This window comes from Xyrauchen texanus, chromosome 9 (genome assembly GCF_025860055.1).
Source record: "Xyrauchen texanus isolate HMW12.3.18 chromosome 9, RBS_HiC_50CHRs, whole genome shotgun sequence".
In the NCBI taxonomy this organism is placed as follows: domain Eukaryota; kingdom Metazoa; phylum Chordata; class Actinopteri; order Cypriniformes; family Catostomidae; genus Xyrauchen; species Xyrauchen texanus.
The window spans coordinates 33745998-33818086 of NC_068284.1; the positions used below are offsets into that span (position 1 = coordinate 33745998).

General features: G+C 39.4%; 3 protein-coding genes, 1 long non-coding RNA gene and 1 pseudogene across 4 annotated transcripts in view; 3 read left to right on the plus strand and 2 right to left on the minus strand.

Moving 5' to 3' along the window:
• The window catches only part of LOC127649719 (rho guanine nucleotide exchange factor 18-like), a 27247-nt pseudogene extending 21507 nt beyond the window's left edge, over window positions 1-5740 (plus strand).
• Window positions 5741-8690: 2950 nt separating this feature from the next.
• Window positions 8691-24619, minus strand: LOC127649509 (signal peptide peptidase-like 2B). The gene is made up of 15 exons (XM_052134650.1): window positions 24493-24619; window positions 20932-21045; window positions 20117-20299; window positions 19940-20029; window positions 19706-19845; window positions 18440-18582; window positions 18253-18349; window positions 18047-18163; window positions 17878-17959; window positions 17044-17118; window positions 16531-16593; window positions 16342-16441; window positions 16004-16081; window positions 11439-11671; window positions 8691-8830 (listed from the first exon to the last, which is right to left on the minus strand). The coding sequence occupies exons 1-14, from the start codon at window positions 24538-24540 to the stop codon at window positions 11490-11492; spliced, it is 1512 nt and encodes a 503-aa protein (XP_051990610.1). The 5' UTR covers window positions 24541-24619; the 3' UTR covers window positions 8691-8830; window positions 11439-11489.
• An 8740-nt stretch (window positions 24620-33359) lies between these two features.
• LOC127649512 (uncharacterized) lies at window positions 33360-34995 on the plus strand. The gene is made up of 3 exons (XR_007971297.1): window positions 33360-33526; window positions 34515-34608; window positions 34885-34995. It is a non-coding gene; the product is annotated as an uncharacterized LOC127649512 (long non-coding RNA).
• Window positions 34996-35010: 15 nt separating this feature from the next.
• Window positions 35011-53352, minus strand: LOC127649720 (uncharacterized). The gene is made up of 10 exons (XM_052134952.1): window positions 53042-53352; window positions 39579-39613; window positions 37223-37309; window positions 37015-37126; window positions 36811-36921; window positions 36676-36726; window positions 36555-36583; window positions 36233-36250; window positions 35629-35685; window positions 35011-35274 (listed from the first exon to the last, which is right to left on the minus strand). The coding sequence occupies exons 1-10, from the start codon at window positions 53145-53147 to the stop codon at window positions 35011-35013; spliced, it is 870 nt and encodes a 289-aa protein (XP_051990912.1). The 5' UTR covers window positions 53148-53352.
• Window positions 53353-68388: 15036 nt separating this feature from the next.
• The window catches only part of LOC127649510 (death-associated protein kinase 3-like), a 7364-nt gene continuing 3663 nt past the window's right edge, over window positions 68389-72089 (plus strand). Inside the window, exons 1-6 of the mRNA XM_052134651.1 lie at window positions 68389-68465; window positions 69261-69349; window positions 70511-70871; window positions 71053-71182; window positions 71412-71460; window positions 71582-71608. Of these exons, the coding sequence (XP_051990611.1) occupies window positions 69288-69349; window positions 70511-70871; window positions 71053-71182; window positions 71412-71460; window positions 71582-71608 (629 nt within the window). The 5' untranslated portion in view covers window positions 68389-68465; window positions 69261-69287. The remainder of the gene's footprint in view (window positions 68466-69260; window positions 69350-70510; window positions 70872-71052; window positions 71183-71411; window positions 71461-71581; window positions 71609-72089) is intronic.

A 72089-nucleotide genomic window follows, 5' to 3' on the forward strand; every position in this document is an offset into this window, starting at 1 on the left:
TACAACAAATTACTGACAATGAACAGGACAATAGACACAGTGCAGCGCCGACCAGTACTCAGTAGTGCAAAAAGATGACAGTTTCTAAAAATGTAAACATAACATACTATGAGATAGTGTTCTATGCACATAGCAGTTATTGAGGTAGCAGACAGTTATAAAGTGACAGTAATTAAAGTGCAACTCAGGACACGTGTGTGTGTGTCAAACCAGTCTCTGAGTATTGAGGAGTCTGATGGCTTGGGGGAAGAAGCTGTTACACAGTCTGGCCGTGAGGGCCCGAATGCTTCGGTACCTTTTGCCAGACGGCAGGAGGGTAAAGAGTTTGTGTGAGGGGTGTGTGGGGTCGTCCACAATGCTGGTTGCTTTGCGGATACAGTGTTTTTTGTATATGTCTTTGATGGAGGGAAGAGAGACCCCAATGATCTTCTCAGCTGTCCTCACTATCCTCTGCAGGGCTTTGCGGTCCGAAACGGTGCAAGTCCCAAACCAGGCAGTGATGCAGCTGCTCAGGATGCTCTCAATAGTCCCTCTATAGAATGTAGTGAGGATGGGGGTTGGGAGATGTGCTTTCCTCAGCCTTCGAAGAAAGTAGAGACGCTGCTGGGCTTTCTTGGTGATAGAGCTGGTGTTGAGGGTCCAGGTGAGGTTCTCCGCCAGGTGAACACCAAGGAATTTGGTGCTCTTGACGATCTCCACAGAGGAGCCGTCGATGTTCAGCGGAGTGTGTTCACCTTGTGCTCTCCTAAAGTCAACAACCATCTCTTGTTTTGTCGACATTCAGGGACAGGTTGTTGGCTCTACACCAATCCGTTAGCCGCTGCACCTCCTCTCTGTATGCTGACTCGTCGTTCTTGCTGATGAGACCCACCACGGTCGTGTCATCTGCGATGGAAACAAATAGAATAATAGTAGCGTAGATGTCGTAAACTTTTATGCAGATTTATCGATCATGGTAGAAGTTTCTGGTTTCCGGCAGACCTGACTAAAGCAGCCTAATTGTGAGTTGAAAGATAAATTAGGTGTATGCCTGGCTAAATAGATGAGTCTTTAGTCTAGACTTAAACTGAGTAATTGTGTCTGCATCCCGTGTTAGGGAGACTATTACATAGTTTAGGAGCCAAATAGGAAAAGGATTTACCTCCTTTTGTGGATTTGGATATTATAGGAACTATTAACAAGCCAGAATTTTGTGATCATAATGAACGTGATTGAATATAGCGTGCCAGAAGGTCACTTAAGTACTGTGGCGCTAGACCATTCAAAGCTTTGTACGTAGTTTTTTATAATTAATATGAAATATAACAGGTAGCCAATGTAACAATGATAAAATAGGGCTAATATGATCATATTACTTGGTTCTAGTCAGCACTCTGGCAGCTGCATTTTGATCCAATTGAAGTTTATTTATTGAACTTGCTGGACATCCTCCCAGTAATGCATTAATTAATTTTTCGGCATCAGCAACAGAGAGCATGTGTCGTAATTTAGCAATATGTCTGAGGTGGAAGAATGCTGTTCTACAAACATTGGAAATACAATTTTCAAAGGACAGATTGGCATAAAATATAACACCCAAGTTCTTCGCTGTAGAAGATGACGTAACAGTACATCCATCGAGAGACAAATTATATTTAGCAGCTTAATTTTAGAAGTTTTTGGTCCAATAATTTGTAACTCTGTTTTGTCGGAATTGAGTAGAAGGAGATTTCTGACTATACAGTCTTTGATTTCATTGATACACTGCTAATTTGGAGAATTGTGCATTTTCATTGGGTTTAGAAGAATTATAAAGTTGGGTATCGTCAGCATAACAGTGGAAACTTATTCCATGATTCCTGATAATATCTCTCAGGGGAAGCATGTATAAGGAGAAAAGTATAAGCATGTATAAGGAGAAAAGGAGAGGCCCTAACACTGATTCCTGTGGCATCATCCCTCTCGAAGGCTTGATAAAGGTCAACTGCAGAGGATCGTGCGGGAGAGAGAGCTCGTTTACGGACATGTCCGTCATGTGTGTTTGTCCTTTGTTTCAGTTTATTATTAAACTATTATTTATATTGTCAAGCCGGTTCTCGCCTCCTCCTTTCCATTGATCCCTTTACACTGGTGCCGAAATCCAGGAAGGAGGAGGAATACGCCGTAGTAGAGTTCTCGCCACTACCGTCCACCCCAACGGAGCAGCCGCGGCCATCTGGAGTCGCCTACCGGCTGCTGAAATGCAGCGGGGTTTGAGACTGCCGACTGCGAGCGGGGAGGGGCTCGCTGCCGACTGCCTGGAGCGGGAGAACCGCTGCCAGGGGCGGGGGAGACCCCTTCTGTTCCCCGAGAACGCAGCGGGGTGTTCTGTCTGCCAGGGGCTGGAGGTCTGCCTCTGATCCGGCCAGAGAGGCGTGGCTGTCGTCCGACAGAGGGTGGAGGAGTGGCCGAGGAACAAGCTGCGGCGTATCGGAGAACTGGCGAGTAAGAGTTTTTTTTTTTTCATCTCTCTCTCTCTCTCTCTCTCTCTCACTGCCGCTCTGCGTTGACCTTTTCCCTCTCTTTTAAATGTTACAGTGTTTTTTTGGGGGGTACTACACTTGTTACAGGAAGTCCCCCCAGTTTAATTATTTCTGTTTCCCTCCCCTTGTCCCCTCCCTCGCCCAGGTAGACGGGGATGACCTGCCGGCAGACGGAGCTTAGGGTACGCCCTCCCCCAGGGAAAGAGGGGGGGGGGGGGGGTGTACGTCATGCTGGGGGCTCCCCAGCCTGAGAGAACGAGGGAGGAATGTGGCAGGGCGGAGGGCGGGGCCGGGTCGTGATCCTACACACCCGGTCCCGTATTAGGCTAATCTTTGTAACACACAGAGGAGAACAAGCACGACACGAGATGTAGACAAGCAGGAAAATAAAAAAGTGAGATAATGGATGAGCGCTGTAAAATACACGCAGTTGAAACAGTAGAAAAGCGTAAAACATGAAGCACGTGGTAAAATGGCAAAGGATAAAATGATGAACGTATAGGAATAAGCAATGCTAAGCAGGCTAGCAAGCTACTAACACTCGAGCAGCGTGCAGGCAGAAACAGGAAAAGGAATTGTATAAGTGAAGGTAAAAAGGTACTAGCAAGGTGCAACTGATTTTAATTCCTTGAATTTCTTCTCTCACATTTAGCTGGTTTAGAGGTGTCTGAAGTACTTCCCATCAAAGTTGTAGGACAAGGAGGTAATTTAAGAGGCATTAGATCCAGCAGCCCCCACCAGCTCCATCCAGGTATCATCTTTTTGACTCAATGTGTCTCAATTTACATACAGCTTCTGTCTTTCTTTGATTTGGTCAATGTTTCTGGGTAAAATGCTTCCCTCTGTCTTTATTTAATCTTATATTCTGCTGTAAAAAAATTCTTTATACATTGTGTGTCTTTGTTTAATGCAGTACTACTGTATTTTAGTCACTCAAAGACCCCATGAAATTGTTTGACGAGTGCAGCTTTTTTCATTTGTTGACACGTTTCATGTTGAAATGGGAAGTTAAAGTCATTTTGATGATGTTGCCCCTTTTAAAACAAAATAGGCAATAGCTTTTAGGTTATGTGCTCTAAAGAGCCTTGATTTGCTTCTTTCTATTGCTAGTCAGAAATGGGTGGTTTTAGGGGAGGACATTCTAGAGAGCACTTGATTGGACAAAATGAGAGGGTGCAAGATATTTGCGGTTTTTTTCTGAAATAGTTTCAGAATACGTTTTCATAATAAATTGACCATGGTTTCACTACAGTAACCATATTTGAACCTTGATATTTGTTATGAAACCATAGTGATAATACAGGTTAACGAAAAGTGTGGTAATAAAAATAATAATTTTTGGTTGTTATTGTTTTACTATACAAATACCATTGTTTAATGTCTATGGTTTTTATATATATATATATATATATATATGTATATATATATATATATATATATATATATATATATATATATATATATATATATATATATATATATATTTGTAAACTGTTGTAATTTCTTTAGTAATATTGTGGTAAACATGATTGTTGTATGCTAACCATGTTTTAGTTTTTTGGAGGAAACCATGGTTCTACTTAACCATAGTCAGATTGTAGTAACTATGAAAAGTAGCCATGTTTTTTTTTGGCGGAAACCATGTATGGTTTTACCACGAATATCAAGATTAAATATGGTTACTATTATAAAACCATGGTAAATATATTCAGAGGACATGCAAAACTATTTCAGAAAACTATTCTCGCCCTGACCTCTAAGGGGCTCTGTAAAATTTGTATATATGCTTTAAGTAATTTTTTGTCAACAATTTGATCACAAAGCTCACAGATATGGACTAAAAGCCACAAAACTCAATTTTTGATTTCACAGGATCTTTAAACTGTTACTACTTTTAAGTTTTTGTGTTTATATATTGTTGTGTAATATAATTACACAACCATGGTTTCTATTGCTGCAATGTTTCTGCAGATATGTTTATCCAACCTGAAAAGATATCCAGCTCTATGCAAACTCATTCAACAAGCACAACCAGGAAGCACAACCACAGCATACACACTACCCACTCTGAGTACCGCAAAATCAAAGACAATGCAGCTGCAGAACATGTTTTTTTCTTTTAGTGTCCCGTGTAATCTGCAGACTACATCGAGGATGCACAGTGATTTCTATTTCTGTAATATGACCTGTACAGTTGTGTTATGGAATACTTGCATAAGTTAATTTTTTTAGCATAAGTGACTGTATCATGTAGATTATGGTCATAATTGGGAACAGTTTTCTGTTTTTACTGTGGATAGTAAAAAAATAAATAAAAAAAACATTTGTTTAGGGGGAATGATCCTTCTTACAGACGTACTTAGCAGAGTCTCTGACTCTATTGCCTCTGCGTTTATGGTTTATATAGTCTTAAATTGTTACATTGCGCCTATCATGGTTGAAATTATTTATCTTAAAAATCATCAGTCACAAGAGGGCATGATGTAAAACCGGTTCAATTATGCATCACAGAACACTTTTGTATCAAATTGCCTGTAAATGCTGTTTTATAATAGTTATTTATTGTGATTCAAGGATGTTAGGCACCAAAACTGGAGGTTTAGAATTCCCCATGTGATCAAGAGCATCTCAGATGTGACATTTAATAAGTGTATTTAATGTGCGGAATCCAATTTTAGTAAAGCTCAATTTAGTTTCCCTCCAGTTTCTGCACAGATATAAGGAACTTTTACATAATGTTGTATTCCTGTCAACTGGAAAAAACTATAATTTTTTTAAAACTTTTTTCTTATTAGTTTTATATAATTGACAGATTGCCCAGATTCTTCACATGAAACTGAACAAAAAAAAACTGACCCTCCATTCCCCCACCCCCCAGCAGTCCCCCTAGGAGAATAACTTTTTAAGGAGTAAATAATTTAGTGTTTTAGAGAAAGAGAGGGAAAAAATTCTTGTTTTTCTTCATAATTGCAGATAGAAGTTCTTCACTACTAAATGTGTCCATTGACAGTTATTTATTACTAATTTATTTTTTGTTTTTCTCTCATTTATGTTACATCAAGCTAGAACAAGGCACAATTCCACTGGAGCATTATTTTATATTTTGTTTTATCCTGAGAAATACAAATAACTCTGTCTTTTAGTTTAAATCTGTACATTGTAAGTAGTTCATAGCAAATACTGCCTTTCTGATGATTTGAACTGTTGCACTTTTAAGTGCTTGTCATTTGCTTAATTATATGAACAAACATAAAATCTGTTTACTCAGTTTTGCTCTTAAATAGTTTTTCATTATTTAAATCTTCCAGGTTCTATTCAAGTTGAGCTCAATCAACAGCATTTGTAGCATAACATTGATTACAATTCAAATACATTTTGACTTGCCTCTCTTTTTCTTCTTGGTTACAATGTGGCAATTACAATGGAATTCAATGAGGCCAATCCATACATTTTAAAATATTGTTTCAAAAGTATAGTCACAAGACAAATAGTATGCTTGTTAACATGATTTAGTGTGATAAAATTGCTTACTAACCTTAACTGTGTAAAGTTATAGCCAATTTTACAACATTACCATGTCAACAAACCCTTAAAACCATAAAACTATGCTTTAAACATCTTTACAGTTCAAATAACACACAGGTTTTAACAGCAGAATTAATATTTCTTCTCTGGTGCATTTTTGGGATGCTACCCGCAATTTTTCATAATCAAATTTGAAAGCTTGCCATTTACACCTAATTTGTAAAAAATTGGTCTAATTTATCAGAAAACCCACCCAAATAAAAAAAGACTCCAGTTATTCAAAAATAACATTGTTTATCATTAGGTTTATAACCTAATGATAAACAATGTCAAACCCTAATTTTAAAAGTTTAAAAATATATATTTTTGTTGTGCTAACATTGTAAATATTTAATTCTGGTTCTGTTCACTCTCTCACATTGAAAAGTCTCGTTTAATTCCACTAGATGGCAGCAAGCACTAAAAAAAAAAGTTTTTGTTTCTCTCTATCACAGTCCATCACAACATACAGATCTGAAATGTAGGTGGCGCTCTAGCACATTTCACATTTCTAGCCCTCACAGATGTGCTCCTCCATAGACATTCAATCTAATTTTCATTTCTGAGTGGTCTATAAACTCAATATAGGTGGCATTAAGCTGAGATCCCCCTCTTTGCAATTACATTTTATCATCAGTAGTCCAAAAAATTCTGATCATTTGTTTAGCATGTTTTTCCTGCTGGATGGCATATTTTGTTCTGGACATCTGAGATATAACACTGGATTATTCAGCCAAGCAAGCTCAGAGACAATAAAAAGAAAAATGCCTAAGGTAAGAGCAGATATATAGTTTTTGGCTGCTTGGGGCTTACAGCAGCAGTTTCCAGTTGCCAGAGCGTTAAAGCGACGTTTGTATTTGATGACTTACAGAAATCACATATTTCACTTTGTGATTATTCTGAAAATCTTTCAAACTGTGGTATTAGGGCAACAAATACCCAACATAAGAAACATTGCTGAGAGTGAACTTTCATTTGATATGACTTGTCCATTTAAGTGCTATGTGAAAAACTTTTTTCATATAAATATTTCTACCCCATTACCTCCAGGGGGCGCTAATTTACGACATAAATACAGAAGATTACTGACGTTATCGCTGAAAGTTTCAGATACTAAGCTTTGAAATGATACCTCATATGCCTGACTTGTATACGGGGACGTTAAGTTTTTCCATCGGCGGGTCCATAGAGTTCTAACAATGCGATATAACAATAGCCAGATGAAACCAGTATAGACATTGGAACTGAAACACACTGAATGTTGTAGTCACATTCTAGTAATTGACATTTCCAGGCCCTAATCACAACACACTGCACATCATAATTCATTATTCCTTTAATATCTGCACTCTTTATGAAGTTTTCAAAATCACACTGCAACACATTAATAGAATATGTTGATCTCTAAACAAACAGAGCTTAATATCTCTGAAGATAAAAAAACAAAACAAAAAAAACATCATGACATTCAGACTGCAGAAGTGTTCATACATGGTCAGGATGTCTTGATATTTAACTTGTTCACATTATTCCACATAGCAAAATATAACGAAGCACCGTGTACCCAGATATAAATAATACAACAGGGAGACATGACTTTGAATGGATAGTTTAACCAAAAATGAAATTCTTTCATCATTTAATCGCCTTAATATCGTTACAAACCCATTTGACTTTTTTCCATAGAAACAAAATGAAATGTTAGGCAGAATTTTTAGTCTCTATTCATTCATTCACAATTATTGTATGGAAAATAATGAAAAAAAAAAAATGGAAAGGTGTCCATAGCTAACATTGTGCTTTTGTGTTGATGACAGAATATTTGTTTTGGGGTTAACTGTCCCTTTAAATCATATGAGTACCATGAATACAAACATTCCTACTATAAAATGGATGGACAGGAAATGATCATTGTAAATTGCACTTGTTAAAAAAATCAAGTAAACTGGTAGCCAATTATTAACATTAAATAATAATTAGGGCTTTTAGTGAGCGGTCTTTAAAAATGTTGACATTTCGGGAAAATGTATAGCTGCACTAGGTTTTATTTCTGAGATTTTTAACATGGACTTTAAAAAAAAAGAAAAGATAAAACAATAACATGCACACAGACACGCACAAATGAGATCCTTGCGAAGATAACATCTGTCCATTTAAAGCACTCTTAAAGGGATAGTTCACCCAAAAATTTCAATTGTAATAATTCACGCCCTCATATTGTTCAATTCCTGTTCATCTTTGACTGGGGATAACATTCTGCATAACATCTCTTTGAGTTCCACAAAAGAATAAATGTTAAACGACTTTAGAGTGAATAACAGATTTTTTTGCTGTTGTTTTTCTTTGGGTGAATTATTCATTTAATAGCATCCATCATGAACGAAAGTAGGCTAATGTTGGATGACACACAGCCCAATGTTGTGTTTGTGTGGGTCTTTATGGCTTCGGGTCGAGCAGAAAGCCCACTTTCAAAGGCTTTAAACTAATTTTGTCACTTTCCCTCTTTGAAAAGCAAGTGCACTGTGATGTTTGTACAGCTGTGACGGATTTAAAAATGAACAAGAAATGAGCATCCTTCCAGTCTTTTGTCTTTAAATTGTAGCTGCATCTTTAAGATGTGAAACTTCCTTTTGGTCAATTGGAGGAGGGTCCTCACACTGATTTGTTGTTTCGGAGTCCTGTGGTTCTGGATTGGATTGGGGTTCAGCTATGGAATCTCCAGGGGTTTGGGTGCAGATCATTTGTTCCATCACAATAGGAGGAGGCTGAATAAGAAATAAGAGAAATGTGATGAATAAAGGAGTAAATCTAATATTACTATGCATATGATACAAAGTATACTCATATTATACACTGACATACACCGATCAGCCACAACATTATAACCACCTGCCTAATATTGTGTAGCTCCTCCCTCGTGCCAGCAAAATGGCACAAACACTTTTTCACCACAATTGTACAGAGCGGTTATCAGAGTTTGTAGACTGTCAGTTTGAACTAGTCTGGCAATTCTCTGTTGACCTCTTTCATCAACAAGACATTTTTGTCCACAGAACTGCCACTCACTTTATGTTTTTTGTTTTTGGCATCATTCTGAGTTAATTCTAGAAACTGTTGTGTGAAAATCCCAGAAGATCATCAGTTACAGAAAAAGCCCGTCTGAAACCAACAATCATCCATGCGATTATCCAATCAGCCAATCGTGTGGAAGCAGTGCAGTGCATAAAATCATGCAGATATGGGTCATGAGCATCAGTTAATGTTCACATCAACCATCAGAAAGGGGGGGGGGGGGAAATGTGATCCCAGTGATTTCGACTGTGGCATGACTGTTGGTGCCAGACAGGCTGGTCTGAGTATTTCTGTAACTGCTGATCTCCTGGGATTTTCATGCACAACAGTCTCTAGAATTTACTCAGAATGATGCCAAAAAAAAATTCAGGTCAAAAACAAAAGAATGTGAAAGTGAAATTTGGTCGTAAAACAATGACTTGAATATTGATCTGTTTATCACCCACACTTACCATGTCGCTTCTGAAGATACAGATTTAACCACTGGAGTTTAATGGATTACTTTTATGCTGCCTTTGTGCTTTTTGGAGCTTTAAAATTGTGGTACCCATTTGCTTCAATTGTGAAGACCAACAGAGCAGAGATATTCTTCCAAAAATCTTAATTTGTGTTCAGCAGAAGAAATAAAAAAGTCACATACATCTGGGATGGCATTAGGGGGAGTGAATGAGAGAATTTTTATTTACTGGTGAACCATTTAAAAGAGGTTTAATTATCTAAAGCAGTGATTTGCAACATTCTCGGATCAGATTATGGCTGAAACAATTGTCAACAAACATTTTCGTTGTCGAATAGTCGTTTGATTTAATTTAACATAACATGAGATAACATTAAACTCTAATGATGACGCACGAGAGCAGCCTGACTGAGGAGAGGAAGAATTACACAGCTCACAGTCCAGATGCACTCTAAACTTACCAAACAGCTTCATCTGATGTCGATTGCAAAGTATGAGGGAATCGCTTAATGCAGCTAGATTATAATATGATGACTGGTGACTTATTGAATCATAAAATGTGTCACTGTTTCTTATTGTGAATAAAATTGCAAATACGCAGCTTTATTAATAAGAGTTTTTTTTTTGTGAACAGAAAGGTGAGACCATTGTACACTGCAACAAAATACGTTTTTGATTTGTTTTTGTTTAGGCTTGTTTTCCGAAATAAATATCTAAAACTCTTTTAAAACAACGTACATTTTCTTTAGCAGCTATACTGCAGAAGAAAAAATATACTTGCTTTTAGAGAATAGATCTTGAATACAAGTTTATTTTGTCTTTACTGCACTCGCAGAAGTATAACCAAGTGAAAAAATACACTTATATTTAAGATACATTCTCTTAAAGCAAGTCTAAATATCTTATATTTTGCTTCTCAATTAAATAAATCTTGTTTTAAGGATTTTTAGATACTTTTAAATGGAAAACAAGACAAAAACACTTGATAATAAAACAATTTTTTCCCTTTTCATCTCTGACCTGCTCAAAGGAAATCACCATAAATTAACTAAGGACCAACAAATCTCTAGGATGATTATCTGTTTAAAAGCATGACAACTGTTACCTAAAGAACTGAGGAAATTAAACTTAAGCCCTCTTGTAGCACACACAGATTTTTTTACCAGACCTAAAGGATAGAATTGGTGTGTATCAACTAAAATATTTGTTTTAACTTAAATGTATTACAGTCTGTAAGACATTAAAACGTTACTTTGGTTTTAAATCAGTCAAAATTGGCAAAAAAAAAAAATATTTACATTTTTGGGCAAGTCTATATAAAAAACCCTGGACAGTCTTTTGAAATCGTGAATCCCGTGTGTCTAAATGTTCTGGGAGGGGGAAAATGCTGCTTTTTGAATTTACACATATCCACTCTCTTAACCCTCTACATATACATGGTCTATATCCATGCTGGAAGCAGATAGATTGTGAGCAGATTTTCCCATATCTCTTGGATGTTTGCTGCATGTGTGAAGAGGAGTGGGGTGGGGGCGGGGCGGGCCGTGAGTGCGCACGCCCGGCCCCCAATCAGGCTAATCAGTTGAGGAGAGGGATAAAGCCAAGCCGGATGTGGCAGTTTACAGCCAACACACTGCTTTTGTGTTCCATGAAAGAAATAAAGTCAAACTTGTTTGTAACAGCATGAGAATGAGTGAATGGCGACTTTTCATTTCTGGGTGAACCTTCAAATTTATGTTATGGCTGAAAACACTGAACCTATCCTTTAGAAGAAAACACCCACAGTAAAAATGAGAGCAAAATAAGAGCGGGGGGAAAAAAACACGTGGGTGGTTTTACTCAACTGTAAGTTTAGTAACTGTATATAACCCTAGAACTTTTCCAACCGAAGGCACTCATATCAAACTGGTATTCACCACAAATCCACTTCCTGTCCAGAACAAAGGCAACTCCTTGCGCCACAGTGCCACCGCAAGGCTGGTGAGGAGCGTGCAAGGCACCAGGTATAATAGGGCAGGCTGACCCATCTCCATCAGAGCCAGAGCCACAAATGTGATGAGCAGGCCGATGCCATAGCCTAAACAAAGAAAGATCACTGGTCAGGGTCACAATATTTAAATGATAAGCACTATTTACTCTTTTCAAACTATGCACTTGGAAAGCGAGATATAAAATTAAAGGGATAGTTCACCCAAATATGAAATTCATGCAATTTTTTCTCCTGCAGAACACACACAAAAGATATTTAGAAGAATATCAGATCTGTAGTTCCATACAATGCAAATGTACAGTGAGGAAAATAAGTATTTGAACACCCTGCTATTTTGCAAGTTCTCCCACTTAGAAATCATGGAGGGGTCTGAAATTGTCATCGTAGGTGCATGTCCACTGTGAGAGACATAATCTAAAAAAAAAATCCAGAAATCACAATGTATGATTTTTTAACTATTTATTTGTATGATACAGCTGCAAATAAGTATTTGAACACCTGAGAAAATCAATGTTAATATTTGGTACAGTAGCCTTTGTTTGCAATTACAGAGGTCAAACCTTTCCTGTAGTTTTTCACCAGGTTTGCACACACTGCAGGAGGGATTTTGGCCCACTCCTCCACACAGATCTTCTCTAGATCAGTCAGGTTTCTGGGCTGTCGCTGAGAAACACGGAGTTTGAGCTCCCTCCAAAGATTCTCTATTGGGTATAGGTCTGGAGACTGGCTAGGCCACGCCAGAACCTTGATATGCTTCTTACAGAGCCACTCCTTGGTTATCCTGGCTGTGTGCTTCGGGTCATTGTCATGTTGGAAGACCCAGCCTCGACCCATCTTCAATGCTCTAACTGAGGGAAGGAGGTTGTTCCCCAAAATCTCGCAATACATGGCCCCGGTCATCCTCTCCTTAATACAGTGCAGTCAGCCCTGTCCCATGTGCAGAAAAACACCCCCAAAGCATGATGCTACCACCCCCATGCTTCACAGTAGGGATGGTGTTCTTGGGATGGTACTCATCATTCTTCTTCCTTCAAACACGGTTAGTGGAATTATGACCAAAAAGTTCTATTTTGGTCTCATCTGACCACATGACTTTCTCCCATGACTCCTCTGGATCATCCAAATGGTCACTGGCAAACTTAAGACGGGCCTTGACATGTGCTGGTTTAAGCAGGGGAACCTTCCGTGCCATGCATGATTTCAAACCATGACGTCTTAGTGTATTACCAACAGTAAACTTGGAAACGGTGGTCCCAGCTCTTTTCAGGTCATTGACCAGCTCCTCCCATGTAGTTCTGGGCTGATTTCTCACCTTTCTTAGGATCATTGAGACCACACGAGGTGAGATCTTGCATGGAGCCCCAGTCCGAGGGAGATTGACAGTCATGTTTAGCTTCTTCCATTTTCTAATGATTGTTCCAACAGTGGACCTTTTTTCACCAAGCTGCTTGGCAATTTCCCCGTAGCCCTTTCCAGCCTTGTGGAGGTGTACAATTTTGTCTCTAGTGTCTTTGGACAGCTCTTTGGTCTTGGCCATGTTAGTAGTTGGATTCTTACTGATTGTATGGGGTGGACAGGTGTCTTTATGCACCTAATGACCTCAAATAGGTGCATCTAATTTAGGATAATAAATGGAGTGGAGGTGGACATTTTAAAGGCAGACTAACAGGTCTTTGAGGGTCAGAATTCTAGCTGATAGACAGGTGTTCAAATACTTATTTGCAGCTGTATCATACAAATAAATAGATAAAAAATCATACATTGTGATTTCTGGATTTTTTTTTTTAGATTATGTCTCTCACAGTGGACATGCACCTACGATGACAATTTTAGACCCCTCCATGTTTTCTAAGTGGGAGAACTTGCAAAATAGCAGGGTGTTCAAATACTTATTTTCCTCACTGTAGGTGACCAACATTTTGAAGCTCCAAAAAGCACATAAAGGCAGCATAAAAGTAATACATAAGACTCACTTGGTTAAACCCATGTGTGGTTTAGAAACAGACAAGTCCCTTTTTAACAATGAAATCTCCCAGCCCAGTAGGTGGCGATATGCACAAAATTTGAAAGTGCAATTGGAGACCGATAGTAAAAAAGGACTTTTTTTTCCATTTCTCACCCACATCCAGGGATAAATTAACCACTTGGCCGACTAGGCTGTTGCCTAGGGGCATCTAAACCCAAAGGGCCCAGAGCTCCAAATCAATTATTTATTTATTTTGAGATGCCTATTATAAATCCACATAAATGTCAGCCTTATGTGAAATACCATTTGAATGGCTGAATGCATGCTGGACGACAGCATCACGAGCACATTCACTCGAATGTGTGCTCAGGGAAGACATTTATTTGAAGGACTTCAGAGAACAACGCCTGATTTACAAAATGCTTCCAAACACAAAGGTGAAGTTTACACTGGCTGTGTACAAAGCTGATAGTTTAAATTTACATTTACATTTATGCATTTGGCAGACACTTTTATCCAAAGCGACTTAAAGTGCACTTATTACAGGGACAATCCCCCGGAGCAACCTGGAGTTATGTGTCTTGCTCAAGGACACACTGGTGGTGACTGTGGGGCTCGAACCAGCAACCTTCTGATTAACAGTTATGCGCTTTAGCCCACTATGCCACCACTACTTCAAATAAGGGACAGAATTCATGCAACAGTGTAGAGAACTTTAAAATGTTTAAGTCCTGCATGCATTTTATGTTTAATGATAAAGAGAAAGGTGCTTTAATATTCTAAATATGTGCATAGTAACCTTTTGTAATATTTGGTTAACTGTGAGAGTTTCAAACGGTTATTCTGTTATTTGTCAGGAGTCAGGACTTGGGAATAAAGAACGTTTATTGCCATGGATGCGTTAAACACAAACTCAGATCGCAGGGAATAAAGTGCACAGTGAGCTATGAGCCTAAATAACATAATACATAGATCTTCAAATGATAAAGTCACATTAAAGTCGAACAAGAATAATCTCGGTCACTGACTGTAACATAGTAGGCCTATTCTTAATGTATTGAATATGGGTAATTCTACCTAGGCAGGTTCACTTTCCATGAGGCAGCGAATGCTATGGATTAAATGACTTCTTCGGGATGCTTTGATTTATAAATGATGATTCAGCATTTAACTGGTTTAATTATTGTCTGCACACCAGAGCAAAAGGGGGGAAAACATTGGTTCACCAATTATAAAGTGCTGAAACTTTGCCAGGTGAAAAACAATCTGGAATCATGTGTAACAATCACATGAAGTCCTCTTTGCAACCTGAACTTCATCAGAATGTCGATTTGTGACACCAGCGCTGAAAAAGTTTGATGCAGCTCAACAAATGTTGAAACAGAACACAGATATTTCCAGATGCATTAATAATTATTGAAATTATTTTTAAGTTAACAGTGTCTAAAAAATCTGATGGTCTTGCACAACGACTTGTAAAATAGAACGCAGGTGTCTTGAGATGCGTTTAATTATTAAAGTTCTTTTAAAATTTACAGCGAGTTGTGGCACAACGATCAAAGATGTCCATCCAGTGAGTGTTTGCATGGCCTCGACGCACGTGTGAACATCCCATAAATAGCCTTACTTGAAAATCTGACCCGAACCTGGCTCAAAACCTGTAGGTTTGTCAGATACCGTCGGACTCTGAACGGGTTGAAGACCTCTAAACACGTGCAGAATAAACGAATAGTGATTTTGGTATTTGAATACCGAACACATACCTATTAATAATAACTCGTGATTTTTTATCGGTTCATAATAAAAAAGTACATATAACTGGCTGTGTAAGACATTGCTCCAAACTTTTCATCAGTCAATTTGAAAATTCCAACCAAATCTGACAAGCGTCCTGTAGAGCATAAAAGTGAACGTAGTCACGTGACACGTCATGGGGGGCCTCCATGGTGTACCGACCCATGAGCTTCTCAGTTCTTAATCCGTCCTTGCCCACACATATCATATCACTTCTGAAGACATTGATTTAACCACTGGAGTTGTTTGGGTTACATTTATACTGCCTTTGTGCTTTTTTAGCTTCTGAATTTTGGCACTTGCCTTTTATGGACCTACAGAGCCGAGATATTCTTCAAAAAATCTTAGTTTGTGTTCAGCAGAAGAAATAAAGTCATCTGAGATGGCATGAGGGTAAATTATGAGAATGTTCTTTATTGGGTGAACTATCCCTTTAAAGCAAGGTACCACATAAAATAAAACTGAAGATTGCATTCGTAACGATGAACAATAATCCCAAGACTAATAAATGCTTTAAAAAAAAATATTCCTTGTTACTTCATTATACCCAATGCATTAACTAATGTTAATAAACAAAACCTTACTGTAAAGTGTAACCAGATCTAGTTTATGGAGTATGTTAGCCACATATCTGAATCTAAAGGTAGTCCAAGTCTTACCAATAGTGCAGGCCAGGAAGTATATTCGAGAAGTCTGCATGAGAATGTCAAATCTGTGGCAATATGCTACAAGCAGACCTGAGAAAATAAAATAAATATGAAGGAATGGTTGTTATATCATATTACAATGAAGAACAAGATGACCAGGAAGAAGGAAAAACAACAATGATGATGATGATGGTGAAGTCTGATTTCAACAATGTTTCTTCGATTGTTCCAGAGAACATTAAAGTTTTATTTTCAATTTGGACAAGCAGAGTCTGAATTACATTGTCCTATTCTTTCCACAAACCCTGGAAATAATCTGTTTTTCATCACGCAACAACAAGAGACATTACCTGGTACCAAGATATCCCCAAAGCCCAGTAGAGAGAAGGGCCTGTCACACAGGACCAGAGGAGAGGAGTTTAACCGGGGAACTTTTAGCACCATTGGAAGCTAACAAACACATAATGCACAGTTGTGAAAACTCGTAAAAATATTTTGAAATATTCTCAGTTCAAAAAGACAGATTTAAAGAAAAGTACCTTCTCATGTGAAAAGGAATTAGAGGGTCCAGTTGCCACCTCTACCATGATACTTTCACCACTCTGCACAAATATAATAAAAACACACACAAATGTTTAAAGTCAACACCAAACAGCGTTCACAAACCATCTCACTTCTGTATTGTGACGTATTTCTTAGCTAAACAGGATTCAATGAGAAGAGATAGAGAGCAGAACTTGATTTGATCAATTGAGAATTGACTGGACCGTGAAAAGTCTCTATATGACAGGTGGCGGTAAGAGGCAGAGGGGTTAAAAGCAAGCCAAAAATGATAGTCATTTTAAAGGAGTAAGTTATTACATTTTAATGAAAGTTTACAAAGATAAAGTTTTTTTTGTCTGTAATAACATGAACCGTTCACAAAAAGACCAAATTAAGAAATTAAACAATTAAATAAGATCCATTTTAATTTCATGTTGACTTGAATTAGAATAGACTTATTCATTGTTTATTGATCTACGTAAAATAAAAAGAACGAGAAAGACTCATACCTCAGTTAAGAGTGGCGTTATAAAAACAAAAAACACATCATACACAAACAGGATGACCAGCAGTAGAGAGCAGGCCTATGAAGAGAAGAATAGTGGATTGAATATCAGTACTTCCACAGAAGGATGTCATTGGTAATACCAGAATACCATGTCCTGTACCAGAATCAATGCAACATTAAAGGGATAATTTACCCCAAAATTAAAATTCTCTCTTTACTCAACCTCATGCCTATATGACTTTCTTCTGCTGAACACAAATTAAGATTTTTAGAGGAATATTTCAGCTCTGTAGGTCCATACAATGCAATTGAATGGTGGCCAGACCTTTCAAGCTCCAAAAATCACTTTAAGGCAGCATAAAAGTAATCCATATGACTCCAGTTGTTAAATCCATGTCTTCAGAAGTGATATGATAGATGTGGGTGAGAAACAGGTCAATATATAAATCCTTTTTTACTATAAATCTCCACTTTCACGTTCTGAAAGTAAAAGTGTAGATTTATTAGTAAAAAAGGATTGAAATATGGATCTGTTTCTCTCCCAGTGATCGCATCACTTCAGAAGACATATATTAAACCACTGGCATTGTTTGGGTTACTTTGCTGCCTTTGTGATTTTTGGAGCTTCAAAAAGTCTGGTCACCATTCGCTTGCATTGTACGGAACTACATAGCTGAAATATTCGTCATAAACTCTTTGTGTCAGCAGAAGAAAGAAATTCATACACATCTGGGATGGCATGAGGGTGAGTAAATGATGATAGAAACTTCATTTTTGGGAGCAAAAATGAACACTATCCCTTTAAATTGCATCCACAGGCAGCATTCTCACTCACCTTGAAAGTGGGCAGTCTGATTGTTTTCAGCATGTAGAGGCAAAATGCGATGCCTAATGCATCTTGAAGCACCCACGCCCACCTAGAGAACATTATTTTGACAGAAGATACTGTGATGCTGCTAAAAGGGTCACACAAATAAGCGGCAAAAGGTTTTAAATATGCTTACTGGTCTTCATTGCGGAAAACTCCCCAGGTGACACTAACTCCTATACAGAAGGCTGAAAGGAGCAGCATGCGCACCTGTGGCCGCTTATGGCAGTACGGCAGGTTATTCTCGGGTATCCTATCAAAATTCAGACATGAACACAAGGCATTTCCATCAATACAATTCTAAAAGGTAAGAATCTTGTCTTTATACTTCACATCTCTAACCTGCATTTCCCGAAGGGTATTCTTCGTACAAAAGGCCAAAGACAGCTGTACAGACCGACGGCCGATGCCAAACAGAATGTCGCTATGGACATATACACTGCCGGGGAAGGACAAGAGAGAGAAAATCATCAAGTTCAGCCAAGGAACACACAGTTGAACGACAGCAAGATTTGAATATTTTATTTACCCAAGTGATCATAGAAGAAATACAAGAGCACCAGCATAGTGCAGCACATGACCACAAATACACAAATCATGATGGGAGTGACATCAACGGTCTCCTCATCTTGTTTCTCGGCACCGTCATCTCTTTTGTGCTTCATGTAACGTCTGCAAACAAACACAGATAATTAGTCAAACTACTGTAGTTTTTCCCCAGATGTAGGTAAAGTTGACTAAATTCTGCATTACTTTTCTTAAAGTTGCTTGCTGCAAGCTTTATTACTTACCTGGTTAACTCCCAACCTGTTTGAAAATTCTGTCATTAATTCCCCACGCTTATGTTGCTCCAAAACCCATATGACTTACTCTGTTCTAAGGCTGGGTATTGATACAGATTTCCCAATTTGATTCCAATTCACAAGCTCTTGATTCGATTCAATTCCAATATCGATTCATACAAGTCCATTTTGCTTAAATACGAAATAAATTCTCTCTCAGCAAATGCTCTTAATTTTAAAAGGAAACTTCTAGGTGCAATATGAAAATATAAATATTTTAAATTATATTTCATTATTAGTTTTTCATCAATCTGATCACATTCAAGCTTTTGAATAGTGTTCAAATTTAGTCCATTCCATCAAAGTCTTGAAAATGCATATATGTTTTTGTTACATGTTCATGGTTTACTTTCAGAATTTGTTCTATTTACAAGTATTTAACATTGATATGTAGAACACATGCTAAAATGGTTCTGTCTCTTTAAGACCAGCTCTAGAGAAGAAATGTAAGATTTCTTTAGTGCATCCATGTGTGATTAGAATTACATTTTTATTTTTTACTGTTTTTAATCAAAGAGTATTAAAAGAGACATTATTCAATAACAAATGGATCCGTGGATTTCATTTTTGGACACACAGAGCGAAACAAACCAAACTTTTACTTTCAACACGAAGTGAAAGTATCTTTAGTAACTTTAAGTAACTTTTTTGCCTCTATATTACTCAATCACTGGTGAGTGAAATCTGAACATTTACCAGCCAGTGGTATTTTAAGTCGCATCGCAGGGGATTTGGTCACACATGTGAGTGATTACTCACATAGTGAAAGATCAATCTTTGGATTTAAGAAATCAATATCAATATTTTTATCCATCCCAACTCACTTTCATTTCCTTTTGTGTTCCACAGAAAAAAGATAAAGTCATACAGGTTTGGAACAACTTGAGGGTGAGTAAATGATGAAAGAATTTTTAACTATCGCTTTAAGGGCACAATATTACAAACGTAATCACTTTTTAAAGTCCCTGCTGCCAGCCCAGTATCCTCCAACAGCCACTGTGCCCACAGCCATCAGGAAGATGATCACCATGTTGTAATCTACCACTGGTTCATTGGGTGCATACATGGCTACCTGCCTGTCCTCTCCAAATATCTGGAAATAAAGACGGAGAGATGCCTTTATAACTAAGCTCCACAGGGATGAGACTAAACAGAAACAGCTCCAGTGACCTTCTGTGAAACTATACCTTCATGATATCCAGCATGTCTTTATAGCCGAGCAGAGCCACTGGGATGCTTATCTCCTCATACTGGGACTTGTTGCCCGAGGGCGGTGTCTGCATATGATTTAAAACAGAATGCATCAAAACTCATTAATACATGCAAACAATCATGGCTCAGTTAGTGGTAATTAAATGTCTTACAAGTCTATCTTTGCTGACGATCAGTAGTCCCTTGGCACCATTGATCTGCGCCAATCTTACTTTCTCATAGAAAGTGCAATTTCCTCTCATCACCATTAGGACACTGTTTGGGAAGCCACCCTCAGGTACATCCGAGGGGGAGCACAGCACAGAGGTGGTGAGATCATAGATCTGCAGCCGCACCTGAAAAACAAACAACCAGTTCGGAAGTTATACTGTAGAAGTATGAGTAGCAGCATCATGGCACTAAATCGTATATTGCTGTTTACTGCCCTGGATGAGATTACATAATTTTCATACTTTTTTTGGAGGATTGCAATTGCACATTACCTAGAACTGTCTTCATTTCTAAGACGGCTTTACAAATGGCGACAAATACGTAAGAGATTTGTTAAACATTTACTGTCAATCAAAAGTTGTATGACTGACTTTCTTCTGTGAAACACAAATGGAAATGTTAGGCAGAATGTTAGAGACTGACACTCTCAGTCATATTCACTTTCATTTAATTATTTTTCTTTACACCACAAGTGAATGGTGACTGAGATGGAACCTTCTGCCTAATATCTCCTTTTGTGTCCTGAAAGTCATATGGGTTTGGAACAACATAAGTAAATGATGAAAGAAAGTTCACAAAAAAAGAAAAGAACAATCTTGATGGTCCAGTAAAATTTCAGATAGAGCAGGGGGTTTTGTTGGACATGAGGCTAGACTTCACTATCATGCAATTGTTACAATTGAAAGGCAACAGGAAAAAAATCTAAAATAGAAAACAGGAAAGGTTTACTTTATATCAAATGTAAATTGCTACTAACTGCTTTACTGAGGTCTTGAGGTAGTCGAGCCCACTGGGAGTTGAAGAAGATGCAGTAATCTTTGCCTTTGTTTCCCCAGTCACTGAAATGTGCCATGCCATATTCACCTAAAACCTGTAAAACAGAGAGGACACAGCTCTGGTTTCTGTAGGCGAGATTAGTGCATTTCCATTCTGGTCTGCAAGAATGGAAACCTTGACAGTTACAGGTGACAGACAGGTTACTATATGCAAAGGTTTTCTTTTGTGTTCCATGGAAAGAAGAAAATAATTTGGGGTTGAAACAAGAGGAAAGTAAATTATGAAAGAATTACAATTTTTGGGTGACCTATCTGGATAGTTGAATTCAGCACTGTATGCCCTTTTAAATGCAAGTAAGTGGTGACCAGAACTTTTGAAGCTCCAAAAAGCATGTAAAGAAATCCATACAACGCCAGTGGTTTAATACATGTCTTCTGAACCGATGCAATCACTTTGGGTGAGAAACAGATCAATATTTCAATCCTTTTTTATTATCCGATCACTTATCACTGTTCCTATTCCCCAAATACACCCCCATCATCAAACGTGTGAAACCCACAGTGAAGAAAGTAAAAGTGTGGCTGGAAGGAGCAGACTCTTCACTACAGCATGAGTTCCAGAACACAGACTGGAATGTGTTTGCTACTCAGGCCAACCTGGACTCCCACACCGACATTAACAGCTACGCAAATTCTGTTCTGCAACACATCAACAGGTGTGTCGACATGGTAACCACCCATAAAACAATTAAAACATACCTCAATCAGAAACCCTGGATGAACAAGGAAGTCTGACTCCTACTGAAGGCACGTGATGCTGCTTTCAGATCTGGTGACCGGGAAGCCTACACTTTATCCAGGGCCAATCTGAAGAGGGGAATTAAAGCAGCCAAATACAACTACAAACTGCAGATTGAGGACAATTTTATGAACAATGACCCCCAACGTATGTGGACAGGCATCCATGAACTCACAAACTACAAACCAGTGAACAGCACCCCCTCACAACCAGTAATGCCACCCTCCCAGACAAACTGAACACCTTTTATGCTCGCTTTGATAGTGGAAAAACACAGAACAACACATAAAAGCTGAGCTCCCAGCTGATATTCTGCCACTCACTTTTTCCTCCAGTGATGTGTGCTCCACCCTTGGCAGAGTGTATGCAAATAAATCCGAGTGCTCAGGGCCTGTGCAGAACAGCTGGCTGACGTCTTCACCAACATTTTCAACCTGTCCTTGGCCCAGGCCATTGTCCCAACCTGCTTCAAAACAGCCACCATTGTACCAGTACCAAAGCATGTTGCTGCAGTGGCCCTCAATTACTTCCACCCCGTTGCTCTTACTCCCATCATAGCAAAGTGTTTTGAGAGGCTGGTCCTCTCCCATCTGAAAACATATCTGCCCCCAACACTGGAGCCATATCAGTTCGCCTACAAACCCAACAGGTCAACTGAGGATGCTATCGCCTCAGCTCTTCACCCGCCCTGACTCACTTGGACAAAAATAACATGTGTCTCAGGATGCTATTCATTGATTTCAGTTCTGCCTTCAATACTGTGATCCCATCCAAGCTGATCTCAAAGCTCACTGATCTTGGCATCAGCCCCTCCCTCTGCAACTGGACCTTGGACTTTCTCACTAACAGACCACAGTCTGCAACCACAGATAAGTGACCACAAATCCTCCACTCCCACTTTGAACACTGGTGCACCTCAGGGCTGTGTACTGAGTCCAATCCTCTACTCCCTCTTAACCCTCGTCTGCATACCAGAGCATGGCTCCAACTCCATAATCAAGTTTGCAGATGACACCACGGTGGTAGGCCTGATCAGCGGCGATGATGAGACGGCCTACAGGCAAGAGGTACAGCACCTGGTAGCATGGTGTGCCAACAACAATCTCACACTCAACACCCAGAAGACCAAGGAACTGATTGTGGACTACCGGCAGACTAGGAAAGGACACACACACTCCCATCTACATTGATGGGGACGAAGTGGAGCGTGTGACGAGCTTAAAGTTCTATTAAAGTATTCAAGTACTCTATTCATTTATATGTATTATTTTTTTTTCTCCACACATTCCCTTGCACATTTCTTCTAGCTCCTGATGCTGCTTGCACTGTTACGGTCACCGGCCATATACATATATTTACACATTTATATATTTATACCTCATTCTGTACAATGCACCTTCAGTTTATGCTTCTTCATTTGCATCTTGTACTGTATTATAGACATTTGCATTGAGCTGGTCTCTTCTTCTCTACATCATAACTAAAGCACTCAAAAAAAAAAACCATATTGTATATACTTACACATACACATATATATACATATATATATACATATACACACACACACACACACACACACACACACACACACACACACACACACATTGCTATTTGCACTTCTGGTTAAATGTTAACTGCATTTCATTGGCTCTGTACTTTTAGCACAATGACAATAAAGTTGAATCTAATCTAATTATAAATCTCCACTTTTACTTTCAGAATGTAAAAGTGAAGGTGGAGACTTATAGTAAAAGAATACTTAAATATTGATCCGTTTCTCACCCACACCTATATCACTTCTGACAGGATAGACTTAACCACAGGAGTCATAGGATTACTTTTATGCTGCTGTTACGAGATTTTCGGAACTTGAAACGTCTGGTTAATTTGTATCAAAAGGACCAACAGAGCTGAAATGTTTTTCTACAAGTCTTAATGTTCAGCAGAAGAAACTCATACACCATGATAGTGAGTAACTTATGGGAGAATTTTCTTTTTTTGGGTGAACTATCCCTTAAATATAATATAATATAATATTTTATTTTTAACTTTAATATTTATTCAGAATAATTCAATAATTAATTCCAACAGTGCATGGTAATTAACCAGGGTCAAAAATGCCACCAAAAGTGACTTAAATGTCCCAGATATTTGTATAAGGGGGCAAAAATGCTCCTTTAGTGAATTCTTAGGTTTGTTTGCTTGATGTTTATAATATTTGGTACATTTTATGGTATTGTTTTCTAGGCCTAGGGCTGAACTTGTAAATTCTTTACATCTACTTTTTGATGTCGATTTTATTTTATAAGTAACATCCATAATTGTTCCAATAGATTAAATGAATTGATAAATTACTCAAAATATGCGATCTTAAAAAGGAAAAATGCCCCTGAAAATATATATTCTATTAGGCACATTTCTGACACTGGCGTGAATGGTGAAAAATACACATTGCCTCACTCTCACAAATATATAAGTAAACAAACAACAGTCCCGTCTAATTTTGTGCTAAATAAGATGTCTCAAATGTAATTCAGTATAAAGCCTTCTAATGTAATAGTGGTCTTATCTCACTCGTTTGAACAGTGTTGTTTGTTTTACTCGTAATGACTACACAAGTGTAATGTTGTCAACAGGAGTGCTCGAGGCCCCAAATATGCACGAGCACATACTGGACTCCACCGACAACGTTAAAACGACAACGTTAAAACGAGCTGTTCTGTGTCGGTGTAAATGTTACTACCTGTTTAATCAAAAGAGCTGCCCAAAGGAGACTTGACAAAAATCTCATGATGCCGGATTGTTGTCGTCTCCCCCATCCGGACTGCCTAGCTGTAATGGGTCGTTCATGAACGAATCTTTTATATGACTCGAACGAACGAGTAGACTCAGAGAGTGATTTGTTCATTTTGAACGAATCTTTTATATGACTCGAACGAACGAGTAGACTCAGAGAGTGATTTGTTCATTTTGAACGAATCTTTTATATGACTCGAACGAACGAGTAGTCTCAGAGAGTGATTTTTTTCATTTTGAAGGAATATTTTAGATGACTCGGATGAACGAGTAGACTCAGATAGTGATTTTTTCAATTTGAAGGAATATTTTAGATGACTCGGATGAACGAGTAGACTCAGATAGTGATTTGTTCACTTTGTCGTGTAAACAGAATTGATTATTTCACCTCACGAATGGGTCTTCGTATCGGAGTCTTTCTTTCCTTTAACAAGTGAAAGCTGCATAAGCTCTGTGCTTAAAACAGAATTTATTTAATACTCCCAACCTTCCTTAAATACAAGCGGTTCATTAGGTTATATTTTTGGCCTTGCTGTTACAAAAGAGTTTCTTTTGCATCTTTATCAGAATCAGCTTTATTGCCAAGTATGCTTACACATACAAGGAATTTGTCTTGGTGACAGGAGCTTCCAGTGTACAACAATACAAAAACAGCAGCAAGACATAGGTAATTAAAAACAAAAAGAATAAAAATAAATAATTATACATATACGTACATACACTCACCTTCATACATACACACGTATAGTGCAAATCTATTACAATCTGTTATATAAAGAACAAAAATACAGTATATTATGTACAGAGCAATGTAAGTAATGGCAGAAGTGGATATGTTGGATAATATAAATAGAATTAAACTGTGTATTGCACATAATTATTGCTCAATGGGGCAATTTAATTGTTCATTAGATAGATAGCCTGAGGGAAAAAACTGTTCCTGTGTCTGACGGTTCTGGTGCTCAGAGATCTGAAGCATTGGCCAGATGGAAGTACAACCTTCCTGGCGAAGGAAGTACAACCTCTGCTGGGCCTTTTTCACAATGGAGTCGATGTGTATCTCCCACTTCAGGTCCTGTGAGATGGTAGTGCCCAGGAACCTGAATGACTCCACTGCTGCCACAGTGCGGTTTAGAATGGTGAGGGGGGGACAATGTTGGGCTGTTCCTCCTAAAGTCACATCCCTGGGCGGCAGCAGTGCCGATGGTACACAGGTGGTGGAAGTGAATTCGAAAGAGGATGCAGGAAGTGAAGCCTGCTTTGACTGCACTGATTGGAGTGTTTTTTTTATGTGTGAGGAGATGTAGTTCGTCAGTTTTGTTGGGAAGAGAGCGGAGATTCGCGAGATGGATGCTCGGCAGTGCTGTTTAAACACATCCAGCATTAAAATAGCCTATTTGAAAATAATTCACCATGACAATTTATTATCACTAAATGTTTTGATCACGAACTGCAGAACTATGAAATGTGAGAGAAAAATTAAGGAAAGACCAGTAATTGTCTCTTGTGAACGAATCGCTTGTAGTGATGGGTCGATCGCGAACGAGTCGGCTCTAAGAACCGGCTCTTGTAGTTGAACGTTGGGAACAGGTGTTGTGCCGAAATTTGAGTCCCTGCCAGAACCAATAGGGGCTGGCTGCAGACTACGGGGCGAGTGGAGCTCCATTCAAAAGCGGAAATACGTCACCTCCACTGCGCCGGAGCGCATATATACGTCACCTCTACTGCGGCCTTATACTGTCTGCGACCGAGCGCATATATATATATATATATATATATATATACGTGACCTCACCTAATCTTCACACACAATATCAAAGCAGTATACTAAACTTTTACGAAGTGGAGGTGACGTATTTCCTGTTTGAGAGTGGAGCTCCAATCGCCCACAGTCTGCAGCCAGACCCTTCTCACCAGAATCGGAGTGCCCCTCGCGTGCACGCGCATTACGTCAGTTGACGAGACAGCGGTGCAGCGAGTTTAAAACTCTTCCGTCTAAAAAGCGTTTATAATCAATATTTTTCACACAATTAACCAAAAGGCAACGTAGTAATTTATTATTTAAATGCATGAAAGTGTGAATTAAAAAACATTATGTAAATTAATTTTGATGAAGTAACAACGAAAGCTGAAACTAAGCAGAGGCTTCGACAGTGCAAGCATTACACCATATGTTGCTAGCGTTGCAGTTGTGAATAATCTGTTTGTGTAATGTGCATTGATATATTTTTATTATGTCAAATGTGTACATTATGGAAAAAAGTGTAATATGTATATGATGTGTAAGAGGACTGCACAAGGGAACAAGCATTCAAGGAATTGCACTCCTTTCACAGATAGAACAACCTAATTGAACTGCATTGACATGCTATTCATGTAGATTATGGTGTTATTCTAGTCATTTTATATGTAATATTGACTATATGAACTCTTATCATTGGACCTAAATATGAACATCATACAAATGTATATTAATTAATCTGTAGCTATCATTATGGTTTACACCATAAAAAACATACTACAGTACATTGATGAAATGTGTGTATATACAACAAGACTGTAAATAAGAGAATAAGTAATATATTGTTAAATAGTAAGGCACACAGACAAATCTGACAATTGAAGTGAATATATGAGGGTAAGTTAAATACAGGTGAAACTCGAAAAATTAGAATATCATGCAAAAGTTCATTAATTTCAGTAATTCAACTTAAAGGTGAAACTAATATATTCTCATTACAAGCAAAGTAAGATATTTCAAGCCTTTATTTGATATAATTTTTATGATTATGGCTTACAGCTTATGAAAACCCCAAATTCAGAATCTCAGAAAATTAGAATATTACATGAAATCAATAAAAAAAAGGATTTTAAATACAGAAATGTCGGCCCTCTGAAAAGTATAATCATGCATATGTACTCAGTACTTGGTTTGGGCCCCTTTTGCATTAATTACTGCCTCAGTGCGGCGTGGCATGGATGCTATCAGCCTGTGGCACTGCTGAGGTGTTATGGAAGACCAAGATGCTTCAATAGCGGCCTTCAGCTCTTCTGCATTGTTTGGTCTCATGTCTCTCATCTTTCTCTTAGCAATGCCCCATAGATTCTCTATGGGGTTCAGGTCAGGCGAGTTTGCTGGCCAATCAAGCACAGTAATACCATGGTCACTGAACCAGGTTTTGGTACTTTTGGCCGTGTGGGCAGGTGCCAAGTCCTGCTGGAAAATGAAGTCAGCATCTCCATAAAGCTTGTCTGCTGAAGGAAGCATGAAGTGCTCTAAAATGTCCCGGTAGACGGCTGCGTTGACTCTGGACTTAATAAAGCACAGTGGACCAACACCAGCCGATGACATGGCTCCCCAAACCAACACAGACTGTGGAAACTTCACACTGGACTTCAAGCATCTTGGATTGTGTGCCTCTCCATTCTTCCTCCAGACTCTGGGACCTTGGTTTCCAAATGAGATGCAAAATTTGCTCTCATCAGAAAAGAGGACTTTGGACCACTGAGCAACAGACCAGTTCTTTTTTTCTTTAGCCCAGGTAAGACGTTTGACATTTGAAGCCCATGTCCAGGACCCGCCTGTGTGTGGTGGCTCTTGATGCAGTAACTCCAGCCTCAGTCCACTCCTTGTGAAGCTCCCCACACATTTGAATGGCCTTTTCCTGACAATCCTCTCCAGGCTACGGTCATCCCTGCTGCTTGTGCACCTTTTTCTTCCACACTTTTCCCTTCCACTTAACTTTCTATTAATGTGCTTTGATACAGCACTTTGAGAACATCCAACTTCTTTTGCAATTACCTTTTGAGGCTTTCCCTCCTTGTGGAGGGTGTCAATGATGGTTTTCTGCACAACTGTCAGGTCAGCAGTCTTCCCCATGATTGTGAATTCAACTGAACCAGACTGAGACCATTTAAAGTCTCAGGAACCCTTTGCAGGTGTTTAGCTGATTAGAGTGTGACACTTTGAGCTACAATACTGAACCTTTTCACAATATTCTAATTTTCTGAGATTCTGAATTTGGGGTTTTCATAAGCTGTAAGCCATAATCATCAAAATTATATCAAATAAAGGCTTGAAATATCTTACTTTGCTTGTAATGAGTCTATATAATATATTAGTTTCACCTTTTAAGTTGAATTACTGAAATTAATGAACTTTTGCACGATATTCTAATTTTTCGAGTTTCACCTGTATGTTTCACATTGTAGATTCAAAAGAACTGGCTCATTAGAGTCATTAATTTGGGAATCAGACTACACTGGTCACACTGTATGTTTCACACTGTAGATTCAAAAGAACCGGCTCATTAGAGTCATTCATTTGGGAATCAGACTACACTGGTCACACTGTATGTTTCACATTGTAGATTCAAAAGAACCGGCTCATTAGAGTCATTCATTTGGGAATCAGACTAAACTGGTCACACTGTATGTTTCACACTGTAGATTCAAAAGAACTGGCTCATTAGAGTCATTCATTTGGGAATCAGACAACACTGGTCACACTGTATGTTTCACATTGTAGATTCAAAAGAACCGGCTCATTAGAGTCATTCATTTGGGAATCAGACTAAACTGGTCACACTGTATGTTTCACACTGTAGATTCAAAAGAACTGGCTCATTAGAGTCATTCATTTGGGAATCAGACTACACTGGTCACACTGTATGTTTCACATTGTAGATTCAAAAGAACCGGCTCATTAGAGTCATTCATTTGGGAATCAGACTAAACTGGTCACACTGTATGTTTCACACTGTAGATTCAAAAGAACTGGCTCATTAGAGTCATTCATTTGGGAATCAGACAACACTGGTCACACTGTATGTTTCACATTGTAGATTCAAAAGAACCGGCTCATTAGAGTCATTTGTTTGGGAATCAGTCTACACTGGTCACACTGTATGTTTCACACTGTAGATTCAAAAGAACCGGCTCATTAGAGTCATTTGTTTGGGAATCAGACTACACTGGTCACACTGTATGTTTCACATTGTAGATTCAAAAGAACTGGCTCATTAGAGTCATTTGTTTGGGAATCAGACAACACTGGTCACACTGTATGTTTCACATTGTAGATTCAAAAGAACTGGCTCATTAGAGTCATTAATTTGGGAATCAGACTACACTGGTCACACTGTATGTTTCACACTGTAGATTCAAAAGAACTGGCTCATTAGAGTAATTTGTTTGGGAATCAGTCTACACTGGTCACACTGTATGTTTCACACTGTAGATTCAAAAGAACTGGCTCATTAGAGTCATTAATATTGTAATCAGATTACACTGGTCACACTGTATGTTTCACATTGTAGATTCAAAAGAACCGGCTCATTAGAGTCATTAATTTGGGAATCAGACTACACTGGTCACACTGTATGTTTCACACTGTGGATTCAAAAGAACTGGCTCGTTAGAGTCATTAGTGTTGTAATCAGACTACACTGGTCACACTGTATGTTTCATACTGTAGATTCAAAAGAACTGGCTCATTAGAGTCATTTGTTTGGGAATCAGTCTACACTGGTCACACTGTATGTTTCACACTGTGGATTCAAAAGAACTGGCTCGTTAGAGTCATTAATGTTGTAATCAGACTACACTGGTCACACTGTATGTTTCATACTGTAGATTCAAAAGAACCGGCTCATTAGAGTCATTTGTTTGGGAATCAGTCTACACTGGTAACACATGCTAGCATCGCCTAGCCGAAGTGCTTAAAACATGCTAAAAGCGTACTTAGCATCATGCTAACACATGCTAGCATCGCCTTGCAAAGTGCTAAAACATGCTAAAAACCTGCTAGCATCATGCTTAACACATGCTAGCATTGCCTAGCAAAGTGCTTAAAACATGCTAAAAGCGTCTTAGCATCATGCTTAACACATGCTAGCATCGCCTAGCCGAGTGCTAAAAAATGCTAAAAGCGTGCTAGCATCATGCTAACACATGCTAGCATCGCCTAGCGAAGTGCTAAAAATGCTAAAAGCGTGCTAGCATCATGCTAACACATGCTAGCATCGCCTAGTGAAGTGCTTAAAAATTCTAAAAACGTGCTAGCATCATGCTAACACATGCTAGCATCGCCTAGCGAAGTGCTAAAACATGCTAAAAACGTCCTAGCATCATGCTAACACATGCTAGAATCGCCTAGCGAAGTTTTAAAAAATGCTAAAAACGTGCTAGCATCATGCTAACACATGCTAGCATTGCCTAGCAAAGTGCTAAAACATGCTAAAAACGTGCTAGCATCATGCTAACACATGCTAGCTTCGCCTAGCGAAGTGCTAAAAAATGCTAAAAACGTGCTAGCATCATGCTAACACATGCTAGCATCACCTAGCAAAGTACTAAAAAATGCTAAAAACGTGCTAAAATCTATCTATCTGAGGGTAAATATCTATCTATCTATATCTATCTATCTAAGGGTAAATATCTATCTATCTATCTCTCTATCTATCTATCTGAGTGTCTATCTATCTATCTATCTAGCAACTAAGTTAAACTTTTAACTACTTTAAACTACAAACTACTTTAAACTAATTTAAACTTTAAACTCATTTAAACTATAAACTACTTTAAACTTCAAACTACTTTAAACTATAAACTACTTTAAACTAATTTAAACTATAAACTAATTTAAACTTCAAACTACTTTAAAATTCAAACTAATTTAAACTTTAGACTAATTTAAACTTTAAACTAATTTAAACTATAAACTAATTTAAACTTCAAACTACTTTAAACTTCAAACTTTCTGGTCCAAACTTTCACAAGCCAACTTAAAGTTTGTCTCGACTAACTTTTTCTAGTTGAGTCATTCATACAAAAGATTCCTTCAAAACGCTGAATCGTTCAGTAACTGCGCTGCAGTTGGAACTATTTTCGTCGGCAAAATAGAACAAAAACAGTTGATATTGTTTGTCTAAAATGTTAATAGCTTAATAATACATATTAACTACGCTACTTGATTAATGAACTATAAATTCAATGTAACATTTTCAATCGTGATATTAATATTTAGCAAAAAAGCTCCCTTTGTTGTTTTATTTATAACATATGATTGTTTAACATAACACCACTAACGTTTGATTTTTTACCTCAGTGCATTTCTTCTGTGAGTTTTGTGTGCTGTTTCACTCATTTGTTTTTATTTCTCCACGAATGTATCTCTAAGCCTCAACGCGACATTGTTACCAGAAATACACCCATTATCAACCGCTGTTTAACGTTACATTGAATGTAATAAAATCACAATCATTCTTACGTTTCGGTGCTTCCCTGGTTATTATTTTTTTTGTCACTAAAATTAAGTTACTCGTCCGGTCGGGCAAGTACAACAAAAGTACTTCGACCCCCCTCCCCATCGCGAGCTGCTGCGCCACCCCATAATCCCGCTGACAAGAGTGGAAGACTGCAGGCTGCACCGTCTCTGCTAATTGGTAAGTGCGTTATTCAAGTATCATTTAGGAAGTACATTATAAAAGTAAGTGGTGTTGATGTCATGTTAGTCTGTTACATAATTATATAGGCTGAATCAGTGATATTTGCTTATTATTCACCAAAATTGCTGAATTTAATTCACCAAAATCCCCCCCCCCCCCCTTTTTACCTGACATCTTTGAAAGACAGATGCAATGATTAATGCATCCATGGCCAGGATATAATTATAAAATATGACATGATTTTAAAAGTTATTATTTTAAGCCTATTTGGAGAGAGAGATGTTTATAATGTGACAATATGTCAGTCATCATGTGATAACGAAAATATAACTAGGCCTACTACTACTTGTTCTAAGCAGGTGTTGTCAGTGAACAGGCTGTAAAACTGTTGTCTAAGTTACAGACACTCATGAAAAACTGATGCTAATTATCTGGGAAACATTGTCTAACATCAGTCAAGTTGTCATTTTTTGTGTCAAACAAGTTGTTTTTATAACATTAAAACAGGCGATCATGATTTATCTTGAATCTTACCCAGATACAATAGTGCTATTTTCTGATTGGCTATTGTAGGGTAGAGTGAGTACAGTTGAGACACTTTTTTCGTTTTGATTTTTCACACAAAAATAGATACTGAAAAGAAGTGAATTTCCACATGACATGCCACATGACATTTCATTAGCTTGTAGACTAAGATATTATCAATCAATAATACCCATGAGTAGTTTATATTTTCCACAATTAGCTCATAAAAATAAGGTGCTTTTTGTCTCAACTTTGTCTCAACCGTACCCATATGTGGTAAAGCTGAGACACCCATTTTTAATGATGTAAAGGTAAACTAATCGTTCATTCCAAATAAAATAAATAAAATAACAATTGTGCAACATGTTTGTTTATTCATCCATTTAAATTAATTAATTTTGTTTAAATTGGCTTTATGCACAGCTGCACTACTTCCTGAACTTCAGCCAGCTCCTTTGTTTCCTGTCTGCCATTATTGGACAAACTGATTAATCCAGGTGTGCCTGACCTCAGTAGTCACAACAACAATAATCAGACACACCTGGATTAATCAGTTTGTCCAATAATGGCAGACAGGAAACAAAGGAGCTGGCTGAAGTTCAGGAATTAGTGTAGCTGTGCATAAAGCCAATTAGCACTGGTTAAAATTTATAAAACAGAAACAATATATTTTATATATTATTTAATAATACAGTTTATTTATCACAAATATCAAATTTTAATTTAATTTGCGGCTTATGCTGGCTAATTATGACGTTTAACCTTGTTTTTCACTGTGTTCACATATTAGATGGAGAAATAATTACAGAGGGATTTATGGATATCTGCTTTTGTTATCCTGTAAATCAGAATATACTGTCTATGAATATGCTGCCCATACCTCTCTATCATTTATCAATCTTTTACTTCTCACTAATTTAGACTTTTGTTTCCACAGGTGGGAATGCTGTCCTCCATTGGTTGAAGAGATACCAAAAACATCATAACCAACCATGGCCATTATGGCTCGTAAGTATTATATATAGATGCCTTTCACTTTACCTAATCACCACTCTCGCATTCATTACTCACTACTCTATGAAGGTAAAAAAGTATCAACACCCTAGAGCACGTAGATGTGAATTTGAGAACTTGTACAAGAAATAATCATATTACGTGAACATTTACACTTGCAACTCAGGGGCGGTGAGAGAGAAGGGGTGGCAGGGTGTTCAAAGCAATGTGTTTAATTGTACGTTAAGCATCTCCCTCCCATTGAAAACGCTTAATAGACCAACAGTTATTAAAAAAAACACACAATTCGTTATACATTATTAATAAAACAAAGGCAGCAGGTTTATTTGCACTGAACACAAATTTGCTTTCTTTCGTCATATTCTGTGCTCATCTGCTTTTCTGTAGAATGCATTATTAGTATGGTGTTTACTGAGTTTGATAATATCATTTATTTCTTTATATATCAGTCTAATGCATTAAGCCATGTTAGCGTCTCAGAGCGTCTCCCTTTCTCTCTCACCGCCACTGAGTTGCAAGTGCACAAGTTAGTTTTGCAACTTGTGCAAAATTCAAGGCGCGAAATTTGAAATTGTAGTGACAGATTTGAGAAGTGCCTAATTGAGGTTGTACTGCGATTAAAGGCAAATATATATATTACAAGTTTGTGACTGTCATTGTATTTCTGTGAATGGCATTTTTCACATTTGTGACTACTGAATTTGAAGCTGCAGACAAGAATATAGTTTTTTTTTTGTCTTTTGTCTGCGAGTGCAAATTTCAACATTCAACTTCAGATTTTAATTTGACAGGTTTTCACATTGGAGCTGTGAGTGTAAATGTTCACGTATAAGTATGAATATTTATTGTACAAGTTCTCAAATTCACATCTACGTGCTCTCCAGTGGTAATACTCTTTTAAAAGTAAGCCTACTTATATTGTGAGTTTTTGGACAAAATCCTCTTACCTGAACATTTTTCTTTGCTTTCTCATGATGTGGAGCATGCTTAAGGGTCACGGCTATCATGTCTTCCACACTCTGGGTCTTGTGGTGTGGATACACCTTACTGCAGGCACCTTCAAGTTATAGTTCACAGTAAGTATAACTAGATCACAGACACATGTAGAAAGTATTATTCTCGATAGTACTAAAAATCCATCATGTTCTCATAACAGATCATTTTCCACTTATATATTTATATGCTAAGTTTGAATGAATATTTCAATCAAAGAGAATGAATCTATCACATTCAACTTGCGCTTTTTGCAATCTTGGAGACAGGATCTCTTGAGTAATGTTTTGAACTTACGTATGATCGCATCATTGATCAGCAGTTGCTGAAATGTCCGTTTTCCTTTTCTCCCTTTGTAGCTGTATTCAGCCCAAAGGGAATTCTCTCCGATTTTTTTTTAGCATTCTTCTAATGCCATCCCCCAAACTGCCTGCACTCTGAAGACAAAGATATCGAATCTACATACAAACAACAACAATCAGTTATCAAAGAACAGTGCCAAGAAATTGCAGCATAACATAAAACAGCATTTTTTCAGCACATACAATCTTGCGAAACTCAACAGCTTTCAGCTTTTCGCACAGCTCTTCCAATTCCTCCACTGACTTGCAAGGCTCCTCTAGCACCTCGAATTGGTCCAAGGCAGAGGTGCTTTGCTGGTTCACAGACTGCAGTCCAATAGCTGTTTTAATATCGGCATGGATTTGGTCAAGTTTCAGCAGTATTCTCCTCTCCAAGCCATCAAATAGCTGAGAGATATCTGTGAAAACATTGTGAAAACATTGTCTCTCTCTCTCTCTGATTTTTTTTCTCAATTTTAGTAATTATAGCCATTCAGCATTACAGTATAATTAAAATCTATCAATTTTAACATTTATGTAATAAATGCTTCAAATAACACTATTGTAATCAATGCAACAAAAAAGGCCTATGCCCTTCAAAATATATATATATATATATATATATATATTATAGCAAATGTCAAAAAGACAGATTAAACAGAGCTGATTCATATTAAAGAAAGTATGACTGTTAGAATCACAATGCTTGTACATATCTATCCAGGTCATCTGTATATATGTGTATAAAGTCTTTCTTCGTACCTTGAATCTGCTGGCTTGTAGAACTGGACTGTGGTTGGAGTGTTGAAGAAGATTGAACTGTAACCACATCAATCAAAAAGTTTCAATGTTACAATGCAGAAGTTTTCTGTTATCCTGCTCACCTAGGCTTCATTTATTTGATCAATGTGAAAGTCGAAACCGTTATAATGTGAATTATTACTACATTTTTTGTACTGTAAATGTAAATTACTAAATGCAGTTTAATTACTAAATACATTTATGTGATGGCAAAGCTGAATTAGTATAGTCTTCATGATCCTTCAGAAATCATTAATATGCTGATTTGCTGCTCAAGAAGCATTTATTATTATGAATGTTGTAAAGAGTTGTGTTGCTGTTTTATTTAATTTAGTTTTAAAAAAGTCCCAACCTTAAACTTCTTTCTATAATTACTCAGTTACTGAAAAATTAAAACTCAAAATGTACTCACAGGAAGGAGCATTGGGCAACGTCAAATGAGATTGTTTTTGTTTTTTTATTTTTGGCTGCAGCTCCTCATCTAAGGTAAAAATAAAAACAAGAACTGAGTGAAAAAGACATAACATTGTTTAAACCTATAAAAACTAAATAACAGTGGTCTTACCTTCATCAGTCTCAACAGCTGAAGAAAAAAAAAAACAGTGACAGCAATCATGTAGGCAATATTGACTTCTCTTCATATATATTTTAAGTGACATTAATTTTCTACTTACACTCAAGTGTAGTTTCTGCTAATGTTGATCTGTTTTTTGATTTTGTTTTCTTTTTCTTTGCTTGTAAGCTGGTAATGTCATCTTCCAGGCCAAATGGAATAATGAAAATAAAGAATTAGGTTATATAGTTAAATAAATTCTCCTTTTAAAAATCCTCACTGATATTTAAAACCCTTTTTTTTTTTTGGTATGAGCACACCACAATGAATTCACCTTGAGATCTGACCCACCATTCTCATGAACTGCAAAACAAAATTTAATTAAACATTAATAGAGAACACAAATTTTGGCTTTTCATAATCATTCTCATTTCAGTTATAGTTTATATGCTTACAGCTTTGAGCCTGTTTTGCCCATCTGGGCTGGCTGGGCAAGACTTCTTCCTCTGCAAAAGACAAATTTTAAAAATTACCTTTCATAATAAATTAGGGAAGATCTTTAACCTATGTATTATACCATATCTAAATACCTCTAAATCGTCTAGGGGGAATGACTTTTCTCCCCCTATTCTCATCAGAGTCCTCAACATGCGACGTTTCTTGGGCCTTTCTTGCCCAAAACCTTGCGAGACCATAATTATCTGCTCACAAAGCAGCATAACTTATTATAGAAATATTAGCTATTTTTTTGTCTTGATTAATAAGTTTGTAAGGTATTATTTTGCATACTTTACCTGTGTCAGAAAATATTCTGACTTGATGTTTTGACCATAGCTTCTTGTCTGGGATGGCACATTTTTTTACCATAATACCAGCGTTCACGTGAGGCCAGTAGCAATACAATACCTTTCAGACATAGATGTATTTGTTTTCATTTGCACATTTACAATAAACCTGTTTAATATTTAACATTTATGTTTATATATATGGACTTCGTCTTACCTCATTATTTAACTCCAACCAGCTGGATGGAGCCACCTCAACTTCATTGTGCTCAATAAAATGAAGCACAACATAGCGCAAATAATCCTGTATTAAACAGAAAAGTTAAAATATAATTTGTTGAAATTTTTATAATTAGTTATGAATTGATCCATAGGACATGCTCTAACCTCATGAATAAATTATGATAATGGCTGTTTTGTATCAGATCCATTTGTTCCATTTGTTCCATTTTGATCCTCCTTGTTTTCTTATGTTCTAGACATTCTCATTTCATTTTTGTAGTTAAAATGTTCTTCTACAGAAAGGCTTGAGTCTTGTGACATATTTGATGATTTGGTTGTAATGCTCTGTGTCTTTAAATGAAACTAATAAATAACTATGTACATCTTTCAACAGTCTACAAAGTATGAAGGATAGACACGACAATTCTGATTCCACGATCTTCCAACATGAATGCCCTCCTCTCGTGCCTTTCTGTCAAGGCAACGCATTTGTGAGTGCCTAATGCTAGCCACATACGCTCCATAAAGACGGGAATCGCATGGTGTCATCAGATATGGCTGTAAATTGGTGAACACTCTGCATAACATTGTGTTGTCCACCCCTTCTGACACCACCTCACAACATTCTTCAGGGCTTAAAACAAACACATTGTTTGGGCTTTTCAATGACACCACTTTTTCCTTGTTTTCTTGCTTCAGCTTTGATGTTTCCTCCAGACGATTTGCTACTTGAGTTAAGACATTTTTTCCAGAGCGGACCATGTTCTTCATCTGATGTAGATAGTTTTCAAATTTAAACGCACTGCAGTTGTCAAGGCAGCCAAAGTTTTGAGCATCTTCTGAAAGGTGCAGCAATGAATGGACGTTGTACACTAAAAATGTCTCTCCATATATCTCCCGTCCTTTCTCCACAAAGTATTGCAGTAGTTGGCTGGCATAAGGCCCTTGTGCCTTTGTAAGTTCTGGACTCACCAAGATGCACAGAGCAGTGCTAAAACACAAGAAGTGTTCGTACAGTTGTCCTTGTAGTGCTCCCTTCAGAACTATCTTCCCTGTGTATAATGCAAACTGTCTGAATTCGGTTGCTTTCCAACGCTCAATTTCTTGCAACCCCCTTGGCTTTCTGGCAAAGCAGTCAGGAATTGTTTTCTTCAGTGTCACCAGCCTATTACTTACACGGCCACGTCCCCTGATGACATGCGGTACTCGGATCTACCTCTTGTCCACAATAGCAGCAACTTTTTCATGACCCCAAGGCAGCTCTGGTGCATGTAATCGATGGGGAATGATTTAATCATGTCGATTGGGAGGACAGAGAAAGGCGAAATCTTCTCCTCGTGATGGTGTTCTGGTTGCCAACACTCCCTGAATGATTGGTCTGTCCTCAAGGTCAGATTGTCAACATCTGGATACGTCATCCGACCATCCCAGGATCCCTTCTGGGTGCATCTGTCGCACCCATAGTAGCCCGAGAACTGCTTGACACACTTGACCATGGCTTTGGCAGGAGCATCGCAGGTAACGCATCTCAGTTGGATGTTTAAATGTTTGCCTTCCCAGGTCAGACCATTCTGCATTAGTTCTGCCAATTCCTGAACTGTGTCACTAATAAAGTCTTGTGTTTTAGGTTTGGATGCAGCAGTGGTGAGGCAGAGGGGAAAATACATGCTGGTGACAAATTAATGGAACAAAGAACTGGCCAGAGGGACAAGTTTGAGCTTTTAAATAATGGTAGCCCATCAACATTTAAGGAGAGGTCCAGTGACTGCAGATGGTCTGTCACAGCTGCAGGATATCTGCTCAGATGCTTTGAGAGCTGATCTGCCACATTGAACTGTACACTCTCAACAGCATCTTTGGTAGTAAGTTCATAATGCTTCTCATTTGCAAAGAATGTCCTTGCAGTATAGGGGAGTTCTACATGCCCATGTATTTTGAGGATGTTTAAGAGAGCATCCACAGCATTATGTTTAACTTGAAACTTGCATGCCCATTTTGAAAGTTCTTCCTTGAGAGTAGTTGTATCTTGTTCGCTATCAGAACTTGACAGGGCTGGATCTATAAACATGCTAAAATTTTCCTCCTCAAAGAGCTGGTTGTGACTGTCACTATCAGCAATGCTGGCCGTCTCAATTGCACTGATCGTTTCCTTGTTGGCTGCTGCCTTTTGTGCCCTTGACACTCTAGCCCAGATTTTATTGTACTGCCTCTTACGCTCTATTGATGTCATCCATCTACTGTACTGGTGTCTCTGCCAATAATTCAATAAATGTATTTAATCTGTTTTTCCAGTTTTAATCTGTTTTTCCCTTAAACTATCAGCCATATAACTTGATTGGTACTGAACTTACCTTTTTGGAGGACATACTGGCCAGAAGTACAAAGGCTGAGAAAACAGAAATAAACAATTAAATAAATACACACACACACACACACACACACATATATATATATATATATATATATACACACATACATAACTATTTCAAACAAGATAAATTAAAAGATGTAGCCACACTGTTGGCTGTTTTTAACATCATAATACTTAATATTGTTTATATCAAATTTAATTGTTATTTTTTGTGATGTATGGCATAAAAAACTTAGTCATAACACATGGTTTTGTTCTCAGGTAAACAATTTGTAAATTGTTCATAGTTTGATTTTTCAATGTTTAAAAGTTATATTTAAATATACATTTAAATGTAATTAATTTTAATGTATAATGTAAGCTATACAGATTTAAAGATAATTCCAAAAAGATATGCATTATTTATACATAAATTCAGACTAAATCAATGGTCTGCACAGTCTACAGCTGTGACCTTAGGAATAAGTTCATGAATCCACGTCTTTCTACAAACACGGGAGGTGAATTATTATTCTGATTTGGCCCAAAAGCTACTTGCAGTGGTTTTGTTTTTAAGGTCCACTTGAATCATTACTTTCCAGTGTGTTTGCACCATAGACTGTAAAACAGTTTACAAGATAGAAATAACTCTAATTTTAATTAAACTCCAGTACAATAGGTGGCGGCATGCATTTCGTGTGCTGCCCGCCAGTAAACCCATGTGATGAACAGGAAGTTGTAGGGCCATATCCGCCTATGATATGCACGCATCACGGCAGGCAGACGAGTCGTTGGAAGACTGCGGGTAAAATGTTTTGCCTAATTTGAACGTTAAAATGTGTTTAACCAATAACGTTAGTCTTTTGACAGATTAAAGTTATTCGTCACTAGCTAAGGATGCATGATCTTGTGCACATCGCTCGCGCTGGCTGTAAAGGTGCGTACACACTGCCAGCGACTTTATCGCTGCAGGTCGCCAGTGGCTGGCGGTGAAGTCGCTAGTGGGTGTTCCCACTACCGGTTGCCTAGTAACGTTTATAAATGACATTCACGGATGCCACTCCATTGCTGTTGACAGCGAATCTCTTTTCTTGCCACTAAAAACAAACATTTTGGAGGGAAAAGACTAAATATAAATGGAATCAGTACATAAAATGCTTTATATCAAAGATGAATGAGAAACAAGGCGTGCTGTTTGCCATAGCGGCTGTTTATCTGCGGCGAAAATGCAAATGCCGGTCTGTCTGGGTCCATAAAATCCCCGCGATCTCAGATAGCTACACCTTTCCATGCAGTATTTTTCTTAAAAATGTCCTTGTACGTGGGAAGAGACATATAAAGCACTGGAAAATTTCTAACAGCAAGAATTAGCCTTTCATCCACCTTTCTGTTACTGCAGGAGCTGAGCGAGAGAGAAAGGATCACGTGAGCTCTCCCGTCTTCTCTCCTATTGGCTGTCGCTTCCGTTAGTCGCTCCAAAGTTGAACTTTTCTCAACTTTGTCGCGTCGCTGGACACGCCCACATCTAGCGCAAACGGTCGCGACAGCTCGTGTCGCCGGAAGTCGCTGTGCTCGCATTGAAAATGAATGGTATTGAGTCGCTGTCGCGCGCGATGTCGCTGGCAGTGTGTACGCACCTTAACTGTATCTCGCGCACTTCACGCACCGTATCTTATATGTATGTACGGTTAATATATTAATACACGTAAGTTACTTTCCTCAAATGTAACTTTATGTCCACTGGTTTCGCGAAGAAAGTGGTGTAATGGACCTGCGACGTACTATGAAAGCTAAAATCCACTAAAATATGATAACTAATGTAACGTTACCTATGATATGAACACGAATACGATATGAAAAATCAAACAAATACGTAACTTATAGCTATAAACCTCGTATAAACTAACTAATCCTATTCACAAACACATATGAACAGCATATATACACACAACTTAACTAACGTCAATTAAGCTACGAAAACTACCTAATTATCAAACTGTACACTATAACTAATATAAATACTATATATGATAACTATAACTTAACCTATGATGAAATCTAAACGAATCAACTAACTTATTTAACAATTAACTACAAAATACACGCAATTTATGAAAAAAATACGAAAATCAATAGGAGCTCGTCTATATCCACCACTGTCTTTCACCAACAAACGTTAATTCCGTTATGTCAGTTATAAGTATCTCTTGCGAGCAGTGGCAGAACTAGACTTTTAAAACAGGGTGGCAAAGGGGTGGCAAGGTATTATTTTGGGGGGTCAATGTACAAAGTGTTCAATTACACTAAAAATAAATTATTTTCCACAAAATGTATAGATTAAATTAAAGTTGTTTATTTTCCAAAATGTACACAATTATTAAGTATACAGCAAAATTAGAACAAGTATTCAAAGTGCTCCTTAGACTAATCAAGTACAGTAGTAAACAATTTACTGCCTCTCCTCACTTCTCTGACCTGCTGGTGATACACTGGGTTCTTGTGTGTCATCTTTCTCTTCTTGACTTCCCTGTCCACCACCTACATATGGTCCACTAAGACAGCTGACACTGGGACTGGGATCTGTTTGGCCCTGATCTGCACCTGACTTTTGCTTCTTTAGAAAGAAGTTGGTGATATTGCTTTTTCTCTTCATTCTGCTGACCCTATTTGGAACAATTTGCTTGTTATTATTTACCATGAGTACACCGTTACTAATAATACAAATACTGAAGTAACACATTACGACAAAATCTGAGTATATTGAGGTCAAGCCTATTTGACAACACAAGGAAAATTGCTTAAAGACGTCTAGACATGTTATGTTAAGTGCTAATAAATTGTATGTCTGCACAAACTACAGTACTTCTGTACATGTCTACAGTCACATCTACTATCTCCACGGTGGTTTTATTAAGATTAGTTCAATATGCTGCATTACACGTGCCAATATGAATAAGCCTACCTAATGTCTGTGATTGTTGCTGAACATTTGCTAACGAAATGTTTTAAGCATCTTCACGCAGGCGTGACAGTCAGTCAGTTTCCAGAGTTGCCAGATTGGGCGGTTTTACAATCTTTTTTGCGCGCAAAAATGGGTTTGGGCAGGTGGATAAAAATTGGGCTGGTTTCGGATTAGTTCGGCGGTTTTTAGAAGCCGAAACACCGGTACTTCAGATCCTTCTTTCAGCGACTCTGTTCAGTAGCATGCTCTCATAAATTCATAGTTAAATAACTCAGAACTTTTGCAAACTTTTATTGTATTTTGCTTTAGTTAAGAATGGCGTTCTTGCCTCAGTTTATTAATTATTATTATTATCATTATTGTTTACATGTACAAGACACAAATGTTTGTGAATATCCAGGGCCTGAATTTCGGTTTTTTTACACTGGGTCACATGGGGGGGGAACTTTTGATGCATCGGTCTAATCATCTTCATTTATTAATACCTACATATTTGTATTCATGAATTGTGCATTTCCAGTTCTCAAAACAGTTAATAACAACAACAAATCTTTATACAAAATACGCCACGCTCTTCTTCAAATTGATATTCATAACTCAGTTTAAACTATATGTTTTTATGTCTCTCAGTTTCTTTACTAATTGGGCGATAACAGTTCAAATTGATTTGCTTTGGAAAAGACAGGGTGGAGATCATTATCATTTAACACTATGCGTCTTGTGACGCGTTATGATACGCGTCATTGGTGACGCTGTGTGTCCCGTAAAAAGCGGCGTTACATGAGCATAGAGAGCGTCATTTTTTTTGCCGCCTCCAGACCGACGAAAAGTACGCCATATTACACCGTCCCGTTGAATTGTATTCAATGTTGTTACGCTGTACGTTAAGCTGATCGGTTCGTTGCTGCACTCGCACACCATAAAGAGCAACATGGTTTTAATGTAACTATAAAAACTAATCTTGCGGGAATGGTTTAAATTATGTGCAATTCCCGCACTGAAATTCAAGCCCTGAGATCAAAGCACTAAAATTAAACAAACTGTAATACTATAGCCTACAGCAAATAAAAAGCAGTTGATAACTGGGAATAATGCATTTTTAATCATACAAATAATTAAATAATTGTTAATAAAACAAATTTGGACGGTTTTTTGTGCATTCTCGCGGGTTTTGGGCGGGAAAACCTTGCTGGCATTCCTGTCAGTTTCACAAGACTAGTGATGCTCATTTAAGTATTAATGCTAAGCACTACAGTGCTGCAATGTCTCCCTTACTTCCCGTTAAAACCAATAATTTAATTAATTTAAGTTAATTTAATACCAATAAAAGCCGTACATACCAGCAAAACGCTCTTCATCGATCGTGTGTGCTGCCTGTCGCGTTATGTTTTGTTTCGGAGCCGCTTCAATTGAAGCACGAAGGAGGAGCTGCGTGTCAGCTTAACCAATGAAAAGTGTAGCAGCAACCGCACAAGCGAGCTGCGTAAGGATGCATTCACGTCCGCTGGAAGATTTTGGAAATGTTCGTAAAAATCAAAACAGTGTAATGTTTTCAGCGGGGTGGCAACAGGGGTGGCAAGGACTTCACCCCAACTTGCCCTCTGGCTCCGCCACTGCTCGCGAGGTGCATTCAAATTTGTGTATTCAAATGTATTTTATCCCCTCCCTTAGTCAAAGCTATAGGTCAGGACATAGCTTTTGGTTTGGCTGAATTTTAATTGTGACAATTCATCAGTGCTAGTGTTTTTTTTTTTTCTTCTTCTTCTTTTTTTTCTTCTTCTTCTTCTTTCCCTATTAAAGGGAAGTTTGTTGCTTTTTATTCCAGACTCAACCTTTTTGTAAACCCACAGATGACTATCGTAATAATAATGGAGGATTGTGGTACAAGAGAGCATTTACACTTAACCTAACAATTAATGCCTATTAATCTAATTTGTTTCTGTGTTCCAGTCCCTGGTGTCATAGTTTACTTCCTTGAGGAGGATGCTTTAGGTAAGCAAATTCAAATGACACCACTACCTGAAACGTTTGCTTTCTTACTATTTTAATAACGTATTAGGTTGCAAGGGTATTATGTATCTGTGTGAAACAAATGGAAATGGGGTGTTCAATACGAAACATGAATTTATTAAAAATCTTAGCATTTGTTTTAACACCAGGGCTTGACATTAACACCCGCTTTGGCGGGTTGAATTTTATATACCTTACATTTTTCAATTGTAGTGTTTTAAAAAGGCATCTGAAATAATAAAACTAAGTGCAATCTAGTGTTGGCAGTAATATAGATTTTTCGATACATATTGATACTGAATTATCTGAAACTCTCTGGCAGAAAAGATACAAACGATACCAGCTGCGTGTTCTCGCTCTTTAATCTCTCCGACCGCGAGTTGACACACCAACCCTTTACTCACTCATTTAATTTGCTCCGGATTAATATTGTTGGTGGTACAGGGCTTGAATTCTGGCGAGGGATTGCGCGTATTGAGCAAAATTTTACTCATTCCTGCAGATTTTGTGCTCACACCCAAAGTGCACAAAGTATATTGGCTATACAACACAGTATAATGAATCCGTGCATCAGGTCTTAAAGTGATAGTAGCCTAATATACCGGCAGCCAAATTATGAGATGCTATTAAAAATATCTATATGGTAGTTATTCCCCCATGGTATAAATTGTGGCCAGTGAAAATGCTGAGTGGCTAGTAATTTTGGAAAACCACTAGCCACAGTGGCTGGTGAGCAAAAAAAGTTAATGTCAAACCCTGTTTAACACATATGGGGCTAGGGATGGGACGATTACCGGTTCTCTTATGAGAGGTTCTCTCGTATTGCGTAAGCTAGCTTACGCTACGGGAAAGATTCATCTTTTCTGAGATATTGAAGCCAAAAAATTATCCTTAATTTTTGTATCCATTGTCAACGCAGTGCGGCAGCTGCAGACCTTGAGCGGGCTAGCTAGCGAGCTCATAGGTTGCTCTGCGGCAACTGCTGCAGCCTATAGACGAGCTTGGGCGAACTCGCATCCAATGAGAGGCGTCCACGCGCTCACTGCAACAAAGCCCGCCAAAATGGGCGTGACTAGAGTGCATATAAGCGTAGTTCGTAGGCTGGAACCCTGATTTTCATCTCTTCAGCGAAGCTCTTCGCATCTCTGAACTGGAAGCCGCGTCGCTGTTCGAGGGGCATCAAGCAAGCGTGGACAGCGCTCGAAGAAGCCGGCCGTCTTCGCCACCTACAGCCGTCCTGCGAGCTACACCATCCGGCGACGTATCCTTTTTAAAGCAAGCTAGTTCTTATGAACTTCACAAAAGAGTACGAGCGTCTTTTTAAAGATGCCTCGCTCCACTTGCGCCTCATGCCGCGCCCCTCTCAGCACCGGAGACCGCCACGTCATCTGCGCTCTCTGCCTGGGACTGGGGCATGCAGAGCTCGCCCTCGCTGAAGGCGGATGCGATCTCTGCGAGGAGCTTCCGATGTCGACCCTGCGGGCTCGACTCAAAGCGCTCAGGACCGAAGCCGCCGAGCCGCCTTCCATTCAGCCGCGCAGTTGCTCTGCTGCCATCTCGGACGAAGAAGCGGAGGATAAGGGCTGTTCCATCATGGGTTCGGACAGCGAGGAGTGGTCAGGCTCACACGCCTCCTCCTCGGCCCAGGAATCCAGCAGGACCCGCGCCGGAGTCGAAAGGGAACTAACGCGCCTCCTCACACAGGCCGTCGACCGCCTCGGGCTCGGTCACCGCCCCCTGAACAGGCTCCCAACAGACTCCACGCCGCACCTTTGCCCGCCCTCCGCGAGATGGCGGTCTAAGCTGGTGCTCCCGTCTAAGGTCTGCAGAACTACTTCCGCCTGTGTTGGCCGCGCCTATACCGCCGCTGGCCAAGCCGCATCTGCTCTGCATTCCATGGCCGTCTTACAGACAGAGGCTGTTTCAGATCTGACTAGCCGACTTGGGAGAAGCTGAACGCAGCGGGCCTCGGCCTAAGATTGTACTGAAACCTGAGCAACCGAAGTCCTCCTAGCATTGTTGAGAAAACGACGGCTCAGTCCTGCCACGGCCGGACCACCGTCAAAGCTTCGCCCCCTGTCAGTCCCCTTCTCTCAGGCTACTGCAGTGGTGGATTCAGCAGCCAACAAGCCGGTGATATTACCCGCTTGCCTGCACTCAAACGCCGTTTCCACGGCGGCCCAAAATAAAGCCTTATGTGTAGAAAATGTGCCCACGATTCAGTGTTCACCCCTACACACAAGCATTACACGTCCCGTGTCCCTATCAGAGCACACTCACATAAAGCGGTTACGACCCGCTCGAGTGTTAGGGTTAATAAACGCACCCACCGAATCCGTGCGCGCGCTCCATTCTCTGGCCGCTCTGTCACACGACCAGCCTTATGTGTAGAAAATGTGCCCACGATCTAGTGTTCACCTCTACACACAAGCATTACACGCTCCGTGTCCCCATCAGAGCACACTCAAAAGCGGTTACTGAACCACTCGAGTGTTAGAGTCAATAAATGCGCTCACGAATACGTGCGCGCGCCCATTCTCTGCCCGCTCTGTCACACGGCCAGCAAACACTTCTCTGTATGTAAGTCCCGTGCCCGTGGCTATGCTTGCGCATCACTTAACAGACGTGACTCTTTCCCCATTCACCTCAATCGGGAAGTCACTCACAGAACAGCCTGTCCATGCTGTCTGCGAGCAGTCCAGCATAAGCACAGTAAGCGCACTCACACATTCTGTTCAGCGCACTGTGTGCGGCAATCAGAGCGATTTGGCCATTCACCCTCTAACATTACGCTTCAAAGCGTGGGAAGATATTCCAGGGATATCCGAATGGGTGTTAAGCACAATAAAACAGGGCTATTTGCTACAGTTCGATCGCCGTCCTCCTTGCTTCAGAGCGCGGCTCGAAACTACTTTGAACACGGAAGCAGCGTGCATGCTTCGTTCAGAAATAGCAAACCTTCTGTGCAAAAGGGCCATAGAGAGAGTGCCGCCTCCCCTGAGCGAGTCGGGGTTTTACAGCCGTTATTTTCTTGTCCCCAAGAAAGACGGCGGCCTCAGACCAATATTAGATCTCAGGGTTTTGAACAAAGCGCTTGCAAAAAGACCGTTCAAAATGCTTACAACCAGCAAACTCCTCGCGCATGTGCGCCAGGGGGACTGGTTTATTTCTCTCGATCTGAAAAATGCATACTTTCAGATTCAGATAAATTGGCTGATTTTGGCACAATCACATACGGAGCTTCTGTCTCACAGGACAGTTCTCCTCAGTCATCTGAACAGTTTGGGCCTTGCAGTCAATTGGACCAAGAGCTCACTACAGCCCAGTCAGGCAATTTCCTTCCTTGGAATAGAACTAGACTCAGTGGCAATGACGGCTCGCTTATCTACACAGCGCGCGCGCGCCGTGTGCAGCGACTAGCCGCGTCATTTCAGATGAACAGCCTCACACCTCTGAAGAAATTTCAGAGAGTGCTAGGCTACATGGCCTCAGCCGCAGCAGTACTTCAGCTGGGTTTACTGCACATGCGCCCGCTTCAGCATTGGCTAAACACCGCGCGTCTCGCCGGGCTTGGGCCACAGGCCGCCAGCCCATCAAGGTGACTCAGACCTGTATTTCAGACTCTGCAGCCCTGGACAGTGGCCGAATGGTATCAGCGGGGAGTGACAATGGGAGCTGTATCTCGCCGAAAAGTCATCTCGACAGACGCGTCCAACACGGGTTGGGGCGCGGTCTCGCGAGGGCTCTCCGGTTTTCGGCCTATGGTCAGTTCAGGAAAAGCTCCTTCACATAAATTGTCTGGAAATGATAGCGGTCGAGTACGCGCGCGTGCGCTTTCTCCCGGTCATTCAGGGTCACCACGCCCTGGTCCGTTCGGACAACAGATCTGTGGTATCCTACCTAAACCGTCAGGGCGGTGTCAGATCCAGGAACCTCTTCCATCTGACCTAAACGCATGCTGAGTTGGTCCCAGTGCCACCTGCGCTCGCTGAGGGCGACGCACGTGCCAGGCCACCTGAACGACGGCCCGGACAGACTGTCCAGAGACAATATTGCCCCAGGGGAATGGTCCCTGCACGCTCAAACAGTCCAGACGTTATGGCACCTATTCGGCAGAGCGGAGATAGACCTCTTTGCGTCCAAAGAGAACTCTCACTGCCCAATATTTTTCTCGAAGCGAGGACGCCGCTGGCCCAGGACTGGCCCAGACGCCAGCTTTACGCCTTCCCTCCCGTCTCGCTATTGCCACAGGTAATGCAGAGGATCAGGAAACGCGTCACTCGGTGCTCCTCATAGCCCCGCGTTGGGAGAATCAGACATGGTTCCCGGAGCTTACGCAGCTGTCACTGACAGCGCCGTGGCCCATCCCAGTGAGAGCAGATTTCCTCTCTCAAGCTCGCGGCACAATTTGGCATCCCCACCCAGAGCGCTGGGCGCTGCATGCGTGGGTGATCAACGACTACCCGTCGCTCTGCCAGAAGGAGTAATAAACACCATCATACACGCTAGAGCACCTTCCACGAGAAGACTCTATGCGTCAAAATGGTCTGTGTTCTCAAAATGGTGCACCGACCGAGACCTGGAACCACAGACATGTGGGGTGTCGTCGCTGCTCGTATTTCTACAAGAGCTGCTGGATAAGGGCAGATCCCCATCCACGCTCAAAGTGTATGTGGCGGCCGTTGCGGCGTTCGCTGAACCCCTGCACGGCCAGTCATGGGGTAAAAACGAGCTGGTCATCCGCTTCCTCAGGGGAGCTAGAAGGATGAACCCCCGCGCCCCCATCGGTTCCTATCTGGGATCTTTCTATAGTTCTCGAAACTATGAAAGCCCCCTTTCGAACCACTTCAATCCGTGGATTTGAAATACCTTTCACTCAAAACCGTTTTTCTGACTGCCCTGTCATCAGTCAAACGTGTGGGAGACCTTCACGCGCTGTCTGTCAGCGCTGCGTGTCTTGAGTTTGGACCAAGTGACACCAAGGTCATTTTAAAGCCTAGACACGGCTATGTTCCCAAGGTGATCGGTACTCCTTTCAGAGCACAGGTCATTTCCCTATCGGCGCTGCCAGCACCCGTTAGCTGAACGCGACGCCAATCTCCTTTGCCCGGTCAGAGCACTGAGATTGTATACTGCGCGCTCCGCCGCTTTCAGACGCTCTGAGCAGCTTTTCGTTTCGTTCGAGGGCGCACCAAAGGTCTCGCCGCCTCGAAACAGACACTATCTAGATGGATAGTGGACGCTATTGCTGCTACATACGCGTCAAAGACCTGCCATGCCCGTTGGGCATTAGGGCTCACTCCACTAGAGGCATGGCATCCTCGTGGGCATGGTCCAGCGGGATTTCCATTCACGACATATGTGTGGCAGCGGGATGGACTTCCCTCCACCTTTGTCAGATTTTACAATATGGAAGTGCCCGCTCTGCAGGCAAAACTACTAGCGGTTTAATACGCTACAGCTCCCCTGGTGAGCTGCACTGATGGGACACATTCCACACAGACCGGCACCGCCGCTCTGTCGCTCCCTTCCCACTATGTGCTTATGTATTACACAATCAATGACCCGCATTCTTGCCGGCCAAATATTATTTCCCCACTCATAAGGGCTCCCACGGGTCCCCCCTTAATTCCCTGGGGCTCATACAGTGGATGCTTGGCGCGCACGGCGTTGACAATGGGTTCCCGTAGCGTAAGCTAGCTTACGCAATACGAGAGAACCTCTCGTAAGAGAACGTATCGGTTACCTAACGTAACCTCGGTTCTCTCTAGATGAGGGAACGAGTATTGCGTAGCCGGCCTTGCTTGCACCACGAGCGACTTTTCGCTTCAGTCAATGAAAATCAGGGTTCCAGCCTACGAACTACGCTTATATGCACTCTAGTCACGCCCATTTTGGCGGGCTTTGTTGCAGTGAGCGCGCGGACGCTTCTCATTGGATGCGAGTTCGCCCAAGTTCGTCTATAGGCTGCAGCAGTTGCCGCAGAGCAACCTATGAGCTCGCTAGCTAGCCCGCTCAAGGTCTGCAGCTGCCGCACTGCGTTGACAATGGATACAAAAATTAAGGATAATTTTTTGGCTTCAATATCTCAGAAAAGATGAATCTTTCCCATAGCGTAAGCTAGCTTACGCAATACTGGTTCCCTCATCTAGAGAGAACCGAGGTTACGTTAGGTAACCGATACGTTTCACTATAAACCACGATAAAATGTACTGATGGTTAGTATTATCGTTTAAAATTTAATTATAGTTAAAACCGCATTTGATTATCGCGATTATAATAACTCGCTATAAATCATGTCCACAGTATGACGCAGTTGTTTATTTTTTTATTCGAGAAGGAATGGCGGAAGGCAGTGAGCGTGATCGGGAGATTTTTCAGCCTTTTAAGAGGACCAAATCTTGAGGTGTGGTCATATTTTGGCTTTTACAAAAGTCCTGAGGGAAACTTAATCGAGGATGGTCACCGTCTGCAGAACATGCACAAAAAAGTCGCTGTGATAGGGGGAAACACTTAATCTGCCGATCGTCTTGTGTGACCATCACCCTCTGTTGTAACTTATAGTGAACACAAGGCAAGTTAACTTTGACCCCAATACCAAAACTACATCTGGGGAAAAATTGGGCACAAAATGTTACTATGAAATATTTTATCTCACTCACTTGAAATAAACGTGAAGTGACTTTCAGCCAAAGACGAACGAACACGTTCAATTAAGAGTGACATTTAAGAGATAATACTGCAACTTTATATATTTATTGTACACTTATTATATCTATTTTGTTTTTACCACATAATTAAGTTACAGGGACATATTGAATTGAGATTAATGTTTTAAATCTTAACGTTACCTGTTAAATCCACTTTGTACAGCGTACAAAACTCATCCAGACAAGATGATCACAACAATATTATCAAACTCTGTAAATAATAAATCATCTTTGATTTCATTTTCAATACAATCAAAAACGAAGACGCAAGAGTCAAGACGGCAAGTTGTATTTGAATGAAATGAGAGTGCGTGATACATGGATGTGGTAATGTGTTGCTATTGACGACGGTCATTATAAGGAAGGAAATGAATCTTGCTTTAAAAAGTGCATAGAGCTGCTTGTTTTATTTGTTGTTTGTAGATTTATTAAATGTAAAACTTTTAAAAATGTTTTCAGTACAGTTCAGGGCATAAGTTGTTTTTGAACACTTTTCATCTCGTACTGTGATCTCGATTCAAACACCCACGCAATCTTTTTCCATTTCGTCTGTCTATTAAACCTTTGACAAAATCATATCGCAACATTCAATTCTGCCCCGGAGAGAGTTGTTATGAAACGGCTTCAGTATTTTCAATCTCATAGTATCATTATTTCTGTGATGATCCAATAGTTCAAATTATCATAGAAATCATCAATCAGCTCTTGATAGAAACTTGGCGCTTAAAATAATGTAAAAAAAAATAAAAATGATCAATTACATTGTTTCGTTAATACGTGGTGACAAGTGACTGTTAAAAAATGTTTTTGTTATTGAATTATTTATTCAAGAGAATGTAGTACTGTATGATGCTTCTGAAATAAGTCAGAAAGTTGAGATGAATTGTTTTTGTAAATGTTACTTATCTTATACAGTCTTGAGAATCGCAATTCTTAAAAAAAAAAAAAAAAAACGCAATACATATTGTATCGGCATCGTAATAGTATCAAATAGGGAGATAGGCGTATCGTCCCAGCCCGTCTTGGGTATATATATATACCCATTGCTGCTGATATGGCGCTAAATCATACATAAATATAGATTGTTCCATTGTAAAATCGGTTCACTTTGGACCTATACAGATCTGAGATACTATTCTGAAATTATTTGTATTCACACAATGCAGGTCAGACCAATGTGGCCAGGTGAAAAAGACGTACTATTAAAATGTACTTGAGTATGTTTTTAGTACAATACAAATATACTTTAATGCATTTTTAATAAATTTTACTGTACGTCTTTTTCACCTACAATGAGCAATAATTCATTATTTGGTCAACTGTTCTTTAAGGACACTTTTACAGCAGTATTTTTGGTGTTTGACATCACAGAAAAGTGTTAAAATATTTTTTGAAGTACGCAGAACAATTTTTGTCTGTAGTGACAATATTCTTTTTGTAGTTTATACCTTTTACAAAATGTTTCAAATGAACAGTCACATTTATTTATTTTTTATCAAGCTTGTATTCCTGTTTTTATATATATATATATATATATATATATATATATATATATATATATATATATATATATTTGGGCTCTCAGATTATTCAGATTTTTTTTTTAAATGAGAATCATGTATTTCCACCCATCCATTATGCATGAAACTGTTATTCATATTATAATTTTTATTTTGGGACAAAAAAATACCTTACTTTGCAGCCTGACCAACAGTTTGTCAATTGAAATGATGGGTGTAGAATGTGAAATTGCCGAAGTTTACATGAGGATGCATGTCTTACCTGTATCTTTTTCATTTTTCTTTTCCAGCAATTTCAGCATTGGACTTGTTCCCATCCTTTTTGGTCGCCTCTCCTGCACTTGCTGTTTGGAAGTCATTGCTTGCATCTGATTCAGGACCTGTCATTCTGCATTTCTGTTTTCATTCGCTTTGCTTACATTTTGAACCCTTAGCAATAATAAACGTTTTCTATTTGGGCTATAGTTGTACATTCAAGTTTGTTTTTTCTTGATTGAATGTGTTTGTGTGGATATGCAACAATTATTTATTTTATAGTACTTCATTGATGGAAATTTGCAAAGATTCTGAATTAAAAAAACACATTAACATTGTTCTTAATTTTTATTGTCATTGTTTTAATCAGTTAATCTATAACTGCACAATGGTGGTGCACTATTGCCTGATTTTGTGTGCATTGTGATTTAGATTATGCAACACATTAAATTGACCCTAATTAAGTCATATAGTAATGGTGGTGGAAATTATTTAATGAAAACAATTGCATTGTATCATATCTTTTTATTCATTTTAAATAGTGAAATCAGGTTTAGTTGGATCATTGTAATACAATCAGTAAAGGATCACTATTAAGGCCATGTTTTACAGAATATTGAGTAGTTTCTAAACCATTCTTAAGAAACATGATTTGTTACATATAACTTATTTTTTTTTATTGGTAAAACCATTTCCACAAATAGACATGTTTTTCCTTATATTACTATGGTTTAATGCATTAAAACCATAGTAATGTCAAAATGCAAAAAAAAAAAAACATTACTAGGTAATTGGGCGTCCTTGGAATGCCCTCCAGCGAACGTTATAAACCGGACCAAATGCGGACGTTCTTGGAATGTCCCCCCGCGAACGTTATAAACCGGACCAAATGCGGACGTTCTCGGAATGTCCCCCCGCGAACGTTATAAACCGGACCAAATGCGGACGTCCACGGAATGTCCCCCCGCGAACGTTATAAACCGGACCAAATGCGGACGTCCTCGGAACGTCCCCCAGCGAACGTTATGAACCGGACCAAATGCGGACCTAAGTAGACGTTCACAACGTCCGGGGGACGTCCCCTGTTTGCTCGTTAACGAGTCCTTTTATTACCTTCTGCTGTCAACGCAGCTGCAAGCCTTTTTTATGTTTTCCAAATACATGTATTCAGTGTTTTTTGTGCAAACCTCCTGCTTTTATACGTGGCAAACTCGTAAAATCGCCACTTTGTGACACTTTCTGCAACTGTTGCAATTATAGTATATTTTTCAATATTTATGTTTTTATATATTTTCAGTATGTTTTTATATATCAAAATACTTATATGAGTTTCCAGGCCTTTCTGTGACCCAGGAGAGAGCATATGAGGTTATTAAAAGTGTTGATGCTGCAGAGAACACAGAGAATGGTTGATATCCTTGAATAACAGGTGTATACCTTAAAACCCCTTTAAAAACCTTCAAAAACAGCATGCATTTCTGTTAATTAGCAGCATTCTGACATATACCCTTGATGTATTTCTCAGATATCTCTGATATGATATGTCTCTGGCATGGTGTTTTGCCTTAATGAGTTAAATATCTTTGGAGCTTGTATTTTCTTTCATTAATCAAATGATAATGTGAAGGAACAAACAAGGCCGCCTCATTATAATAGTTCGCTGAAATGTGGGTGAAAAGTAAAAGGTATGGTGAGGACGAGGCTGTTTGTCTCTTACACAAATGTTTCTAGGTTGAAGTGTTCTTACCATGAACTATGACATATGTCCAAATTACCAATTACCAGCTGATGTATGTTTTTTAAAAAATAGACAGGTGGGGGATTTTCCACCAATATTTAATTAACGAAGGAAATAAAACATATTGGTGGCGAGAGAAAGAGACAAGGGTAATAATCCCATTGGTCAGATAGTGGGCAACAAGATAACAAAAGGTTACAGTGGGTACAGAAATATTCAGACCCCCTTACATTTTTCACTCTTTGTTATATTGCAGCCATTTGCTAAAATCATTTAAGTTCATTTTTTTTCCTCATAATTGTACACACAGCACCCCATATTGACAGAAAAACACAGAATTGTTGAAATTTTTGCACATTTATTAAAAAAGAAATCTGAAATATCACATGGTCCTAAGTATTCAGACCCTTTGCTGTGACACTCATATATTTAACTCAGGTGCTGTCCATTTCTTCTGATCATCACTTTAGCCACATCCTTAAGTGAGTGTTGTTTCGCGGTTAAACGCTGCACATGCCGCGATGCCCTCTGTCGGTAGGGAATAGTAAGATGGGCCAGAGCACTTCCGGTAGCTTCACCTACTGCTGGCAGTTTAGAATTCTATGAGCAATCCAGTTATATATATAGATGTCATACATTTGAATATGATTCCCCAGTCTTTCTCTGTGCGTCTGCCCAGTTTAACAGTGAATGGCCCGAAACAGTCTATACCAGTGGACCAGAACGGTAGTTTGTATAGCCGTAGGATACGGAATTACGGGACTTGCTCTCGATTTTTGACACATTTCACAATTGTGCTGGTGCTTCTTGATAGATTCTCTGCCACGCAGGAGCCAGTACTTGCGTCTGATCTCACCCAAGGCCCACTCAAGACCTGGAAGTTGGTTGTCATATTCTTTGATTAGGAGCATTGTATTATTGTATAAAGCTGTCACTCTGGGCTTGTTTTAACAGGTGTAGTTCAGCTGCTATAATATCTGCTGCAGTCATGTCAACAGCCGCCCTTATGAAGGGACCGGTGAGTTGCTTTCAACAGTTCGTTCCAACTCTTGATATTTGAGATGTCAGGTTGCGCCTTGGCCAGACATGCATTTCCACAGACTGATCGCTTTTTAACTCATCACTGACCTCATGAACTAACGATGTTAGTTGAGGCAGGGATGACCATGTGTTGGGGTGGTGGCAAAGGAACGGTGGTCTCTGATGCCAGCACTGAGGTTTGCTCAACTCTTGCAAAGTCTTCCCCCTAGTAAGATCATCCGCTGGGTTATCTGCTGTATTGACAATTTGAAGCCAAAGTCATGTCCTGGATCTCAGCAATGCGTGTGCCAACAAAGACTTTGTAGTGGCAGGAGTCTGAGCTTAGTCAGCTCAGCACTGTTGTCGAATCAGTCCACAAAGTTATATCACTTGAAGGAACAGAAAGCTCTTTACTGAGTGACTTTGCCAGCTGTTCTCCTGTAAGAGCTGCACAAAGCTCTAAGTGGGGCATAGAGATCTGTTTGCGAGGAGCCACTCTAGACCTTGCCATCACAATGGCTACATAAATCTGTTTCTTTTGATCTTCAGTGTGAAAGTATGCGACCGAACCATATGCTCGTTCGGAGGCATCACAAAAGATATGAATGGTTCTCTGGTGCCTTTTGTGTCACCACATGGTGGTATGTAGGCTCTGGGTATTTCTACATTGTGCAAGTTTGCCAGATCAGCCTCCCAAGCTTGCCATTGTATTAACAAGCTCTCAGGGTGGATAATATTATCCCAGCCGATCTTGAGTTTCCAGAGATCTTGAATCAGTATTTTCGCTTTGGTGCTGAAGGGTACAAGATATCCAACAGGGTCATATTGTGTAGCTAGAACTTTGTACACATTTCATAGTGTGGGTTCAGAGTAGTGAACTTGCCGATGTTTGAATCCAATGTGGTCAGTGAGACAATTCCAACGAAGACCTAGAGCTGGCTCTTGTGGTTCTGAACTATGCTCAGAAAGAAACAGTTCGGTGCTGGCTGCTCTGGCTTCAACTGGGAGGTGTTCTAATACAGCAGGTATGTTACTGGCCCACTGACATATTTCAAAGCCACCAGAAGACAAAAGACTCAGCATCCTGTTGATGAGGTTGTGGGCTTTCTCCGGGGAGTCGAGACTGTTGTCCTTCACATTTCTTTGTAGTGCATATGTGGCACAACAAGGACTGCAGGTCGTCCCAAAGGGAAGAACCTGCCATTCAAATACACTTTGTTCTTCAACACTCTTCATGTCCCTCCAGAGGAAGTGTAACAAGGAGCGGTCTTCTGTCAGAAGTTGGACCTGGTGGAACATTGCTTTAATGTCTCCACTGATGGCCACCGTGTGCTCACAATACTGGAGGACGTCTCCAAGAAGGGATGGACCCAGAATGGGACCAGGAAGAAGGTGATCATTCAGCACTTGTTCTCTATATTGATATGGGCAATTGAAAACAAGTCTTGCTTTGTTATTGTGGTGAACTAAGTGATGAGGGAGGTACCATGACTCGGTAGAGGAATCTACAACCTCAGGTGTCAATCTCTTCACATAACCTGCGATTTCAAGCTTTTGTACCTCTTGGCAGTAGGTCATGGCTTGTTTGGTGTCATTTGCGATCCGTCGCTCTGTATGTCGAAGTAGTGAAAGACATGCAGATTTGGGTGCTTGTAGACAAGGACTGTCTTTCTGTCAGAGAAGAGGTGTGGCATATCTCCGTATGCCATCTACATTCACCCTTACAGTGCACTGCTCTAGCAATTCAAGTGCTTGCTGATCAAGCTTGGATCGGGTGGCGGTTTTCTCATTGATAAATTGCAATGTATCAATTTGCCACAATTTCTCCACATGCTTTTGAAGATCAGAGTGGGGAGAGCTTGCTATGTTAAAGAAAACACTGCTGCTCGTCAATAGGGAGATATAACAAGCTGGCAGGACCTTGAAGTGTCCAGCCAAGGGAGGTACATATTGCAACAGCCCCCCCAGTTGGACCAACACCAAGGGATGGGTAGGGATGAGCAAATGTGGAAAGTTAGAACCAATAAGTTGTACAGGCTTTACTTTGTCAATTCCTGCGATTGGCAGTTCTTGTATGTGCCTGCACTTCTTCATCAGCACTTTAACTGGGTAATTATGCTCAGAAAGACCCAGTTCATCAGCATTGAATGTGTGATAGATCTTATATCTATTTTCAGGGTTATCAGCTGGGGAAATTTCAAAAGAGATGGATGCTCCTTTCAGGTGAACACCTCAAGCCGTATAGTTCTCAGTGAGAGGGTTTCTGGTTCTTTCTGTAGTTGAAGGTATTGTGCAGCTGATGAGAGGATAATGGTCTGCTCTGAACCATCATCCAGCAGAGCATATGCCTCTAGTGAGTGTTTTGCAGAAGGCATTATGCAGAAGTACTTTGCCTACCTTTAACATGACATTTTGTGGACGGTTGTGATGGTCAAGTTATATGGTGTCTTGAGGAGTACTAACCATGAGGACTTTGTTGGGCTACTGTTCATTTAGTCATGTAGCACAGTTATATGCTGCTTTTGACATATTTTACAGGGCTTCTTGAGTGTACAAGCCTCGGGTTTGTGATTGCGTCCACAACGCCAACAGCCTTTGTATTTAAGCCACTCTGCAATTTAGGCAGTTGTCAGTGACTTGCATTTTGAACACAAACTGAGATAGTGCTCACATGTGTCACAATATGGGCAGTAAGGTTTAGGCTTGTCTTTGGTCTTTAGAGGGAAGGCACTGTGAGTCCGAGAGGTAGGGTGTATTTTATCAGGACTACTTCTGGTATTGTAGTACACCAAATCTGATGGCTGACTTGGATTTCTCTTCCTTTTCCATTGAGGCTTTGTTTGCTCTTGAAACATAACAGCAGCTCTGCTGGAGATGCGCTTTTTCTGTGATTTTATCTGAAGCCAAGTTTATAAGTCCAGCAGAGTGTATGTTTTGTCTGTCCCTGTGATTAGTATACCACGACTTAGACAATGCTCAACAAACCCATCACGGTAACTGGCAGGCAGTTTGACTAAGAGTCTGTCCACATGTGAGCCACATCTCAGTTCGTTGCCATTCTCACCCTCTAAGGAACGAAGCATACCCACAAGAGCGTGTACTGAGAGTGCAAACTTATCAAATGCTTCAGCATCCCCTACTTTGACCGGTGGAGAGTTCAATATAGCTCCAAGTTCACTCTGTACAAGTTGGCGTGGTTGCCCATATTTGACTTGGAGGGCTTGCAATGCGGTTGTGTATGGAGTTACGTCATGCATGCAGGCTTGTGCTAATTTGTAGGCACTTGGTGTCTAGAAGCACTTGGTATTTAAACTGCTCAGTAAGATGAGAATGGCCACCTACAAGACTATCTAGAGCCATTTTGAGTAAAGCAAAGTCAGACTCTTTACCACTATCAAATTTAGGCAGAGCTGGTTTAGGTATTCCATATGAACTGGCAATCAACATGTCCATCATATTGAACGGGGGCTGTGGTTGTGCACCCGGAATACTAGGCACTGAAAATGGATGTGTGTTAAACTGCAGTTGCCTAACAGGTGTATGTAACTGACCTGTTGGAGGATGAGGTGGAGACTGTTAAATTAGGGGCCTGTTAAATTAGGTGGCTGGGCATTACTAGTCCCTGTGGGATCCTGTGACATATATGATCTAGGCAGAAAGCTTGGGTTGGTACCTGACTGGCTAAGACTATAGGTTCACATGGTAAAAAAATAATAATGTCAACTCAGACTTAATAACACTACAGAATCGTTCAGGATATTAATATTTTTGTGTCAATAACGCATATCACCAAGGAAGGTTAAATAATTATTTATTTAGCTGAACGAGATTCAAATATCCAAGTCAGTAAAATTATCTGATCTTCCCATCACTACTGTCTTCCTCCACCTAAGGCTGGGAATCGATTCTTCGATTCTGAGGCGTTGGGAATCGAGAATCGATTCAAAACATTGGAATTGACTCCAAAGCTGAAGTTGTTGTACAGCATTCTCTAGCTCTGGCTGAAGTCGTTTTAGACACTGTTTACAGCTGGTCATATAGTCGGATGATCCGATCGCAAATGGTCAGTGCTAAATATAGTTGTAAATGACATACAAAATGTGTTTTGATTGGATCACAAAAAACACATACAGAGGTAGTCAAATACCAAATCGCATTTGAGATTTAAAACGCCATCCTGATGAGTCCAGATGAGTCCAGATGAGGACAGCAGCAAAGCACCACCTCTCACCAGTCAATCACCCGCCAAATAAATGTTTAAACTGACATAAATAAAAAGGAAATAAATGTCTGATTGGAAAACTTGCGATTACATACCCAAGTATGAGCACTAGTGTGTCTGTCTGATTTGAACATGCAGGTTGACAAGATGACAAGCACACACATCTGAAGCTGAACTAACACAGGTACACTGAAACGACTGATCATTTTGCTCAAAATATTGCCTTTGTGCTAAGATTAAATCTCAACTGCATCCGGAAGAAATGGAGTGTTTTGTTCAAGATTTCTTTGTCTTTCTGACTTTTTTGCTGTTTATTATCTTTCATTAACACACTGATATAGTGATTGATGTATGTCCATGCAAAAGCATTCTCCCTTTTCTCAAAATCCCAACACCACAAAGAAAGAATGAATGGACATATGCTGCAACAACAGTTGTGTTTACTTGACAGTGGAAGTAACGCCCATATTTCTTGTTAAGTATCACAGGATGTAGGAAAAAGGTTTATACATATTCGTAATATCATATGTTAAAGTTTCTTCTGATAGGCCTACTATCCAAAAGAAAATAAATAAATATATAAACAGTCAGTTTTACAAAGCGCAAATGATTCAAGTGATCCTAAGCGAATTTGGGCATTTCTGATTTATCTTTACATTAAAAAATGGTCACATCATAGATTATTTTAAAGGTAACAATGCCAACATAGTTCTGGTCCTCAAATCTGATTGGACAAGAGATGTTCCATGAGCACTGATGGTCGGACAGGATCAGCACTTGGACGTTTCACTGTATCACTACACTTGTGTTTGTGACATTCTAAACTAAGGCGTAAGAGCAGTGCATATCTGTTAGGAGTTACTGTCTTTATTTTTGAAATGACATATGTTAGCCAGCAGGTGGTGGCAAAAGATAATTTTTGTGTGTAATATGAGCCAGTTGGTGACGTAAAGTGAATCCGTTCACTTTACGTCATTGTTTACAATGAAGAGCGCTCTGTGATCACTCATATTACCACTACATTACTTAAGCTATGACATTGTTTTAAATGGCTTTAAATTAACAATTTCAAGATTAAGGCTCATTGCAGCTGAGAGACACAAAGGACTGTTTGATTACAGAACTCGAGGCGCTTACCGAGTTTCCACATTGGATACACACTGTTTAAAAATGGCAGAGGACATCATTGTTTCTATAGTGATCGACTCTTGCGCGGCTACCACAAAATAGGGAGAAATACCCCGCTTATACGCTATTTTTCCACTGAGAAAGCTGACCTGCAGAAAGCTGACAGCATATCTGCTTGGGAGTGGCAACAGGTGATCACACAGGCTCTGTGTCTCTCTCTTTCTTTCTCTCTCGCTCTCTCTCTCTCTCTCTCTCTCTCTCTCTCTCTTAAACACACACATACACACACACACAAAGACACATAGACATGCACACACCCATCAATCTATCCTTGTTTATCCAATAACCTGTTAAAAACAGCACAAGCCGTGATACTATTTCTGAAGTGAAGTTTTTGAATTACTAACAGAGGTTTGGATGCATCATTTGTTTTGAACCAGCAATGGCAGATTCTGATCCGTAGCGTAAGAAAGTAGTTCCATGCACAAATGCGTTTTTATGACCTTACTCGGTTTTTCCAAAGTTTTTAAAATGTAATTTTTTATTGAACTGTTGTAGCTATATAAGCAATATCACACTCGCACACTCTTGTATATGGCCCTACATCAGCACTGGTGTAATTACCTATGGCACTCGGCCTCGCTGATGTAGGGCCATATCGCACTCTTGCTCGTATGATATTACTTAATTATATGAATATTAATTATATGTAGTGTTGGGTGTGATCCAATTACAATGTAATTATTTACTGTAATATAATTACATTTTTTAGTAAAAAAAAAGTAGTGTAACGCATTACATTTTAAATTCTTGTAATCAGAGTATACAGTTACTGACTTTTAATTGATTTAATTACTTTTAAGTACATTACAGGGGTATGCTTATTTCCAATAGATTATTTATGTAGAATACATTAATTATGGTCCTGTAATGAGTCATTGTGAAGGAGAAATGTGAGGTGATGAGTTTATGACTTGTGTGTAACAATGAACAAGGAAGAAATATAGAAGTTATTTTGAATTTGTTGAGTGGAAAAGTTTAGAAAGTAAATTAGTAATGTGATTAGTTTTTTTCAATGAATTCATTAGTAAAATAATCTGATTACAATTTTAAATAATTGTATTTCAGATTATTTTAGATAAATAATTAGTAATTTGTAGTGGATTACTACTTTTAATAAACTTGCCCAACACTGGATATATGCCAATTCTTCTTCAACTTCTCAAAGGTTGCAAAGAGCCCTCTAAATAATTTATTAGATATTCTGCTTCATCATTGGTCATGACCTTGACACAATACTGACACAAATAGGCCTAGTTTTTCCTACAAAGTACAATTCTATCATTTCAAGAAAAGCATAAAAAGGGCACTTTACAACCCTTGAGAAGTGGAAAGATTAGCAGATAAAATCATATCCTATCATGGCAGGCAATTGTTTAAAAAAAATATTTTTTTATTATTATTATTAATATGATAAGACACGGTTAATGCATGTTATACTATTATACTATACTAATAATCAGCATTATGGGCTATCCAAAACTGTTAACTTCTAGTTTTACATCCAGTGAATGTTAATAATTAAAAAAAGAAGCTGTGGATACTTAAATAGTCACATAATCATGTAATATACTTATCACAGATTTTCCTTAATAAGAAAAATTAGGATGGACAGTGTCTATTGGGTGTGTTTAGAATAACTTTAGGCTTGGGGGCCTGGATAGCTCAGCAAGTAAAGACGCTGACTACCACACCTGGAGTTGCAAGTTCAAATTCAGGGCGTGCTGAGTGACTCCAGTCAGGCTTCCTTAGCAACCCTCCTCATGGTCACAATAATGTAGTTCTCGCTCTCAGTGGAGCATGTGGTGAGTTCTGCATAGATGCCATGGAGAATAGCGTGAGCCTCTAGGTCTCCGCGGTAATGTGCTCAACAAGTCACTTGATAAGATCCATGGATTGACGGTCTCAGACACAGAGGAAACTGAGATTCATCCTCCGCCACCCGGATTGAGGCAAGTCACTTGCCACCACAAGGACATAGAATGAATTGGGAATTGGGCATGCCAAATTGGGGAGAAAAGGGGAGAAAATAAAATAACTTTAGGCCACTCACATAACCCCGGTTCTTTGATAACAGGAGTAAGGTATCTCACTATGGGAATTCACCTCAGGTGTATCAGACACTGGAAGCAATAACAACATGTCTGTCAGCTAATCACAGCAGTGATAAGGGAGTCCCAGCTCCCTATATAAGACACCGCCACAGCTCTCTTCTTCATTCACTGCATATTTATTCTCCGTGCAACTGCAAGGAGTGAAGTGTGGTGAGATATCTCATTCTTGTTATCAGAGAACCAGGGATATGTGGGTAACCTAAAGTTCTCTGTCTAACATTAGTTTGGTATCTCACTATGGGATATAGCCAACTCCCGTATTGCAGATATTTTGTCCAAAGCAGACCATCAACCGACATGTTGTGTTCAATGTACACCCACCTAATCAATTTGCAAAGAATGGATGGGAGGGGGGAAACAAACTGACACACTTGTGCTTCACTGTGTTGTTGATTTGTGTGTATATATACTGTGTGTAGGGTTTCTTGGTTCAGGTTTGGGGAATGTACAATTAATATTAATGATTGTAATCAATGATTAATCATACGGTTTTAACTAGATAACAATACATTCTAAATTGCCCCAAAACAGGGGTTATATAGCCCAAAAGTCTGCTTCAGATATATATAGATAATTAAACACAACGAATTATAATTAATTAGGAATATACATCATATGCAGACAGGCTGTATTAATTTTCAGAACACCTTAATGGTATTAACCCGTACCGCAACCAATCAGTTCGTCCAGCAAACCACTTTGCTCGATACTATTGATCAATTCTCCAGAAGGTTTATTCTTAGTATAAGCTTACTTAATCAAAGCACGTTAACTTACTTTGATAATATCAGCTCGTAGCTTTAGATCGCACATTAAAGAGGCTTTGCTTTATGACCAACGAACACAGACAATCAAGCGTATAATTGGGTTTAATACAAGGAACTAAGATATATCACAAACTTAACAAACGTAGAACACATTTAACAACAAACATTTAACATAGAACAAACAAAGTAAAACAGTAAGGAAAATAAAGAGATTACAGGGATAGCAAACTTGTCACAACAGTTAAACCTTAAGAGCCAGCAAGGGAATTACACACTTTAACGCATTTGAATTTAGATGGAATAATACTTGCAAAATGGACCTTTGTGTCGCTGAACAAGACTGCGTGTGTGCGTGAATGTCCTCGTTGCGTCCGTGAGCTGGAGGATTTCTGTTGGTGCTTCCGGAGCGTGGATCGCTAGCGGGAAGTTCAAAGCATCTTAGGAGTAACGGTTGAAACTGAGAGAGAGTCCTTTCACCCGGAGGATATCGGACTGCTCCAAAAACGTAGTGTGTTGAGCTTTGTCCGAAGACAAGGAAAAGACTGAGATAAACACCAAATAAAACAAAAGACATGTCTGACGAGAGTTTGAAGAGAAGTTGAAGAAAACTTGAAGAGGTTCAGAAGAGAAAAAGGAGTAAGAAAGCAAGAGAGCAAACGGATAAGAGAGACAAGAGAGCAAGAGGACAAGAGAGCGATTCCACACCAGATCCTGACTTTTAAGGTAGGGAGGTCACGCCTCCTTTTGGAGGAATGACCCAATGAGGCTCCTCAGTTTTGGCGCGAGATGGTTCCCTTTGTCTTGTCAAGGCTCGACATTTGCCTAATTTACAACAGGGTCTGGATGTGGTTTGAATCACTCAAAAGATGGTAAAACATAGCAGAATACATTTTAATGTAACCTTATATATATATATTCAGCTAGGGCGAGTCGTAAGGTTTAATTTGATACCAAGAAACTTGTATTTGGTACACTTAAAAGTGAATATATACTCTTAGACTCTTTATATAAGCCCTCAGAGTTTAACTACACAACTAAACAATCTTAACTAATTTGATATAACAGCAGAAATACCCAAGCATACGGGAATAAAACATATTTCCTTAAAAATAAGTCATTTCTGGGTTTTAAATGGTAGGAACGTGTGTGTGTATAGATTTTCAGTGTGTAGATGGCGATATCACGAGTGTCTCTGGAGAGGCTCTTTGGGTTGTAAAAACGTCAAGAAAGCATTCTAACTCCCAGACTCGCTGGCGCTACCTGGTGATTTAGATGGGGAGTCACAGTGTGTGGGGGTTTTAGGACCGTTTGTAAAAATGTGTGCATTGCATTCAGAATTAATGAGTTCATGATTTTCCGTTCATACTCTACATGTGTATATTCTTTTGTACACATCGGCAGATTGACTACCCACACAAAGGACTGAATGAGCCAATGACGGCTCTGTAACATCCAGTCTGTAGAATTGGACAAAAGTGTGAGGTGACGCCCAATTTGCAGCCACACAAATGTCCTGAACTAAAATGCGCTTAAACAGCACCTACAAGGTAGCGAAGCCTCTGGTAGAATCATGGTGTCTGGACCCTGACTTCCCTGTCTGGTTCGGTTTTGGGATCCAGACACTCATGCTCCATGTCTTGTCTTGTATTGGCATGAGTGCATTACACTTATGTCACCTTGACAAGATGCTCTCGCATCTCTTTGCACTGTGCGCCCAGATCGCAAGCTGTCTTTACATTGTGCTGAGGTTTGGTCACATCGGTCTGAGGTATCGGGTTTGTGTGGGGCCAAACATTCGCATAGGTGTCCTGTCTTGTTTGGGCGCCTGTAGTGTGCATCTTGTGGCATTTGCCTCGTGATGTACGTTCAGGCTTTGTCTAGTGTGAGAATGCATGGCATTGCTTTGTTAGCATTGCCGTACATTCTCTCGTCTTATCTGTCAGTTGGCATTAGCGCATGTTGCCTATTGTTTTGGCGATATGCGCTCATGCCTCGTGTCTCTCTGTCTAGTGTCATACCCCGCCACCTTGTTTGCTTATTATTAGTTAATTAGTCACACCTACCCTGCTTGTTAACCCATTTGATTTCTCATATGTTCTCTAAATGAGACACTAGCGCTCTCGTATCAATTTCTGCTTGCTGCCGTGACAGAGCACAGAGCAGTAGATTGTCAATTTAAGCAGACATTCTTAGACCATTCATCTCATATGCTCCTTACACACACTTGCTGAACACCCTCGGTACTAATGAAATTTTTTTAACACTAATGTTTTCGTGCAAATTGTCCTCCTCTCTCTTTTCTGAACCTGTGGGTGGAGAGGGGAAATGTAAACTGAGATGCACTGGGGGAACTGGTACCAATACTGTGCAACACGAAACTTAGTTTTCAACTCTTCTTGAGGAAGGCGTGGAACAGAGACTCTGCGAGTGCTGTTCACCCATTCCATTTCCTGAACCAGAACACTGGTTAGGTCGTCTGCCTTTTCTTGTTCCCCTGAGGGTTAGACATGTTTGGCAGTCGCCGCTGGAAAAGAAGCATTAATTCTCTGTTGGGGCTGTTTCGGCTGTGCTCCTCCCTGCTCTGACTGCTGGGGCGGGGGTGCCTTGTCTGGGTCCTGAATCCAGATTGCCCACCTCTAAAATGGGTTGGGAACCCAGAAGGTGATGGCGGCAGAGCTCGAGCAGTGACTTTAAGCAAGTTTCAAACGCCTCCCCATCTTTCATCCTTGAATCGCACTGCTGCCGCATCGTAGAAACCTTAGTCACGAAAAGGGCTTTGGGTTCCATTGGGGAGTTTGTTTTCTCTCTCTCAGACAAGTCCTTCAAACCCAGCCAAAGTGCTGTTTTCCCAAAACAGTGAGAATGATGCTGCAACCGCAGCTCTGGATGGCACCTCTTGATGTGCACAGGTTGAAATCCTCAATAACGCAGATGTCCTCCCACAATGTCGTGTTCAGTGCCCCGGGGTCAATTTGCCGCCCCATCTCCTCCACCAGCTCGGACTGATTACAACTAAGGCTGAAGAACGGTAGATCTTCTGATAAATGGAGGCCGACAATCTCTCCGTCCGTCCCGGCAATGAAGGGGGAGCGGACGAAAAGGTCAACCGATCGGGGTGGAGGTGATTTGCCACCGATGCCTCGACCGGAGGGGGGCAGGACATCACTAGATCATCCATCCCATGCACATGCAGCCTAGAGAAACCTTTAACAGGCACTCTGTGAGAAAACGGCACATCTCCGGCTCCCTTATCACTGCTGTGATTGGTCTGTCAGCTACCAGACGTAGTGGAATTGCTTCCAGTCTCAGATACTCCTGAAGTAAATTCCATAGTGAGATACCAAAACAATTTTAGAAAGAGAACTGCTGAATTAAAATGTATTAGAGAATGGAAAGTGTGGAAAAAGAAAAAATAAAATTTTTCAAGACTTTTACAGAGTTTTTGATGAGATCAAAATTTGGAAGTATATTTGAGTAGCAACAGTGTGTCAATAGTGATTCACTGAACATCAACTTAAGGTTATATTTGTTCATCATTATATAACCTTTCCATGTTCACAACAACTCCATCCGAGCAAGATTGAGAAACACTGTTCGAACTGTGTCTGAGTCATGCCATGTCATATAGAGGCCTGTCTGGCATATTAAATCTTTTACGAATACCAACAGAACATCTCAATATGACTCCAGTGTTTTAATCCATGTCTTCTGATACGGCCCGATTTTAACACTGGAGTCATATGGATTACTTTTATGCTGACTTGATGTGCTTTTTGGAGCTTCAAAGTTTTGGTCACCATTCACTTGCATTGTATGGACCTACAAAGCAGAGATATTCTTCTAAAGAATATCTTAATTTGTGTTCTGCAGAAGAAAGAAAGTCATACACATCTGGGATGGCATGAGGGTGAGTAAATGATGAGAGAATATAAATTTTGGGGCGAACTACCCTTTAAGTATTCTATTTTCTGTCTAGAAAAAATCACTCTACTTCCTTTATTTAAACCATTTGTAAACCATTTGTAGGCCTGTATAGAGATAGACAGATATATCTACTGCACATTTATTATATTACACATGACATGTATTTTATAATGCTTGCATTGTTTTCAGAACACAAAAGCCAGAGCCGTTTGTAATGACACTGAAGCACAAGTTTATTCATTGTATGTGTGTTATGAGACTGTTATGATAGGGACAGTTCAAAACGAGCCCAAACAAGTGTTAAAAACTGAATGTACAAACACCACCTGTCAGACTTCTGATAACAGCTGACGTCATCCTGCGGCGGAGTCGGGCTGATGTCACTCAACAAGCCACGCCCCTCAAGAGCGCCGAAACCGGAAAATACCCCATTGGCTGAGGAATGCGGAGACGTTAAGGTATGTTGAAAAAACTTCTCTTATTATTATTAAAATTATTAAGATTATAGATTTTTTTTCGTGGGTAGAAATTTTACATATATATTCAGTATAATACGTTGTGTTTCCGAGTATATATTAACTTACCGGAGTCCGCTGTAGTTTCTTTGAGGAGTTGGCCAGATGGCTACTTTGAAGTGGTCAGTCAGTGTACATGGTTTTGAAGATATGTTGTGTCTTATTTTAATATATGTCTAATTTCACATTTGAACGTAAAACAGGGAAACAACCGTGTCTGAATTGTTGTTTGTAAAACCTTACAAACTGAGTGAACTGTACCTTTGCGCTCAAATTAACCTTTATATAGTACATTTCTGGATTAATTTAGGCATAAATGCTTCCTTGTGGCTTTGTTTAGTGTACGGTGTGTATACTACAGTGATAAGTATATTCAGTGAGAAGAAATAAAATGAAAGTGTTGAAATTCTGGCAACCTCACCAACATCCATAATATTATAGATCAGTAGGCAATCCTAGTTTTTGACCTGAGGTTTATGACGTAATTAGGAATGTAAGAAGAATGTCCACATTCTGCACATGTCAGTCCAACATTATGTGAGGTCAAAGAGTAAATACTGATGCTTGTGGACACTTCTCAGGCCTCTCATGAAAGACAAAATTCCCTGGATGGTTAGGAACCATTTATGGCTATTGTCAACAAAAATAAATCAGGTTTTAAGCACTTTAGTGGTAACTAGCATGAAACGTTGTGTCAAAGCTCAACAACAACATCCATTTCTGATCCTTTTCCAACAGACTGATTGCTTTTGAAGTCAGCAAATCATGGCTGGCTTCAGATCGGAGGATGTGGAGCTTTTCTATGAGATGGGAGAGGAGTTAGGAAGGTAAGAGGATAAAATGTGACATCACTCCTTCCAAGTAAAAGCAACAGTCTTCCTGTTTTAACCTGTCTTTACTGTGATCTCACACTAAAGGAATTCACCAGACAATGATCTGGGTTAAATTAAGGTCTTATGGTTTGATAAACCTAAAATGGAGATAAAAGCTAAATAATTACATGATAATGTGGCAGTTGTTTGGCTCTGGGTAAGCCATGACTTATCAGTGCAGTATAAAAACAAACATTATTGTTCCAAGGCTTTTTAAAGAGTTCTGGAATTTAAACAGCCCCATCACAATGACTCAATCGTCTGCACTCACTGAATCAAGCCTTGCCTTCCTTCCTATATATGGAAGTAGAGGTTGCGTGCCATGCTGCTGCAGCATGACATCACTGCTTTACAATGCTTGAGCACAGCTGTAGTGCAAAGGAGACTAAAAGGCTCAGAAAGCAGAACTTTAACTACACAACATTTGCTCTGACTTTTACAATAATGTTGCATTATGCAGCATTTGTACTATTTATTTCAATTACATATTATTTTATTGTTTTAGACATTTAAGAAATGAACACCTTTCGTGGTTTGATCCTGTTCATATACACTGGTGGTCAAAAGTTTGGAAAAATGTATAGATTTTGCAATTTTGGAAGGAAATTGGTACTTTAATTCACCAAAGTGGCATTCAACTGATCACAAATATACTCGGGACATTACTGACGTAAAAAACAGCACCATCACTATTTGAATAATTTATATATATATATATATATATATATATATATATATATATATTGTATTTAAACATTTGTTTCAAATTGGAATTATAATTCTTAATTTTATTAATGTCCTGACTATACTTTGTGATCAGCTGAATGCCACTTTGGTGAATAAAAGTACCAATTTCATTCCATAAGAGCAACAATCTGTACATTTTTCTAAACCCTTGGCTGCCATTGTATGTGATGCGTTTGCACCCATGCCATTTAATAGTGTCACTATTACTATTGTGAGTAGAATCTGTTAATCTATGTTCATTCTTAAGTCTTGCAGACAGTGATATTGTGTTGTGTTTTCTACAGTCCAAACTTTGCAACATTATCATGATCATAATTTCCTCTTTCTCATCTCTCTGTATTTCATTATTACCGTGGGTCTGGATCTCAGTGGACAGTTTGCCATTGTGCGTAAATGTAAAGAAAAGACCACCGGGACAGAATTTGCTGCCAAGTTAATCAAGAAGAGGCGGCTGTCGTCCAGCCGAAGGGGCGTGAGCCGAGAAGAGATCGAGCGAGAGGTTAACATCCTTCGAGAGATCCAGCACAGCAACATCATCACCCTCCATGACATCTTTGAGAACAAAACCGATGTGATCCTCATCCTGGAGCTGGTGTCTGGAGGAGAGCTGTTCGACTTCCTGGCTGAGAAGGAGTCCTTGACCGAGGAGGAGGCCACACAGTTCCTCAAGCAGATCCTGGATGGAGTACACTACCTCCATTCTAAACGCATAGCACACTTTGACTTGAAGGTGAGTGCCAAGGATATCATGTTTTAAACTATTTATTTTACAGTTTGCTGTTGATTAGTTGATGTGTTTTATAATCCATGTAGACTCATGACCCATTCTTCACCCTAAATGTTTCATTTCAAGCAAATGTGACATTTGCTTCTCATTAAAATGGATTTCTGTGTAATCACTTTGTTTTCAGCCTGAGAACATAATGCTGCTGGATAAGAATGTTCCAAATCCCAGAATCAAGTTGATAGATTTTGGAATTGCACATCAAATTAAGGATGGAAATGAATTTAAAAATATCTTCGGAACTCCTGAGTTTGTTGGTAAGAATCTTATTCTATTTTATGGATCTTTAAGATCACTTAAAGGAATAGTCCGGGTTCAATAAAATTTAAGCTCAATGGACAGTATCGACACATACAAAAATACATTTTGACTTGCCAATTTTAAACATTAAAAAGCTCAAAAACATAAAAAAAAAAAAACTTAGCCACAATGAGCCTGGGTACCTGAGCAAGTAAAGATGTTGACTACCACACCTGTCATTTGTAGCCCCGGAAATTGTCAATTATGAGCCCCTCGGCCTGGAGGCAGACATGTGGTAAGTCAATTTCAATATTGATTTTAAAATAATGGATGGGTTTTGTTCAGCCTATCAGATATTATTTATAATGCTCAAAATAGTGAAAGTTAATTAGTTGTCTTTAAATTCTTTTCTGCAGGAGCATTGGCGTTATCACATATATACTGTAAGTATCACAACAGATTTTGATTACTTGGTTTAAAGGGGTCATGACATGCCTTTTTTATTTTAAAGTGTTCCTTAAGGTTAAGTTATAATTTTTATTAAAAAAATCAGTCATATATTTGTAAAACATTATTATTTTCCAATCTCATTCTGACCCTCTGTCAGAAATGCTAAGTTTTGTTGCTGCTTCTCCTTTAAGACTTGACACTAATTGCCCACTGTTATGATTGGCTCTCTGCTCTTTACTGACCTGCTCTTTTTACTTGTCATTTCACTGCTCAACACTACTGAGTGGGCTACAAAAATGATAAGGTGAAGTAGGCATTGATGTGTTGTTGTGAAGGCAGTCAGATGGAAATGTCTACCATGGTGTGACATCACAACTGAGTCGTTTTGGCAGCTTAGTTTCAACAAATGCTCTTTTTGCACTGAGGAATTTTTGAGTTTTGAAACTTGCAGTATGTTTTTATAGTAAAATGACC

Coding starts and splice junctions, on each gene's coding strand:
- LOC127649509 (XM_052134650.1), bottom strand. CDS start 24,540: ATGAGATTTTTGTCAAGTCTCCTTTGGGCAGCTCTTTTGATTAAACAG. Junction 20,030..20,116: donor TCGTCAGCAAAGATAGACTT/GTAAGACATTTA, acceptor AATCATATGCAG/ACACCGCCCTCGGGCAACAA. Junction 16,442..16,530: donor ATTCCTTTTCACATGAGAAG/GTACTTTTCTTT, acceptor TGTGTTTGTTAG/CTTCCAATGGTGCTAAAAGT.
- LOC127649720 (XM_052134952.1), bottom strand. CDS start 53,147: ATGCAAGCAATGACTTCCAAACAGCAAGTGCAGGAGAGGCGACCAAAA. Junction 36,922..37,014: donor CAGAATATTTTCTGACACAG/GTAAAGTATGCA, acceptor CTTTGTGAGCAG/ATAATTATGGTCTCGCAAGG. Junction 36,727..36,810: donor TCCCCCTAGACGATTTAGAG/GTATTTAGATAT, acceptor TGTCTTTTGCAG/AGGAAGAAGTCTTGCCCAGC.